The sequence below is a fragment of the Oncorhynchus mykiss genome, chromosome 3 (assembly GCF_013265735.2).
Source record: "Oncorhynchus mykiss isolate Arlee chromosome 3, USDA_OmykA_1.1, whole genome shotgun sequence".
Classification (NCBI taxonomy): Eukaryota; Metazoa; Chordata; class Actinopteri; order Salmoniformes; family Salmonidae; genus Oncorhynchus; species Oncorhynchus mykiss.
Genome location: NC_048567.1, coordinates 61,317,289 through 61,389,377, shown reverse-complemented (window position 1 = coordinate 61,389,377; position 72,089 = coordinate 61,317,289). Strand labels below are relative to the sequence as shown.

General features: G+C 42.4%; 1 protein-coding gene across 2 annotated transcripts; it reads right to left on the bottom strand.

Moving 5' to 3' along the window:
• Positions 1-18,502: 18,502 nt before the first annotated feature.
• LOC110520315 (ubiquitin-conjugating enzyme E2 E3) lies at positions 18,503-58,019 on the bottom strand. Of its 2 annotated transcripts, none has more exons than XM_036974822.1 (6): positions 57,865-58,019; positions 56,454-56,661; positions 54,723-54,773; positions 35,521-35,653; positions 22,066-22,213; positions 18,503-19,356 (listed from the first exon to the last, which is right to left on the bottom strand). In XM_036974822.1, the coding sequence occupies exons 2-6, from the start codon at positions 56,648-56,650 to the stop codon at positions 19,259-19,261; spliced, it is 627 nt and encodes a 208-aa protein (XP_036830717.1). In that variant the 5' UTR covers positions 56,651-56,661; positions 57,865-58,019; the 3' UTR covers positions 18,503-19,258. The 2 variants fall into 2 exon arrangements, with proteins under 2 accessions (XP_036830717.1, XP_036830718.1); XM_036974823.1 differs by lacking the exon at positions 57,865-58,019 and adding an exon at positions 57,668-57,835.
• Positions 58,020-72,089: the final 14,070 nt, after the last annotated feature.

Sequence of the window (72,089 nt, the reverse complement as noted above, 5' to 3'; positions counted from 1 at the left end):
CTAGGTCACTCATTATCATCGGTGATCAGGCTTACCACTGTCGTGTCATCAGCAAACTTGATGATGGTGTTGGAGTCGTACGCGGCCACACAGTTGTGGGTGAACAGAGTAGTACAAGAGGGGACTAAGCACACACCCCTAAGGGGCCCCGTGTTGAGGGTCAGCGTGGTGGATGTTGTCTATCCTCAAAAACCTGGGGGCGGCCAGTCAGGAAGTCAAGGATCCAGTCGCAGAGGGAGGTGTTCAGTCCCAGGTTCCTGAGTTTAGCCATGAGCTTGGCGGGCAATATGGTGTTAAACGCTAAACTGTAGTCAATGGACAACATTCCCATGTACAGTACCAGTTAAAAGTTTGGAGACACCTACTCATTCAAGGGTTTTTATACATTTTTACTACTTTCTACAATAATAGTGAAGACATCAAAACTATGAAATAACACGTGGAATCATGTAGTAACCAAAAAAGTGTTTTAGATTTGAGATTTTTCTAAGACACCACCCTTTGCCTTTATGACATATTTGCACACTCTTGGCATTCAACCAGATTCACCTGGAATGAGTTCCCACATATGTTGAGCACTTATTTGATGCTTTTTCTTCACTCTGCTGTCCAACTCATCCCAAACCATCTCAATTGGGATGAGGTCGGGTGATTGTGAAGGCCAGGTCATCTGATGCAGCACTCCATCACTCTCCTTCTTGGTCAAATAGCCCTTACACAGCCTGGAGGTGTGTTGGGTCATTGTCCTGTTGAAAAATAAATGACAGTCCCACTAAGCGCAAACACATCACTGATGGAGTATCGCTGCACAATGATGTGGTAGCCATGCTGGTTAACTGTTCCTTGAATTCTAAATAAATCAATGACAGTGTCTCCAGTAAGATCCCCCACACCATCACACTTCCTCCTCCATGCTTCATGGTGGGAGCTACACATGCAGAGATCATCCGTTCACCTACTCTGCGTCTCACAAAGACACGGCAGTTGGAACCAAAAATCTCAAATTTGGACTCATAAGAGCAAAGAACAGATTTCCACCGGTGTAATGTCCATTGCTTGTGTTTCTTGGCCCAGCAAGTCTCTTCTTATTATTTGTGTCCTTTAGTAGTGGTTACTTTGCAGCAATTCGACCATGAAGGCCTGATTCACATAGTCTCCTCTGAACAGTTGATGTTGAGATGTGTCTGTTACTTGAACTCTGTAGCATTTATTTCTGCTGCAATTTCTGAGGCTGGTAACTCTAATGAACTTATCCTCTGCAGCAGGAAGACCAACCCTTCCTTTCCTGTGCGGTCTACATGAGAGACAGTTTCATCATAGATCTTGATGGTTTTTGTGACTGCACTTGAAGAAACGTTTAAAGTTCTTGAAATGTTCCTGATTGACTGACCTTCATATCTTAAAGTAATGATGGACTGTCATTTCTCTTTGTTTATTTGAGCTGTTCTTGCCATAATATGGACTTGGAGTTTTACCAAATACGGCTATCTTCTGTATACCAACCCCTACCTTGTCACAACACAACTGATTGGCTCAAATGCATTAAAAACAAAGAAATACCACAAATATATTTTTAGCAATCCACACCTGTTAATTGAAATGCATTCCAGGTGACTATCTCATGAAGCTGGTCGAGAGAATGCCAAGAGTGTGCAAAGCTGTCATCAAGGCAAAGGGTATTGACTTTGAAAAATCTAAAATATATTTTGATTTGTTTAACACTTTTTTGGTTACTACATTGTCCAGGTGGGAGAGGGAGTGTGGAATGCAATAGAGATTGCGTCATCTGTGGATCTGTTGGGGCTGTATGCGATTTGGAGTGAGTCCAGGGTGTCTGGAATAATGATGTTGATGTGAGCCATGACCAGTCTTTCAAAGCATTTCAGTGCTACGGCATGATAGTCATTTAGACAGGTTACATTGGCATTCTTGGGCACAGGGACTATGGTGGTCTGATTGGTACATGTACGTATTACAGACTGGGTCAGAGAGAGGTTAAAATTGTCAGTGTAGACACTTGCCCGCTGGAAAGCACATGCTCTGAGTATTCATCCTGGTAATTAATCTGGCCTCACAGCCTTTTGAATGTTAAACTCTTTAAAAGTCTTAATTGGCAACGGATAGCGAGATCACACAGTCGTCCGGAACAGCTGATGCTCTCATACATGGTTCAGTGTTGCTTGCCTCGAAGCGAGCATAGAAGGCATTTAGCTTGGCTAGTAGGCTCGCATCACTGGGCAGCTCGCGGCTGGATTTCCCTTTATAATCTGTGATATATTGCAAGGCCTGCCACATCCGACGAGAGTCAGAGCTAGTAGTAGTAGTAGAGTTTGATCTTAGTCCTGTATTGACGCTTTTCCTGTTTGATGGCTTGTCTGAAATCGTAGCGGGATTTCCTGCAAGTGTCTGGATTAGTGTCCCATTCCTTGAATGTGTCGGCTCTAACCTTTAGTTCAGTACAGATGTTGCCCGTAATCCATGGCTTCTGGGATATGTACGTTTTGCACCTATTTTGCACGTAAGCACCAATATTGAGTTAATAAAGCTTCATGCAAACTTGGTCTCTTTTTTGCTTTCTTGAGTAAGGCAGCTCAAAAAATGCAGGTGTTTCAGCCTAGCTCAGTGCCTTCTGTGGTGGTGGGGCAACCAGTGGAAATTATGGAGCGTATGTGTTGGTAATGTTCTCTAGTTGCACCATGATTAGCTCAGTGTTCTGTCCCTCAAGTGGACAGTCCGAGTTCCTGACTTACAATTCCAAGTCTAAGGGTAGACCTCGACAATTCAAGCCCCATTAGAAGTGCCCATCCAATAAGGCTCAAGGTCATTGGCCAAAGATAAAATTATGTCAAGTTTTTTTTCAGAGTTTCCAGTTCTCTTGAAAGCATCATAAATCCAGAAATTTACCCACGAAGGACCACCGTGCCACATTCCTGTACAAGTGAGTACAGCACAACAAGTTAAGTCCAAAAATGTATTGTATGCTGCTGCATGAATGATGTAATATGCCAAGGAGCTATGTATACTGTAGATAAGAAAGTAACACTAAGTGTATGTTGTGTAGTAAGCTGTTAGTGGCCCATGTGCTTCACCCTAAAAATGTGGTCTATTTACCCCTCTTAATTTCACCTACTGTTCTGACTTGGTGGTGCACATGTTCTAGAGAATTGTAATCATCGAATTTTGTAAGAGCTTTCTTTGTCTGCTTATATGCCCCCTTTATTTATCCTACGGTTCTGACTTGGTTTACAGGGAGAACACTGTAAGAATGGCCCATGTTCTGAATTCTGTCGCTGTACATTTCAAAAGTGTTAAACAAATAGTTATATTGACTATGTCCATCCTAGCTCACTCATTAATGTCTTAATCGAAATCACGGATTGCCTCTTATTCGCTTGTCATCCTCTTATGCCATAGTTTGTACATCTCAATTGTCATTAGAAACCACATTTGTTTAAGCAAGTCAGCCATATCAGCTATGTTTTTTTAAAGGCAGTAAATGAGGCTGAATGAACTGTTTTGCTGCCAGACAAGGCTCCACTCATATCCAGGTGTAGCAGTAGTAAGATGTTGGGACTGCTGTTGGGACAGCTTTATGTAGGCACTAATAGTTTGTGGGCACCGTTTGTCACCATTATAGAGCAATTAATGTATTGTTGCTGGCGTGCATCCCACATTTTATAATTTTTTTGCCCCACCAAGATGTACATGCAAAAATTGCAACTGCTCTCTCAGCCCTACCCCAACCTTGACTCTCCCTCCCAGCCCTATCCCAACCTTGACCCTGTCTCTCCCAGCCCTATCCCAACCTTGACTCTCTCTCCCAGCCCTATCCCAACCTTGACTCTCTCTCCCAGCCCTATCCCAACCTTGACTCTCTCTCCCAGCCCTATCCCAACCTTGACCCTGTCTCTCCCAGCCCCATCCCAACCTTGACTCTCTCTCCCAGCCCTATCCCAACCTTGACCCTGTCTCTCCCAGCCCTATCCCAACCTTGACCCTGTCTCTCCCAGCCCTATCCCAACCTTGACTCTCTCTCCCAGCCCTATCCCAACCTTGACCCTGTCTCTCCCAGCCCTATCCCAACCTTGACCCTGTCTCTCCCAGCCCCATCCCAACCTTGACTCTCTCTCCCAGCCCTATCCCAACCTTGACCCTGTCTCTCCCAGCCCTATCCCAACCTTGACCCTGTCTCTCCCAGCCCTATCCCAACCTTGACTCTCTCTCCCAGCCCTATCCCAACCTTGACCCTGTCTCTCCCAGCCCTATCCCAACCTTGACCCTGTCTCTCCCAGCCCCATCCCAACCTTGACTCTCTCTCCCAGCCCTATCCCAACCTTGACTCTCTCTCCCAGCCCTATCCCAACCTTGACCCTGTCCAACCCAGCCATGTCTCAGTCCTGACTCTCTCTCTCCCACATTCTTCAACGCTGGGCCTGGGCCAAGCAGTAAGCAGCAGAAGTCAGACTTCATGCCTGGTGACCCATAGCCCTCAGATAGAGAGCCTCCCCACACCAAGCATCAACACCAGAGGCACTTTGAAGAGCTAAAACCAACAGGGGTCAAGGTCTGAGAAAACATAAGATCCACACCTTCTCTAGCCAAACACCACAATGGCATCAAATAGCCTTCCCACACGAGAGGCACTGAAAGTCTGAGCTTGCTACACCACAGGCACGATAAAGACCTTATACCAATAGGGTCACAGTGATAGAAAACATGAGAACGACACCTCACTCCATATTTACACCCTGTTGCGACAATTGTTTTATTCTTTATTTAACTAGGCAAGTCAGTTAAGAACAAATTCTTATTTTCAATGATGGCCTAGGAACAAGTGGGTTAACTGCCTGTTCAGGGGCAGAAAGACAGATTTGTACCTTGTCAGCTTGGGGTTTGAACTTGCAACCTTCCATTTACTAATCCAACAATCTAACCACTAGGCTACCCTGCCACCCCATTACTGCCTCTCCACACCACATACACTTTCAACGGCTGAAACCAATAGGGTTCATTGTCTGAGAAAAACCTTCTCTAGCCATTCACCCTCCCCATTGTGACTACTTCTTCTCTCTCCACAGTGTGCTTCCCTTTACCACCTCAGTCAATTAGACACAGTGTATTAATGTAGCACTACATACAGATGCAGGATCTCAATGTAATCCCCGTGTTGCAAGAGAACATTCCTGCAATGCAGGACATTTAAAACCGGTAGTGTTTTTGATGTTTAAGAAGGTGACAGAAGTTTGGAATTTCCACTTTGACATTTCACACTTGATTTTCCTTTAAGAAAAATGCATCAACCCCTGCAAAAATGTCCATTAATTACAATCCACATAATAATTCATATGTCCTGTTGCTGCAGGCTTATTTTCCTGCTGTAGAAAACGGGTTCAAATTAAGATCCGACATCTGTATGGAATCAGGTGCCATTTGAGATACACAGAGTGTAATAACAACAACAGATCTGATGCCCTGAGCCAGACTCTCTCCTGGCAGGAGTGTATCGGGGTCCTGGAAACAACAGAGCACCCCCTGTGTTGTCTCAGTCACCGTAAGGGGTACATTATGCTAATGTTAGCTACTAAAGAAGAGAAGCACTAATGTTTACACAGTCTAAAGCTGTAAAAGTACAACTCGTCAAGTCTCACAACTATTTACAATCGGTTCATAACCGCAATGTAACTGTTGAAGAAATACACCAGTGAAATGTTTAAGGGAGATCAGTGTTAAGTTTTTCAGGGAGATTTTCATTCATTTTCTGCTCTTTAAATCATTTGTCAATCAATGTGGTTTCCAGGTATTTTACAGGACCCATGTTACCTTGTGTGGTTGACACGCAAGCAAAATCTATGCAAATGTAGCATCTTTTCCAAGAACATCAGAAGTGTAAATCCCTATTTAATCCCTATTTTTATGCAGTGTAAATCAGTGCAACACTTTATAAGTTCCAGATGTCTCTCTGGACGTCTTGCAGAATCACCTGTGTAGGTACCAACATACTTACTTGATTGTCATTCTTAACTGCAGCCAAGGGTCAAGAGGTTCTTATCACACACTCACTTTGACCGGAGCAAGGTGAAGTGATGTCACATTCTGTGAATTGGATGTGCTTTTATTTATTTCCTTGGTTGTAAAGATATCCGAGTTCCAGTGATGCCTCTCTGTGTTATTGGATGATTTAATGTTTAAGTGCAACTATAAATAACTTCTAGGCATAGTACCTTTAACCTTTCGATTAAATTAAGTGTTCAGTGCTCCCCTTGTGAAAATGGGGTCTGGTCCGGCAGAAACTGGTTGGTTAAGGACTGGTTGTGGGAGACAAGAGACCTGGGCTCAAACACTATTTGAAATCTTTCAAATACTTTGAGCTTTTGTTCTATCCTGCCTGGAGTGACAAATGGATGGAGTTTGCAGTTTTGGAACTATTCTATTGGTCCATGAAGCCAGACAAGCTTAATCCCGCACAGATAAAGTCATTGAAATGATTTGAAATAGTATTTGAACCCAGGAAGCCAATGAGAAAGTTTGTCTTGCTGGAAGGAGACAGTAGGAATGTAACAGGAAGTCAAGGGGCTGAGAGCCTAAATAAAGGTCCCTTCCTTTTAAAAGCCATGTCATAAACATCTACAACCTCTTGATGTTTCCCAAATGTCACCCTTTTCCCTATATAGTGCACTGCTTTTGACCCATAGGACTCAAAAGTAGTCAAAGTAGTGCATTGTATGGGAATAGAGTGCCATTTGCAGTGCACACTGACTGTACAGGAAACTCATTTGTCACATCATGTCACAATTTTCTTGCTGTTCTTTCCACATATTGTAACAGTACAGATGTTATTTGTGTGAGATTTGAAAGAATGGGCTACTTACTTGGAGTTTTCACTGATTTCCAGGGAGGGCCCCAGGCCCAAAAGTGTCCTGTAATTTACAGCTCTGGGCTCTGTTTCTCAGATAAGAAGGGGAAGACAAAGTATAGTGCTTACATTTGAGTCTCAAATTAAGCTGTCATTGGTGCACACACATCCACAGAAGTGTAGGAGGCCTGTTAAAAATGCCTCACTTCAAGGCAGGCAGAATATGACCTCCAGATTGAACATCATCCCTGGGAACCTACAGCAAGTATTGAGGCAGTGTTGTGCCAATCAATCAATCAAATGTATTTATATAGCCCTTCTTACATCAGCCGATGTCACAAAGGGCTATACAGAAACCCAGCCGAAAACCCCAAACAGCAAGCAATGCAGATATAGAAGCACGGTGGCTAGGAAAAACTCCCTAGAAAGGCAGTAACCTAGGAAGAAATCTAGAGAGGAACCATGCTCTGAGGGGTGGCCAGTCCTCTTCTGGCTGTGCCGGGTGTAGATTATAACAGTACATGGCCAATATGTTCAAAGTTCATAGATGACCAGCAGGATAATAATCACAGTGGTTGTAGAGGGTGCAACAGCACATCCGGTGAACAGGTCAGGGTTCTTAGATGCAGGCAGAACAGTTGAAACTGGAGCAGCAGCATGACCGGTGGACTAGGGACAGCAAGGAATCATCAGGCCAGGTAGTCCTGAGGCATGGTCCCAAGGCTCAGGTCCTCCGGGAGGGGAGGGAGAGAGAATTAGAGGGAGTGTACTTAAATTCACACAGAACACCAGATAAGACAGGAGAAATACTCCAGATATAACAGACTGACCCTAGCCTCCGACACATAAACTATTGCTGCATAAATACTGGCGGCTGAGACAGGAGGGGTCGGGAGACACTGTGGCCTCGTCTAACGATACCCCCGGACAGGGCCAACCAGGCAGGATATAGCCCCACCCACTTTGCCAAAGCACAGCCCCCACACCACTAGAGGGATATCTTCAACCACCAACTTACTACCTTGAGACAAGGCTGAGTATAGCCCACGAAGATCTCCCCCATGGCACGAACCCTAGGGGGGCGTCAATCTGGAAAGGTAGATCACGTCAGTGACTCAACCCACTCAAGTGACATACCCCTCCTAGGGACGGCATGGAAGAGCACCAGTAAGCCAGCCACAGTAATAGGGTTAGCGGCAGAGAATTCCAGTGGAAAGAGGGGAACCAGCCAGGCAGAGACAGCAAGGGCGGATCGTCGCACCAGTACCTTTCCGTTCACCTTAACACCCCTGAGCCAGACTACACTCAATCACAGGACATACTGAAGAGATGAGTCTTCAATAAAGACTTAAAGGTTGAGACCGAGTCTGTGTCTCTCACATAGATAGGGAGACCATTCCATAAAAATTGAGCTCTATAGGAGAAAGCCCTGCCTCCGGCTGTTTGCTTAGAAATTCTAGGAACAATTAGGAGGCTTGCGTCTTGTGACCGTAGCGTACGTGTAGGTATGTGTGGCAGGACCAAATCGTACAGATAGGTAGGAGCAAGCCCATGTAATCCTTTGTAGGTTAGCAGTAAAACCTTAAAATCAGCCCTAGCCTTAACAGGAAGCCAGTTCTATTCAAGATTATTGCAGCCGTGTTAAGCACTAAATTAAGTTTATTTTGTGCTTTATCCAGGTAGCCGGAAAGTAGACTGCATTGCAGTAGTCTAATCTAGAAGTGACAAAGGCATGGATTAGTGTCACGCCCTGACCGTAGAGAGCTTTTTATGTCTCTATTTTGGTTTGATCAGGGTGTGATATGGGTGGGCATTCTATGTCCTTTTTCTATGTTTTGTATTTCTTTGTTTTGGCCGGGTATGGTTCTCAATCAGGGACAGCTGTCTATCGTTGTCTCTGATTGGGAACCATACTTAGGTAGCTTTTTCCCACATGGGTTTTGTGGGTAGTTATTTTCTGTTTAGTGTATGCACCTTACGGGACTGTTTCGGTTTAATTTATTCTCTTGTTATTTTGTATTAGTGTCAGTTCAATAAACAAACATGAACACTTACCACGCTGCGCTTTGGTCCAACTACTCTTCCTCATCCGATGACGAAAGCCGTTACAATTAGCTTTTCTGCATCACTTTTCTGCATAATTTTTGGACAGAAAGTTTCAGATCTTTGCAATGTTATGTAGATGGAAGAAAGTTGTCCTTGAAATAGTCTTGATATGTTCATCCAAAGAGAGATCAGGGTCCAGAGTAACGCCAAGGTCCTTCACAGTTTTATTTGAGACGACTGTAGAACCATCAAGATTAATTGGCAGATCCAACAGAAGATCTCTTTGATTCTTGGGACCTAGAACTAGCATCTCTGTTTTGTCCGAGTTTATACTGTATGTAAAAAAAATTGCCGCCATCCACTTGTCTGAAACACAGGCTTCTAGGGAGGGCAATTTTGGGGCTTCACCATGTTTCGTTGAAATGTACAGCTGTGTATCGTCTACATAGTGGTGAAAGTTAATATTATGTTTCCGAATGACATCACCAAGAGGTAAAATATATAGTGAAAACCATAGTGGTCCTAAAATGGAACCTTGAGGAACACCAAAACTTACAATTGATTTGTCAGAGGACAAACCGTCCACAGAGACAAACGGATATCTTTCCGACAGAGCTAAACCAGGCCGTGTAGACCAATGTTGTTTTCCAATTTCTCCCAAATAACACCCTATTTCTATATGGTGCAGTACTTTTCACCAGAGACCTATGGGCCCTGGTCAAAAGTATTGCACTGCATAGGGAATAGGGTGCAATTTATTACACAACCGGTGTGTTGTAATGTACCAGTTTACGACGTACCATTGTTTTCAGGCGAGGAGAAGAGATACCCCAGGTGTGATTTGTACAGGACCAATTAGTGAAGGGGGATTCGCTCCCCAACAACCGCACATCCCCCTTCCCTCCCTCATCCCTCCTCTTCTCTCCCTCTATCCCTCCACTCACCCTCCCTCCTCCACACACACATCCCATCCCCACAGTTGATGAATTACATGCTACACAAGTCCTTTTCTCATACAACTGTTTTGAATTAGGCCTCTTCTCTTTATTTTGGATGAAACTAACTTTCTTTTAGCTTACTCATCTATCTCACACACAGACGCTCATTAATAAGGAGGTAGAAGTGTGCCCTCGACGTGTGCCCTTGTTCAACTAAACAAACTCATTATACCTGTCATCAACCAGCTTGTACTGTATTGTAAGCGGAGAGGAGAGCACCGCTGTGTGTATGACAGTATGAGGGATCTAACGTCTGGGTTCTCGTGTTTGAGTGGAATGATTTATGAGCTTTGGATACAAACCCACACAGGGGTATTACAGATATTACATTTGGATTATTGTTCTGTTAGTGCACTCAACAATGTCGCGAGAGCACCGTGGTTACTGTACGTGCTTGCATTGTTTTGTTCTGTCCCTGCGGTACACATGTGTAAAGAACAGACAGGATAATAAAGGGTTGTTGTCAGCGCAGCAGGTTTCTGCATCTTTCTAGCTCATCGTTGAGACCAAGGGGTCAGGTTTTCAGCCCTAATTTCTCTATCCTGGGTAGCATTGGCTTTTCCTGCTCCGTTATAGCCTTTAAATCCTATTTCTGTATATCTGCAATTATATGCAGTATGGTACCTTCCTCTTATTACTGGCTTGGTTAATGCAGCATAATCCACATCTCAGGTAGACTCTAAAAGTGTTTGTTATTCCAGGCTGTGGCTCATTTGAATGGCATCAATGTTAAGTGAATCTGTCCTGCTGGGTTTGCCTATGGTTCCCCATAGAGCAGGATCATACTCCAACCCAGTCATAAATCCTCTAACCAAAAGGTTTCACCTTAAATATAAGTCTACAAAGGAGAGTTGCCTCTGCCATTTGACTATGGGTTGGTGATTCATAATGATCAGGAAACACCCCCTCTCTAGCCTGTATCAATATGTGCAATTAAAGGTACAATCAGAAATATTTACATTTGATTGAGCTTGTCTGGGACAATGGAACCAATAGAATAGTCTCAAAACGGAAAAGCAGAATAAAGCAAATGCTCAAAGTATTTGAACAATTTCGAATAGTATTTGAACCCAGGTCTGCTGCTTTCTACACACTGATCTGATCTACACAGCTTTCAGCTGTCTGTCCTATGCCTTGCTCTTAATAGGGTTTATGAGACACTTACTATTAAATGAACAGGCAAGCATGCCTCAAGTATTCAAGAGTAGGAACTTGCTAGTTCTCTTGTGAGATCATGTTGGTATAAACAGTGCGGGGGAGAAATACCTTCAAGTCAAGAGGCTATATTGTGAAATCTCAAATTGAACTGAGATCCTGCTAAACATCATGTTAAATTCTCGACTTGACAGTATACAATTCTTTTCTGAGGAAACTATGCTTTCTTTTAATAGTCATAGTTATGTCCCTCAGTCAGAACAAATCAATTGTATTGAGTGTCTCAAAAAAAACTTTACATCTCATAATCAGCATCCTTTTCCAATTTCCACTTTATCTTCTGTTCTGGCTTTTTCTAGATGTTCAGTGATTCACTCGGTGAGTCATACATGCCTATTGACCCCTTCGATATATCCCAAACACTCCAGACTGATTATAAAACCGCAATTTAGTTTCTCAACGATTCCCAATAAAAATGCCGATCATGTTAGTGAACAGTGTCACGTTTAGCTAGTTAACAGAAAACACATGTTGATGAAAAGCTGCTCAGTTAGCGTCATGGAAGGAAGGTTATATCCATTATCCAAAGCTGACTAACTGAAGTTTATATCCAAGGCTTACTAACTGCTTGTTCCCATCAGTTTTATGTCTTTGACTTGAGAAGACAAAAGAGCCAGCGTCTCAAATGGCACCATAGTCCCTATATAGTGCACTGGGAATAGGGTGCTATTTGGGGTACAACCAGACATGACTGAGTATACTGCCTGCTGCCCAAACCACATTGTACTCTTCAGCACACAAGAAGAAGTGGGAAACAGAACAGTCACACATTGTGACCTTATTTGGGCCTGTGGACAAACCCTATTCCTGTGTTTCCCTGTCTGTGTGAATGAATAAGACGTCTCAGAATTCCACAGGCACAACCTCTGCTCAGACACACACACACACACGTGTACGCACACACACACACACACACACACACACACACACAACTCAGCTCTGAGCTCACTGTGGGGGCTAATCAGTGTGGTCACAGAGCTGATCTCACTGAGAATGACTATGACAGACAACTCTCGGGTGACTTTTGCCTGGCAGGCAGCTAGACGCGTGGGTAGGGAGGCTTTCCCTCATATCCAGTACTGCTGGATGGGAAGGACAAGGGGTTTGTATTCAGTATTCAGCTGATCAGGAGCTGGAATGTTGTCTGAGAATAGGAGGTGTTCAGTGGGGTAGAAACCTGAGGACCTCGGGAGTAGCTCAGGGCTGCTAAAGCCCAAACCTGGTCATGTGAAAAAGCCTTTGCAACAGCCTTCTTAACTTTTGTCTCTGTTCTTCTTCAAATATGACATTCATGTCCATGTAAAAACCTGTTCTTTGGAACATTAATTCAACTGTTCTATCTAAACTATCAGACAGTTCCTGGGACAACAGGGTTATGTTTGATGGCCTGTGAAACACCTTGGTTTTAAAGACACGTTACAAGACGTTTATAAACATGGCATCTTATGAGATTTCTGACGTCTTCTTCATGTTCTGCCCATGTTCCTAACTTATCTTCTATAAACTGACAGACAGGGATGCTGGATTCACTCAAGCCCCATACGGGAGGGCTGTATGAATCAAACAAGCCTAAAATAGAGTAGGAGTGATCGTAATCATAACTTTTTAAGGGAAAAGAATCAACCCAAGGTGCTGGAGCTGGCTGGAGGTACTGACAGAGTCCGCAGTGGAGCGGAGCAGAGTAGAGGCCAGGTTAGGGGTCTATATAGGGAATAGGGTGCCATTTGGGACGCATACCCACTTTGTTGCGTCATGTAAGACCTTGTGTTTAGGATATCACCATGGAGAATAAACACACAAGCTAGTCCTGTAAACCCAGAACTGGGTTCAATGGAGATGCAGTGTTTTCTTCAATCAAGTCAATCAAGTCAGTACTGAAGCAATATCACCAAGGAGAGTAAACACAGTTTGCATCTCAAATGGCACCCTATTACCTTTGTAGTGCACTACTTCGTTTTGACCAGAGCACTAAAGGGAATATGTGTAAAAAAACAGTGTAAAAAAAACCTACAGCACTCAGATGTCCCTGGTTGCAGCTTTGAGTTTGAAGAAGAACTGAAGAGGGGTACACACGGTCTAGTCCTGAGCCCTGTAGCAGGAGCAGACACCCAGAAGTGGTCCTCTTACTGCATGCAATAAAACATACAAACACAGGGATATTTCTGAAGACTAGTCTCTTGTTTTGAATTCTAAAATAGTCTCCATCTGCTGACTAGTACACAACAACCATCCCCCACTTTACTGTGTGTGTGTGTGTGTGTGTGTGTGTGTGTGTGTGTGTGTGTGTGTGTGTGTGTGTGTGTGTGTGTGTGTGTGTGAAGATCAGATGAGACATTTCAAATTCTCTGACTACTTACAAGGAGTCATTGTTTGAGTTACCCCTCAAATCCACTATAACTAATTCAAAACATGCACTTGTCGACATGGAATACAGGAGGCTTGAACCACACATAGTTTATTTAACATAGTCACTGTATTGTCTTTCACATGCACCTCTGTGCTGGCTGAGACTGCCGTCAGCTGTACTTGTCATTTTTGTTCAAACAGGATAGACAGATTTGCAGGTGGGCGGTTTGTGTGTGTATTCTTTGATTAGCACCCCACCCATTTCCTCCTCTCACAGGGTTACAGTGTGAATGTAATCTGAAAGTACCGTAACTTTCCTTTCTGTAGCACTGACTGTGGCACTAGTGACGCCCAAACATGTTTGACATATAGAACACTTCATGTAAATATCCCAAGCTGTATACAGGAAATGGTGAAAGAGGATGTCGTCAAGATCAAAACTGACCAAGGATAAAAATCCTAAAAATCTTAATCCAGACAGGTTCATAGTACTCTGGGTTGCTGCAGTTCACTCAAATGATCTAAATTAAACCCATTTAACCTAATCTAAAATCACCCAAAATAGGTCAGTCATCATAGCCTATCAGAGCCCTTGCTGATAAGCTGAATGCCCATACAGCTTCTTGAATCTTGAGCAGCACCAAGAGGTGAAAATGAAGAAACCTCAAAAAGAGGAACTACGTAACGTACTCTCCCCTCTTCTCCACAGTGACATGGTAAGGGGCCAATGATCCAGGCAGCAGCAGTAGCAGCAGCAGCAGCTGTGGTTTGTGAGAGGAGAGCATCTCATGTTGGAGACTGATTGGCTGGCTGGCTAGTTGGCTGACTGCTAAGCTGCAATCACAACAGAATCCCAGAGGACATACTTAGCCACCATGAAGACAAAGCAACTTCAATCTCTGTGTCGCTAGCTGGATGCAGCACAGCCAGAAATTAAAGTGTGGCTACAGCGCCATCTGTTGGTCACATACACTAGCACGCATACAGTACTATGCCCTGAGTTGAATACTAGAGGTGAAAATAAAAACTTCCATTTGGAGATTAGGTTTGCTAGATTGAATTTAATGGAGATAGAGATTCTTCCAAGGAATAGTGACTGAGTGAATGTGATACGATATAGTACGTGCTTGGAAAGTGTGTCCTTGAGTGATAACTTCGACACTACATTCTTTACAAAGAAGAAAAAAACATCTCAAAAAGAGAACCCATGCAATTTTCCATCAAATTAAAATTTGATTAGCTTTTGTGATTTCATTATGACCATGCCGGCCTAGTGAAAAGTGTTTCAGCTGAAAGGAGAGGTTAAACTGCCTGCCGTTGAAAACACATAGTCCTTGAGAAACAACCGAGAAGGCTTGAGCACACACACACACACACACACACACACACACACACACACACACACACACACACACACACACACACACTATCAGAGGGCTTCTATTGTGGCTTAGGCTTATGGCATTTAGGAGAGCTGTGATCGCAGCACAGAGCACAGCAGACCACGGGTCACAATTAACTCATTGTGTCTGCCACTTGTAATGGCTCTAAACCCACGGGAGAGGAGAGCGGGGTCAGGTGTGATCATGCTGACAGAGAGGGGTCAGGTGTGATCATGCTGACAGAGAGGGGTCGGGTGTGATCATGCTGGCAGAGAGGGGTCGGGTGTGATCATGCTGACAGAGAGGGGTCGGGTGTGATCATGCTGGCAGAGAGGGGTCGGGTGTGATCATGCTGACAGAGTGGGGTCAGGTGTGATCCTGCTGACAGAGAGGGGTCAGGTTTGATCATGCTGACAGAGAGGGGTCGGGTGTATTCATGCTGACAGAGAGGGGTCGGGTGTGATCGTGCTGACAGAGAGGTGTCGGCTCTGCTGTATCCCTGCCCACTGGGCTCCATCACCACAAGAAAGGAGGGAAGGTGCCCCTGCCCACTGGAGTCTGTTCTCAACCCACCTATATCTACTCTAGCAGTCTGGAGTTAGGACTAGAAATATGCTCCATTTAATGTAAATTATAATTTGAAATGGTTCTAATGTGTCAATTAATCGAATAAATACTGCACAAAATATGAACCTTATCTCTAATATTAATGCCTTAACACATAAAACAACTAGGTGAGATTCAGATGTCCAACATGATCCCTTACGGATACAGTCAGTAATACAACTGTCTGGATTTCAGCACTAGATTGGAACAGTTTGTCCAGCTCTCATCTATCACGCTGACAGACCATCCAGTATTTCCCACATCTACATTAATCACTGTTCTGCCTATTAGCTCTGAAGGGTATGTTCTCCGGCAAAAGGCCTCACTCACTCTCCGCTGAATACATACAGACATGCACGCTCACTTGTAGGCATGCACACACACACAGAGAAACACACACACACACACGAGAGAGGAATACCACACACTCACACACACAGAGGTGGGAAAGGCCACACTCTCCGCTGAATACATACAGACATGCACGCTCGCTTGTAGGCATGCACACACACAGAGAAAAACACACACACACACACGAGAGAGGCATACCACACACTCACACACACAGAGGTGGGAAAGGCCACACTCTCCATTGAATTCCTCTGAGAGAGCAGGACTGATGCCTCACTGCCGAGCCTTACGGCATGCCCTGCCTTCTGCTGCCTACCAGCCATATAGATTCTTTCAGTCTGTGTGTGTATTCATGTGTGTGTTGTGCATTAGGAACACCTTCTGAATATTGAGTTGCACTCGCTTTTGCCCTCAGAAAAGCCTCAATTAGTCAGGGCATGGACTCCACAAGGTGTCGAAAGCATTTCACAGGGATGATGGCTCATTTTGGCTCCAATGCTTCCTACAGTTGTGTCAAGTTGGATGTCCTTTGGGTGGTGGACCATTCTTGATAGACAAGGGAAACTGTGGAGTGTGAAAAGCCCAGCAGCTTTGCAGTTCTTAACACACTTAAACTTTGCAAATAGAATGATTTACTCTCTTCTCAGGATTCACATTTATGTTACTATCTCCCTTGTGTGGTTATTCCAGTCATAATTGCTGAAATACACAGCGTAATTAATTGTTATACACAATGTGAAAACTAGTTAAGATTTTCAACTAGCCATTAATCTGATAAGCATATTTTCCCATAGAAAGTCAGATAAATCATACAAACAATTTGAGCAATTATCTACAAAATATAAAAACATTTTGTGTCATATTTGATACAGTAGACAATCACACAGCAAGAAATCAGTAAGTTTCTCAGAGCATCATATCAACCAACACCTCTTCATTAAACCAGCAACATACCATAGATATATGATCATAGAGGGTACTCAATATAGGACAAGACCATTATATGATACAGTATTATAATACAGTATTGGTCTCTCCCAGATACAGTGCCTTCGAAAAGTATTTAGACCCCTTGACCTTTTCCACATTGATAGGTTACAGCCTTATTATGTAATAAGGCTGTAATTCTTCCATTTAAGAACGATGGAGGCCACTGTGTTCTTGGGGACCTTCATTGCTGCAGAAATGTTTTGGTACCCTTCCCCAGATCTATGCCTTGACACAATCCTGTCTCTGAGCTCTACGGACAATTCCTTCAACCTCATGGCTTGGTTTTTGCTCTGACGTGCACTGTCAACTGTGGGACCTTATATAGACAGGTGTGTGCCTTTCCAAATCATGTCCAATCAAAAATTTACCACAGGTGGGCTTCAATCAAGTTGTAGAAACAGCTCAAGGACGATCAATGGAAACAGGATGCACCTGAGCTCAGTTTCAAGTCTCATAGCAAACAGTCTGAATACTTACATAAATAAGGTATTTCTGTTTTTTTTTATTTCACTTTGTCATTATGGGGTATTGTGTGTAGATTGCTGAGGATTTTTTTTATTAATCAATTTTAGAATTAGGCTGTAATGTAACAAAATGTGGAGAAAGTCAAGGGGTCTGAATACTTTCCAACGGAACTGTATGTGTGTAGTTCAAAGAAACAACCACAAGGGGGAGGTCTAACTTTGAGTGGGGTAAAGCACCGCCGTGGGGTGAAGCTGCCTCTCGATACAAATCTAGGATCAGCTTGCCCTACCCACATCCTAACCTCAACCATTGAGGCAAAACACACAACTGACCCCAGACCAGCATCTAGGGTTAACTTGGCCTTACTCCTACAGCACCCATAAAAGGAATTCTTCCATCCATCTCCAGAATATCAATATGACACATTATACTCAAGACCAGAGGACATCGACCTCTCACTGCACTGTTGAGGTTAGACCGCGAAAAGAGGAAAATTTGCCTGAACACTGACAGCAGCTACTCTTCAAAGACCATCTCTCAAACCACACATCAAACAAGTCTGAGATCGAGAGAGAATACAGAAAAAACACAGATAAATAAACCAGAAACCTGTGTCTTTGTGTATAGAGTGAAGAGACTGATAGCTAATATACAGATAACAGTATATCCACAGTTACATTCTAAATCTACTATAGCTACTAACGTCTACTTCAATAGCATTTATCAGTTTCTCTCTCTTTCCAGACCCAAAAGTATTTCTTTTTTATCCTCATAGGATGGACTTCACCGTCTGTTCCCCACCGATGTGAATCTGCTATTTTAGCTGCACTTTAAGTCTGGGTCGATTTGAGCACTGTCTTTTCCTACACACACCAGTCCTCGCAGGGCAAAAGGAGTAGAATAACTATGGCATTATACACCCCAAGAGATAACAGGACGGCAGTTTGCATATCAGTAGTTCTGAGTGACTACTGTATCTCTATGCAACATAATGACAATGTCCTGTTCATTTCCCGGGGGACGGGTCCTCTCATTATGCATACTGGGCCTGAACAAATTGAGCTTTTGTCTGCATCCCAAATGGCACCCTTTTCCCTTCTGTAGTTCACTTATTTTTTTTACCAGGGCACATAGGGCTTTGGTCAAAAGAAGTGTGCTATATAGGGAATATGGTGCCATTCTGGATGCACCCCAGGTTATTGAATTCCAGCTGCCAAGTCGATCATCCAATAGTTTACACTGTACAACTCAACCCTTGGGACAAGTTTATTGTGTTTTGGGGATGTTACAGTGGTGGCTCATCTTTTGCTGCACTACAAAAAGGTTGAAATGAAATCTTGTTTTCATTACAAATTGACAAAGGTAAAACAGTCACAACAGTATAATGTAACTACGTAAGTGGAAATGGGTGTCTGGCGTTCATATAAATGACATCATCTTCTCTAATAATCTACAACAGCTAGTTGATTTTTCTTCTTTAACTTCATACAGATAATGGAGAAGGCTAAAATGCACCATCATATTTGGTTGAGGAATAGTTTCCTTTATTACATCACAAAATACATGTTATTTTTTAATATCCCAAAGAAGCAAGACTTGCAAGTAGAGGCATTTAAACATAGCTAAAATCTACAGCTACAAAATTCTACTCCAATATACATTTACCTGTTGTTGGGCATTGTCTTCCGACAGATGGCGTCATTCTAACGCCCTGTGTTGCCATGAACTATCAGCAGTGCAGACGGAGACGCAGCTGCGCTATCTGACGTGAGACAATGCCTGTTGGGGTTTGCTTATCTCTCGGTCTCTCTTCAGACCCAGTCCTCATAGCAGGGTAAAATGTGGAGGAGTAGAATCAGTAATCAGACAGATACACAGAAGTCCATATTGTAAAGGCTATAAAGATTTGTTGCACAATGTGACGTCGCCTCCGGGACCTTCACACTGCAGGCAGAGGGGCTGGGGGGACGGGGGGTCAGACAGGACGGGGTCGGGAGTCGTGACCTCTATGTGGCGTATCTCTTGGTCCACTGTCGGGCTATCCTGTCATGCTCGGCTCTGTTGGTCAGGTACTGAGTGGCAATGCTACCAACCAGAGGGTCCGCTGAGGAGAGGAGAAGACAGGAAGAGAGATGAGCAATGCATTAGTAAGAGGGCTGCCTAAGTCTAACATTTTATTTTATTGAACATTTATTTCTACAGGTTTTAAAGGAAAGGCTGCCGCATGCAAGTATAAGCAGTGGCGGTTCTGGCTCGTATGGCTCCCTGGCTCGTATGGCTCCCTGGCTCGTATCGCTCCCTGGCTCGTATGGCTCCCAATATACACTTGGGTGAGGTTTTTTTCTTGCCTGAGTACCCTCGTTTCACTGCCAAAAATAAAAATAAACCATTTAGTGTTCAGCGAAATAACAACACTATGTCAAATACAGGTAGCCTAGTCAAAAAATGAACATCCAATCACATGAACCGTTACTCTCTCGTGGGTATTCCACTTAGCCAAACGTAGCTGCTGCTCATGTTGGTATCTGTACTGATGGCGCAAAAGCCATGACAGGGAGACATAGTGGAGTGGTAACGCACGTGCAAGCAGTTGCTTCCGGCGCCACTTGTTACACTGCAGCATCCACCGAGAGGCTCTTGCTGCCAAGGGAATGTCTGACAGCTTGAAAGATGTTTTGGACACTACAGTGAAAATTGTTAACTTTGTTAAAGCAAGGCCCCTGAACTCCCGTGTATTTTTTGCATTATGCAATGATATGGGAAGTGACCATGTAACACTTTTACAACATACAGAAGTACGCTGGTTAACGAGGGGCAAAGTCTTGACACGCTTTTTTGAATTAAGAGACGAGCTTAAAGTTTTCTTTACTGACCATCATTTTCACTTGTCTGACCGCTTGCATGATGACGAGTTTCCCACACGACTGGCCTATCTAGGTGATGTTTTTATTCGCCTGAATGATCTGAATCTAGGATTACAGGGACTCTCGGCAACTATATTCAATGTGGGGGACAAAATTGAGGCTATGATTGAGAAGTTGGAGCTCTTGTACGTCTGCATTAACAAGGGCAACACACAGGTCTTTCCATCAATGTATGATTTTTTGTGTGCAAATGAACTCAAGCTTACAGACAATGTCAAATGTGATATAGCGAAGCACCTGAGTGAGTTGGGTGCGCAATTACGCAGGTACTTTCCCGAAATGGATGACACAAACAACTGGATTCATTATTCCTTCCATGCCCTGCCTCCAGTCTTACCTTATCTGAACAAGAGAGCCTCATCGAAATTGCAACAAGCGGTTCTGTGAAAATGTTATTTAATCAGAAGCCACTGCCAGATTTCTAGATAGGGCTGCGCTCAGAGTTTCTTGCCTTGGCAAATCGTGCTGTTAAGACACTGATGCCCTTTGCAACCACGTACCTATGTGAGAGTGGATTCTCGGCCCTCACTAGCATGAAAACTAAATACAGGCACAGACTGTGTGTGGAACATGATTTAAAACTGAGACTCTCTCCAATACAACCCAACATTGCAGAGTTATGTGCATCCTTTCAATCATACCCTTCTCATTTTTGATGAACAAATAAGGTTTTATATGCAAGATCGCTAAATAAAGTGCGAAATTATTGATTATTATTATATTACTATTTGCGCCCTGGACCTATAAGAGCTCTTTGTCACTTCCCATGAGCCGAGTTGTGACAAAAACTCACACTCATTATTTTGTTTAATAAATGTATCGTACAGTGTGTGTGGCAGGCTTACAATGATGGCAAAAAACAACATTTGAGAGTGTGCTGACCCTGGTGCTAGACAGAGTACACAGATGTAGGTTGAAGGTTTGAAGGGGTACGGGACTATAAAAAGTTTGGGAACCACTGTTCTAAACAACATAGCACATCATCTTAGACAAGTATAGCCGCTGAAACAATGCTATGTCCAGGTCTTAAACCAGACTGGTGCAGTGCTATGTCCAGGTCTTAAACCAGACTGGTGCAGTGCTATGTCCAGGTCTTAAACCAGACTGGTGCAGTGCTATGTCCTGGTCTTAAACCAGACTGGTGCAGTGCTATGTCCTGGTCTTAAACCAGACTGGTGCAGTGCTATGTCCTGGTATTAAACCATCCTGGTCCAGTGCTATGTCCAGATCTTAAACCAGACTGGTGCAGTGCTATGTCCAGATCTTAAACCAGACTGGTGCAGTGCTATGTCCAGGTCTTAAACCTGATTGGTGCTCATTAAGAATAGAATGAGAAGTTAAAAAAGTTCTAAGCTGAAAATTAGCCAAGGACTCTAAAACTTTGTAACCTGGACTCCCATCACTTCCTTGATTACCTGCCCTATATATGTCATTCCCTTTGGTTCCTTCCCCAGGCATCATTGGTTCTGTTTCTGTTTCTGTGTCATGTCTGTGCTTTGTTCGTGGTTTCTTGTTTTGTATTATGGTACGTTTATTTATTAAAACACTCACTCCCTGAACTTGCTTCCCGACTCTCAGCGCACTCGTTACAGGTAAGAGGGTGACCTTAGATAACCAAGTCTCTCAAGGCAGGCAAACAGGATTACTTAGTTAGAAAATGTTTAGAAACGACTTCATTCAAGTAGAAATTAAAGCATGCATCAAGGTAGAATAACATTTTCTGGCTGTCCACGTCTGACACAGCACAAACATTCTAAAAGTAAATTGCAGTGTAATGTATTTGGTTTGACTCCCTGCCATAGAGAACCCGTGTCACTCACCAGGGTTACAGTCTAACGTGTACAGTATATCTACTGTATGTCTGATTGGTTGACCGTTGCGTCACTCACCAGGGTTGCAGTCTGTGAGCAGGGAGCAGATGGACAGCAGCACCTTGGAGATGGTGAGGGCGGGGCTCCAGTTGTCTTTCAGGATATCCAGGCAGATCACCCCCTGGCTGTTGATGTTACAGTGGTAGATCCTGGTGCGGAACGTCACCTAGGAAAAAGCAAAAAGTAGATCTAACATCACCTAGGAAACAACACAAAGTAGATCAAGATCACAGACAGATCACCCCGACTGTTGATTCTATGGTCGTAGAACCTAGTGTGGGACGTAACCTAAGAGACCACAGGAAGTAGATCCTGGCTAGGAAACAACCCAGACAGACAGCTCAGTACTCCCTGATTGGTGTTTTACTGTTGTAAATCCTTGAATGGAAATTGACCTGTGGAAAAGGAAGAAATCATGAAACACATTCAGGCTTTATCAGCCAGCCAGGCAGATAAAATAAGCTACAGTGTTAACAATGGGGTCAACGATACAGCGTGCAAGGATTACGGTTACTGTAATTCACCAGCAAAACCTTTAACTGTTTCCAGTCGACAAGAAGCATTGTGTCAAATGAGCTAGAACATTGCCAATCCACACCTCCCAGTCTGCAGATTTTTTTATTTAACCTTCATTTAACTAGGCAAGTCAGTTAAGAACAAATTCTTATTTACAATGACGACCTACCCCGGCCAAACCCTACCCGGACGACGCTGGGCCAATTGTGCGCCGCCCTATGGGACTTCCAATCACGGCCGGTTGTGATACAGATACTATACTCACCTAAACCTCACAAAGCTAAACCTCACATCCTTAACCTTTCACCATGTCCCAACATTTGCCCTTATAAACAGAAAAACATCATTAAGACACCATAGATGAGAGACAGGGAGACCACAGGCCAGGAGCAAATGGTGTGTGAACATCTATTAACCTTTCCATACAATCTCAAGTAGGGCCATGGTCGGTGACATATGCTTAAACTTGGACTCTTAACATCCCATTGAAGCCTTCTCCCTCTGAGCAGACCTTCTGCGTCCCAAATAAAATAACACCTTATATAGTGCACTACTTGACAATAGTAGTGCTTTATATAAGGAATAGGGTGCCATTTGGGACAAAGTCCTTAATGCAAGGAAAACCAATTAGACCAGGCACGGAGGATGATCTTAATGATACCACTGGCTGTGGTTATGCCTTTGACATGAGAGAGAGAGAGAGAGAGAGAGAGAGAGAGAGAGAGAGAGAGAGAGAGAGAGAGAGAGAGAGAGAGAGAGAGAGAGAGAGAGAGAGAGAGAGAGAGAGAGAGAGAGAGAGAGAGAGAGAGAGAGAGAGAGAGAGAGAGAGAGAGAGAGAGAGAGAGAGAGAGAGAGAGAGAGAGAGAGAGAGAGAGAGAGAGAGAGAGAGAGAGAGAGAGAGAGAGAGAGAGAGAGAGAGAGAGAGAGAGAGAGAGAGAGAGAGAGAGAGAGAGAGAGAGAGAGAGAAGAGAGAGAGAGAGAGAGAGAGAGAGAGAGAATATACAAGGTCTGAAGTCATCTGCCTTTGGCCTAAAGAGCAGGAACCCAGACTTCATCAAATTGGAAATACAGCCATTGTCATCCTACAAGAAACCTGGTATAAAGGAGACGGGCCCACTGGTTGCCCTCTAGGTTACAGAGAGCTGGTAGTCCCATCCACCAAACTACCAGGTGTGAAACAGGGAAGAGACCTAACCCACTCTGTTAAATTAGTCAAAACAGGAACATTTTACATATGGCTTGAAATTAATATAGAAATGATCTCAACAGAGAAAAATGTCCTCATGTGTGCTACATATATCCCCAAAATAGAATACCCATTCTTTAATAATGACAGCTTCTCCATCCTAGAGGGGGAGATAAACAATTGCCTGGCCCAGGGACATGCACTAGTCTGTGGCAACATAAATGCCAGAACTGGACAAGAACCTGACACCCTCAGCACACAGGGGAACAAACACTTAGTTTGAGGTGACAGCATTCCCTCACCCATATGCCCCCCTAGACACAACTATGACAACATTACCAACAAAAAATGGGTCACAACTCCTGCAGCTCTGTCGGACGCTGGGTATGTACATAGTCAATGATAGGCTTCAAGGGGACTCCTACGGTAGGTACACCTATAACTAATCTCTTGGCAATAGTAATGTAGACTACTTTATCGCTTAGAGCGTTCACAGTCAGTCCATAGATTACAGCAAAATCACACTCTACTTAAACAAAGCTATGCTCAATCATGAGGCTTCAAAGCCAAAGGAACTGAATAATATTAAGAAATGGTATAGATGGAAGGAAAGTAGTGCTGAAATCTACCAAAACACTATTAGGCAACAACAAATTCAATCCCTTCTAGACAATTTCCTAGACAAAATGTTTCACTGTAATAGTGAAGGTGTAAACTTAGCAGTAGAAAACCTAAACAGTATATTTGACCTTTCAGCTTCCTATCAAATCTACAAATGTCAAGCAGACAACCGAAGAAAACGAACAACAATGACAAATGGCTTGATGAAGAATGCAAAAAGCTAAGTCATTTTTTTAGAAACCTATCCAACCAAAAACAGAGACCCGGGAATCCTGAGCCAGAATCACTAAAACAATACAGAAATAAATGGAAAAGAAAGAACAGCAAGTCAGAAATCAGCTCAACGTAATTGAAGAATCCATAGAATCTAACCACCTCTGGGAAATTTGGAAAACTCTAAACAAAGAACAACACGAAGCGTTATCTAACCAAAACAGAGATATATGGATAAACCACTTCTCCAATCTTTGTGGCTCTAAAACAAAGAACAAACAGCAAAAACATAGACATGATCAAATACAAATCTTAGAATCAATTATTAACCTCTTGAAACTCTGGGGGCAGTATTTCATTTTTGGATGAAAAACGTTCCTGTTTTAAACAAGATATTTTGTCACGAAAAGATGCTTGACTATGCATATAATTGACAGTTTGGAAAGAAAACACTCTGACGTTTCCAAAACTGCAAAGATATTGTCTGTGAGTGCCACAGAACTAATGCTACAGGCGAAACCAAGATGAAATTTCAAACAGGAAATGAGCCAGATTTTGAATGCGCTGTGTTCCAATGTCTCCTTACAGTGCCTTGCGAAAGTATTCGGCCCCCTTGAACTTTGCGACCTTTTGCCACATTTCAGGCTTCAAACATAAAGATATAAAACTTTATTTTTTTGTGAAGAATCAACAAGAAGTGGGACACAATCATGAAGTGGAACAACATTTATTGGATATTTCAAACTTTTTTAACAAATCAAAAACTGAAAAACTGGGCGTGCAAAATTATTCAGCCCCCTTAAGTTAATACTTTGTAGCGCCACCTTTTGCTGCGATTACAGCTGTAAGTCGCTTGGGGTATGTCTCTATCAGTTTTGCACATCGAGAGACTGAAATGTTTTCCCATTCCTCCTTGCAAAACAGCTCGAGCTCAGTGAGGTTGGATGGAGAGCATTTGTGAACAGCAGTTTTCAGTTCTTTCCACAGATTCTCGATTGGATTTAGGTCTGGACTTTGACTTGGCCATTCTAACACCTGGATATGTTTATTTTTGAACCATTCCATTGTAGATTTTGCTTTATGTTTTGGATCATTGTCTTGTTGGAAGACAAATCTCCGTCCCAGTCTCAGGTCTTTTGCAGACTCCATCAGGTTTTCTTCCAGAATGGTCCTGTATTTGGCTCCATCCATCTTCCCATCAATTTTAACCATCTTCCCTGTCCCTGCTGAAGAAAAGCAGGCCCAAACCATGATGCTGCCACCACCATGTTTGACAGTGGGGATGGTGTGTTCAGGGTGATGAGCTTTTTGCATTGTTGCCAAAAAGTTCAATTTTGGTTTCATCTGACCAGAGCACCTTCTTCCACATGTTTGGTGTGTCTCCCAGGTGGCTTGTGGCAAACTTTAAACAACACTTTTTATGGATATCTTTAAGAAATGGCTTTCTTCTTGCCACTCTTCCATAAAGGCCAGATTTGTGCAATATACAACTGATTGTTGTCCTATGGACAGAGTCTCCCACCTCAGCTGTAGATCTCTGCAGTTCATCCAGAGTGATCATGGGCCTCTTGGCTGCATCTCTGATCAGTCTTCTCCTTGTATGAGCTGAAAGTTTAGAGGGACGGCCAGGTCTTGGTAGATTTGCAGTGGTCTGATACTCCTTCCATTTCAATATTATCGCTTGCACAGTGCTCCTTGGGATGTTTAAAGCTTGGGAAATCTTTTTGTATCCAAATCCGGCTTTAAACTTCTTCACAACAGTATCTCGGACCTGCCTGGTGTGTTCCTTGTTCTTCATGATGCTCTCTGCGCTATTAACGGACCTCTGAGACTATCACAGTGCAGGTGCATTTATACGGAGACTTGATTACACACAGGTGGATTGTATTTATCATCATTAGTCATTTAGGTCAACATTGGATCATTCAGAGATCCTCACTGAACTTCTGGAGAGAGTTTGCTGCACTGAAAGTAAAGGGGCTGAATAATTTTGCACGCCCAATTTTTCAGTTTTTGATTTGTTAAAAAAGTTTGAAATATCCAATAAATGTCGTTCCACTTCATGAGTGTGTCCCACTTGTTGTTGATTCTTCACAAAAAAATACAGTTTTATATCTTTATGTTTGAAGCCTGAAATGTGGCAAAAGGTCGCAAAGTTCAAGGGGGCCGAATACTTTCGCAAGGCACTGTATATGGCTGTGAATGCGCAAGGAATGAGCCTACACTTTCTGTCGTGGTGTCTGCAGCATTGTGACGTATTTGTAGGCATATCATTGGAAAATTGACCATAAGAGACTACATTTACCACGTGTCCGCTCGGTGTCCTCCGTCGAAACTATTGCGTAATCTCCAGGTGCGTGCATTTTTCAATTTGGTTCAGAGGAGAAACCCAACTGCCTCGAGTGATTTATCATCGAATAGATGAAAACACCTTGAGGATTGATTCTAAACAACGTTTGCCATGTTTCTGTCGATATTATGGAGTTAATTTGGAAAAAAGTTTGCCGTTGTAATGACTGAATTTTCTGTTTTTTTTCTCAGCCAAACGTGATGAACAAAACGGAGCGATTTCTCCTACACAAATAATATTTTTGGAAAAACTGAACATTTGCTATCTAACTGAGTCTCCTCATTGAAAACATCCGAAGTTCTTCAAAGGTAAATGATTTTATTTGAATGCTTTTCTTGTTTTTGTGAAAATGTTGCCTGTTGAATGCTAGGCTTAATGCTATGCTAGCTATCAATACTCTTACACAAATGCTTGTGTAGCTATGGTTGAAAAGCATTTTTAGAAAATCTGAGATGACAGTGTTGTTAACAAAAGGCTAAGCTTGTCAGCTAGTATATTTATTTCATTTCATTTGCGATTTTCATGAATAGTTAACGTTGCGTTATGGTAATGAGCTTGAGGCTATAATTACGCTCCCGGATACGGGTTTGCTCGTCGCAACAGGTTAAAGACTACCAGAACCCACTGGATTCTCCAATTACATTGAATTCAACTACAGGACAAATTACAAACCCTGATTGATGGTATCCTGAATGAAATAATAAAATATACAGACCACAAATTCCTATTGGCCATACTTAAACTCTTTAGCATCATCCTCTGCTCTGGCATATTACGGCAAATTTTGGAACCAAGGATTGATCACATCAATCCACAAAAGTGGAGACAAATTTGACCCCACTACCATGGGATATGCGTCAACAGTAACCTTGGGAAAATCCTCTGCATTATTATTAACAGCAGACTCATACATATCCTCAGCGAAAACAATGTATTGAGCAAATGTCAAATTGGCTTTTTCCCAAATTACTGTGACAGACCACATATTCACCATGCACACCCTAATTGACAAACAAAGAAACAAAACAAAACAAAGTCTTCTCATGCTTTGTTGATTTCAAAAAAGCTTTCGACTCAATTTGGCATGAAGGCCTGCTATACAAATTGCTGGAAATTGGTGTTGGGGGAAAAACATTATAAAATACATGTACACAAACAACAAGTGTGCGGTTCAAATTGGCAAAAACACACACCAATTTCTTTCCACAGGGCCGGGGGGTGAGACTAGGATGCAGCTTAAGCCCCACCCTCTTCAACATAATCCACAAATTGTCGAGGGCTGCAGCACCCGGCCTCACCCTACTAGAATCTGAAGTCAAATGTCTACTGTTTGCTGATGATCTGGTGCGTCTGTCCCCAACAGTAGCACCTAGATATTCTGCACAGATTCTGTCAGACCTGGGCCCTGACAATAAATCTCAGTAAGACAAAAATAACGGTGTTCCAAAAAAGGTCCAGTTGCCAGGACCACAAATACAAATTCCATCTACACTGTTGCCCTAGAGCGCACAAAAAAACAATACATACCTCGGCCTAAACATCAGCGCCACAGGTAAATTCCACAAAGCTATCAACGATCTGAGAGACCAGGCAAGAAGGGCATTCCTTGCCATCAAAAGGGACATAAAATTTGACACTGCAATTAGGATCTGGCTAAAAATACTTGAGTGATAGAACCCATTGCCCTTCACAGTTGCAAGGTCTGGGTTTCGCTCACCAACCAAGAATTCACAAAATGGGACAAACACCAAATTGAGACTCGGCATGCAGAATTCTGCATAAATATCCTCAGTGTATGACGTAAAACACAAAATAATGCATGCAGAGCAGAATAAGGCTGATACCCGCAAATTCTAGAAAAGAGCCGTTAAATTCTACAACCGCCCTAAAAGGAAGCGATTCCCAAACCTACCATAACAAAGCCATCACCTACAGAAACATGTACCTGGAGCTCCTGTGGCTCTGAGACCAAACCAAATCATGAGAAAACAAAAAAAGAATTACTTGACACATTGAAAATGATTGACAAAAAAACTGAGCAAACTAGAATGCTATTTGGCCCTAAACAGAGAGTACACAGTGGCAGAATACCTAACTACTGTGACTGACCAAAAATTAAGGAAATCTTTGACTATGTACAGACTCAGTGAGCATAGCCTTGCTATTGAGAAAGGCCGCTGAAGGCAGACCTGGCTCTCAAGAGAAGACAGGCTATGTATGCACACTGCCCACAGAATGAGGGGGAAACTGAACTGCACTTCCTAACCCCCTGCCAAATGTATGACCATATTAGAGACACATATTTCCCTCAGAATACAGACCCACAAAGAATTTGAAAACAAATCGAATGTCTTCATTCTTTTGGAACTTTTGTGAGTGTAACGTTTACTGTGAATTTTGTATTGTTTATTTCACTTTTATTTATTATCTATTTCACTTGCTTTGGCAAGTAAACATATATTCCCCATGCCAATAAAGACCTTTAAATTGAATTGAAAGACAGAGATAGAGAGGAGGGTAATCAGTAGCTCTCTCTCTCTCTAAACTGTTTGTGCCATCTATATGGCATGTTAATAAAGAATGTATTTTATTCCCATAACCACTGTAAAGGCTAATGTTTAGTACTATAACTGCTGGACAGAGCAAACATATCATGACCAGTAGAGTGGTAAAACATTAAGTTCCGTGGCTAATTTGTTTTTATGTGAAATGGGGTAGAACTAACCATAGTAGCTAGTTCCCCTCCACCCCCAGAAAGCAATTATGATCCAGATTAAATCCAGATTCTGTAAAGTTTTTTCAGAAACATAATAAACAGTAAAGCCTTCTGTTAGAAGTCTGTATTAACCCTTTGACATGTATGTGGTCCCTGCAGCGAACCATATATTTGATTGGAACAGTAGTAACAACTCATTCCATAAACCAGTCTAAAAAACAGGTTGCGCTGACAAAAAACAAAACATAAGTTAGCGACCTAACATCTCCAACTTGCGACTTCAGTGCGTTCAAGATAACTGGGAACTCAGAAAAAACAAGCTTAGACTGTAAAGAAATCCTACAGCTCGGGAACTGGGGCCTCTTTCTAGAGCTCTGACTTTCCGACCTGAAGATCACTGACATCATGATTTGACCTCGTATTTTTCAGAGTTCTCAATTGTCTTGAAAGCGCGCTCGCGTCGTGTGCGCAAGCAATGCAAAATAAATGTGCACATATGTTATTCAATCACTGCACCCACACTGCTCGCAAGCGTCTGCGTAGCCAGGCGCTAAAATAGAACTCGATTCTATTTGTGACGCTTGACGCGCTGCAAGTCCTGCCTCTTCCATCTCCTCATTGGTTTTTAGGAGCATATACCCACGTGCCATCTCTTCATTGGTTTTTAGGAGCATATACCCACGTGCCATCTCTTCATTGGTTTTTGGAGCATATACCCACGTGGGTGATTGAAAGATGAACTGAGGTCCACACTCCAGTCCAATTGGAAGTGGTAATGCAGCTTAAAGTTTGTTGCCTACCGCTATAGAAAGTCCAAAGAAGAAGCCTGAAGGAGGAGCGATTACTAGGATCTAACTGGGTTTACCGTTTTATCTGTGGATTAATTGTCGGAGTAGAGGACCTTGTGCATTTCAGGTAAAATAGCATCCCAATGTTTATATACCAGGACAAATTAGCTAGCAACAGCAAGCTAGCTAAATTTCCACGAATGTTTAATGCTTTTCAAGCTGTCCCCAAGTTAATACAGTTGGTTCAGAGTTTATTTTGATGGGTGGACAAAATCAACATGCGCGCAATGGCGGGCGCGTGTGCGGTCTGGTCAGCGTGTGAGTCAGTCGGGTATCCCTTCACCTCCCTTTGTTATAACATCTTAGGTCTGACAGATGCTTACTAGACAACCAGAATGCATTGTATGATGTCAACAAACATGGCGCCACACATAGCTGGCAAATAGCTTAGCATTATCTCATCATAATCAGTACAACCTTCAAAAAAGTATTTTACACACATCATATGTGTCCATTACAATATATGCAAGAATAGGAATACATGGTTTGTCAACAGTACTTGAAAACATGTGAATAAAACAGTAAATACATTATGCTCCATATATACATACGGTATGCTACAGTAGAAACAACAACAAGATATACAGAAAATAAGGGTCTTACTTTGATAGGAAAGCGCACATGTCCAAAGTTATTATTTGTAAGAAAAACATCAATGAAGGCCAGGGGGAAAGGGTTTGCCAAGGCCTGTTCTGACTAGAGATGCACAATGTCTTCCGGCGCCGACAGAGAACGGTTCGCGTTCCTAGGAAACTATGCAGTATTTTGTTTTTTTTAACGTGTTATTTCTTACATTGGTACCCAAGGTAATCTTAGGTTTCATTACATAGTCGGGAGGAACTACTGAATATAAGAGCAACGTCAACTCACCATCATTACGACCAGGAATATGACTTTCCCGAAGCGGATCCTGTGTTTTGCCTTACACCCAGGACAATGGATCGGATCCCAGCCGGCAAGCCTAAACAACGTCGCCGTAAAAGGGGTAAACGAAGCGGTCTTCTGGTCAGGCTCCGGAGACGGGCACATCGCGCACCACTCCCTAGCATACCACTCGCCAATGTCCAGTCTCTTGACAACAAGGTTGATGAAATCCGAGCAAGGGTAGCATTCTAGAGAGACATCAGAGACTGTAACGTTCTTTGCTTCACGGAAACATGGCTCACTCGAGAGACGCTATCGGAGTCGGTGCAGCCAGCTGGTTTCTTCACGCATCGTGCCGACAGAAACAAGCATCTTTCTGGTAAGAAGAGGGGCGGGGGGGTATGCCTTATGATTAACGAGACGTGGTGTGATCATAACAACATACAGGAACTCAAGTCCTTCTGTTTACATGACTTAGAATTCCGCACAATCAAATGTCGACCGCATTATCTACCAAGGGAATTCTCTTCGATGACAGTCATAGCCGTATATATTCCCCCCCAAGTAGACACATCGATTGCCCTGAACAAACTTTATTTGACTCTATGTAAACTGGAAACCACATATCCTGAGGCTGCATTCATTGTAGCTGGGAATTTTAACAAGGCTAATCTGAAAACAAGACTCCCTAAATTCTATCAGCATATTGATTGTGCAACCAGAGCTGGTAAAATCCTGGATCATTGTTATTCTAACTTCCGCGACGCTTATAAGGTCCACCCCCGCCCTCCTTTCGGAAAAGCTGACCACGACTCCATTTTGTTGCATCTAGCCTACAGACAGTAACTAAAACAAGAAGCTCCTGCGCTCAGGTCTGTTCAACGCTGGTCCGACCAATCTGATTCCATGCTTCAAGACTGCTTCGATCATATGGATTAAGATATGTTCCACATTGCATCCAACAACAACATTGACGAATATGCTGATTCGGTGAGCGAGTTCATTAGAAAGTGTATCGGCGATGTCCTACCCACAGCAACTATTAAAACAGTCCCAAACCAGAAACTGTGGATTGATGGCAGCATTCGCGCGAAACTGAAAGTGTGAACCACTGCTTTTAACCTGGGCAAGGTGACTGGAAACATGACCTAATATAAACAGTGTAGCTATTCCCTCCGCAAGGCAATCAAACAAGCTAAGCGTCAGTATAGAGACAATGTAGAATCGCAATTCAACGGCTCAGACACAAGAGGTATATGGCAGGGTCTACAGTCAATCACGGACTACAAAAAGAAAACCAGTCCCATCGCGGACCAGGATGTCTTGCTCCTAGACAGACTAAGTAACTTCTTTGCTCGCTTTGAGGACAATACAGTGCCACTGACATGGCCCGCTACCAAAACCTGCGGACTCTCCTTCACTGCAGCCGAAGTGAATGAAACATTTAAACGTGTTTACCCTCGCAAGGCTGCAGGCCCAGACGGCATCCACAGCCGCGTCCTCAGAGCATGCGCAGACCAGCTGGCTGGGGTGTTTACGGACATATTCAATCAATCCTTATCCCAGTCTGCTGTTCCCACATGCTTCAAGAGGGCCACCATTGTTCCTGTTCCCAAGAAAGCTAAGGTAACTGAGCAAAACGACTACCGCCCCGTAGCACTCACTTCCGTCATCATGAAGTGCTTTGCGAGACTAGTCAAGGACCATATCACCTCCACCCTACCTGACACCCTAGACCCACTCCAATTTGCTTACCACCCCAATCTCGACCCCGCCCTATGCAACTGGGTACTGGACTTCCTGGCGGGCCGCCCTCAGGTGGTGAGTGTAGGTAACAACATCTCCAACCAGCTGATCCTCAACACTGGGGCCCCACAAGGGTGCGTTCTGAGCCCTCTCCTGTACTCCTTGTTCACCCACGACTGCGTGGCCATGCACACCACCAACTCAATAATCAAGTTTGCAGACGACACTACAGTGGTAGGCTTGATTACCAACAACGACGAGACGGCCTACAGGGAGGAGGTGAGGGCCCTCGGAGTGTGGTGTCAGGAAAATAACCTCACACTCAACGTCAACAAAACAAAGGAGATGATCGTGGACTTCAGGAAACAGCAGAGGGAGCCCCCCTATCCACATCGACGGGACAGTAGTGGAGAGGGTAGTAAGTTTAAAGTTCCTCGCCGTACACATCACGGACAAACTGAATTGGTCCACCCCCACAGACAGCGTTGTGAAGAAGGCACAGCAGCGCCTTTTCAACCTCAAGAGGCTGAAGAAATTCGGCTTGTCACCAAAAGCACCCACAAACATCTACAAATGCACAATCGAGAGCATCCTGTCGGGCTGTATCACCGCCTGGTACGGCAACTGCTCCGCCCACAAACGTAAGGCTCTCCAGAGGGTAGTGAGGTCTGCACAACGCATCACCATGGGGGAACACTACCTGCCCTCCAGGACACCTACACCACCCGATGTCACAGGAAGGCCATAAAGATCATCAAGGACAACAACCACCCGAGCCACTGCCTGTTCACCCCGCTATCATCCAGAAGGCAAGGTCAGTACAGGTGCATCAAAGTAGGGACCGCAAAACTGAAAAACAGCTTCCATCTCAAGGACATCAGACTGTTAAACAGCCACCACTAACATTGAGTGGCTGCTGCCAACATACTAACTCAACTCTAGCTCACTTTAATAATGTATCACTAGCCACTTTAAACAATGCCACTTAATATAATGTTTACATACCCTACATTACTCATCTCATATGTATATGTATATACTGTACTCTATATCTACTGCATCTTGCCATCTTTATGTAATACATGTATCACTAGCCACTTTAAACAATGCCACTTAATATAATGTTTACATACCCTACACTACTCATGTCATATGTATTTACTGTACTCGATACCATCTACTGCATCTTGCCTATGCCGTTCTGTACCATCACTCATTCATATATCTTTATGTACATGTTCTTTATCCCTTTACACTTGTGTGTATAAGGTAGTAGTTGTGGAATTGTTAGGTTAGATTACTCGTTGGTTATTTCTGCATTGTCGGAACTAGAAGCACAAGCATTTCGCTACACTAGCATTAACATCTGCTAACCATGTGTATGTGACAAATAGAGAAGTTTGTCTGACTCAGTAGAGCCTCAAACATAAATTGTCCACAACAGTGAAATGGGCTACATTTTATGTGAATTAATGAGGAGGCAGAACACATCTTAATTCAAATTGTTAGAAAATAATTTAAAATTGACAAATTGAAACATAATTAGCAGGCAGCATGCCTTGGTTTGAGGACAGCGCGGGTTAACTGTCCTGTTGTGTAACAATCACATTTTGGAACATTGAGTGCATTCTGACATTACGCGCATAAAATAACTCACGCTGGGGCGACGGTTAGAGATATTTGGAACTCAAGTGTGAAAAGGTTAATGAGAATATATGCTGTAAACTCAGTAAATGGCTCTAAAAAAGAGGAGTCCCTGCAGTGCCTATAACACACAGAGTCTACATCCCAAACGGCACCCTATTCCCTAAATAGTACACTACGTTTGACCTGAGCCCTATGGGCTCTGGTCAAAAGTAGTGAACTATGTAGGAAATAGGGTGCCATTTGGGGGACCCATTCAAGCTTTGCTGTCCTTCTCCCTTAGTGCCCAGTATCACACAGCCACAAAGCCACGTCTGACCGAGACTGAAACCACCACTGCTGCCTGTCTCTCTCTCAATAACAGCATTGTGTTAAATGGTTCAGGGTTATTCTGGTCCCCTGGTCTCCACAGTCATATGACAGTAGCGCAGAGTGCTGTAGTGTTATTGCTACTGTGTCGTGCATAATAGCCTCAAGGAGATGATGGCCGGGCGCCGCCACAGTTAGTCAACAAACACAAGACAAGACATCATGTTTATCAGCTTCAATGTTTCAACTGATGACCTCAGCAAACTGCTCTACCTCCATGAATAACGATAGAGGACTAGCTGCGGACTAGCTGCAGACAAAGGCTGCATACCAAATTACACCCTATTCCCTACTTAGTGCACTACTTTTGAAAAGAGCCATGTGGGCCATGTTACTGAGCTGTTAACAGTTAATACTCCGACCTCTAAACCTACAAAGCAAGTGATTAAACATTCAGTACCTTTGGTGGCTTGAAGGGGTAGTCGGATGAGAAGGTGATATCTAAGAAGAAGACCCCTCCCTCGTACACCGAGCCTGGTGGTCCCAGGATGGTGGATCTCCATTCATAGATGTTGTCTCCCTTGGGTCCCGCACTGCAAACAAACAAAGACAACAGAACAGAGGGAGTGAAACACCGCTCAACACAGAATAACAGCATGTGTGCACTCCCTCAAATCACTTGGAGAAAATTTCCTTTCTATTTTATTCAGCTTTGTTCAATTGTATTCTTCATACTATAAAATAATGCCACAGAATTCTCAAAAAATCTTGTCTGCTAAATTAACTAGTGCAGCCCACAACCATACGGCATTGCCAGAACAGGGCTTAACATAAGGATAACTTAGAGTATACTATTCTGTCCTTCTGAAATAGACAACATTTTCTTCATATGTTTCTTCAGAACTGTCTAAAATAAATAATGGATTTTTTTGTGAAGGTGTAGGCTATATTACATGGATTTATTAGACTTAAAATGTTGATGTTCCAAAGGTCAGCATCATCGGCTTGTAGGCTATGCATGGAAGCCAGGAGATGCTAAATGTGTTTATGTTAATTAACAGGCAAGTACCGTGAGACTGTGAGTTATTTGCTTGACAATCACCGGCTTACAAAATTTCATGACCACCACAGCCCTAGATGATGCTGCCTTGAGCTGGCAGACACTTATCTACACTGTCCTCACTCCTCACCCTCAGCTCCATTACCAGGTGATAAAAAGACCACACACAAGCACGCTCTCACGTACACATGCACACACACACTCAACCAACATGTCTGTCAGTAGCCTTGAGATATATAGATATACAATTGAAGTCGGAAGTTTAAAAACGCTTAGGTTGGAGTCATTAAAACTCGTTTTTCAACCACTGCACAAATTTCATGTTAACAAACTATAGTTTTGGCAAGTTGGTTCGGACATCTACTTTGTGCATGACACAAGTCATTTTTCCAACAATTGTTTACAGACAGATTATTTCACTTATAATTCACTGTATCACATTTCCAGTGTGTCAGAAGATTACATACACTAAGTTGACTGTGCCTTTAAAAAGATTAGACAATTACAGATAACGGTGTCATGGCTTTAGAAGCTTCTGATAGGCTAAGAAAAAAAAGTTGAAATAAATCATTCTTTCTACTATTATTCTGACATTTCACAATCTTAAAATGAAGTGGTGATCCTAACTGACCTAAAACAGGGATTATTATTTTTTATATACAGCTGAAGTCGGAAGTTTACATACACCTTAGCCAAGTACATTTAAACTCAGTTTTCCACAATTTCTGACAGAGTAAAAATTCCCTGTCTTAGGTCAGTTAGGATCACCACTTTATTTTAATAATGTGAAATGTCAGAATAATAGTAGAGAAAATGATTTATTTCAGCTTTTATTTCTTTCATCAGCGGGTCAGAAGTTTACATACACTCAATTTGTACTTGGTAGCATTGTCTTCAAATTGTTTAACTTGGGTCAAACATTTTGGGTAGCCTTCCACAAGCTTCCCACAATAAATTGGGTGAATTTTGTCCTCCTGACAAAGCTGGTGTAACTGAGTCAGGTTTGTAGGCCTCCTTGCTCGCGCACACATTTTCAGTTCTGCCAACAAATGTTCTATAGGATTGAGGTCAGGGCTTTGTGATGGCCACTCCAATACCTTGACTCTGTTGTCCCTAAGCCATTTTGCCACAACTTTGGAAGTATGCTTGGGGTCATTGTCCATTTGGAAGACCCACTTGCGACCAAGGATTTATCTTCCTGCATGATGTCTTGAGATGTTGCGTCAATATATCCACAATTTTCCTACCTCATGATGCCATCTATTTTGTGAAGTGCACCAATCCCTCCTGCAGCAAAGCACCCCCACAACATGATGCTGCCACCCCTGTGCTTCACGGCTGGGATGGTGTTCTTCGGCTTACAAGCCTCTCCTCTCCTTGCTGAGCGGCCTTTCAGGTTATGTCGATATAGGACTCGTTTTACTATTGGATATTGATACTTTCGTATCTGTTTCCTCCAGCATCTTCACAAGGTCCTTTGCTGTTGTCCTGGGATTGATTTGCACTTTTCGCAGCAAAGTACATTCATTTCTAGGAGACAGAACGCCTCCCTGAGTGGTATGACAGCTGCGTGGTCCCATGGTGTTTATACTTACGTACTATTGTTTGTACAGATAAATGTGGTACCTTCAGGCGTTTGGAAATTGCTCCCAAGGATGAACCAGACGAGGAGGTCTACAATTTTCTGAGGTCTTGGCTGATTTCTTTTGATTTTCCCATGATGTCAAGCAAAGAGGCATTAAGTTTGAAGGTAGGCCTTGAAATACATCCACAGGTACGCCTCCAATTGACTCAAATTATGTCAATTAGCCTATCAGAAGCTTCTAAAGCCATGACATCATTTTCTGGAATTTTCCAAACCTTTTAAAGGCACAGTCAACTTAGTGTATGTAATCTTCTGACACACTGGAAATGTGATACAGTGAATTATAAGTGAAATAATCTGTCTGTAAACAATTGTTGGAAAAATGTCTTGTGTCATGCACAAAGTAGATGTCCTAACCGACTTGCCAAAACTATAGTTTTTTATTATTATAATTTTTTTTTAACAGGGTGGATCACTTTAATATTGAGGAAAGATTGTTACTTCCATCAATGTAATTGTCTGCATCATTTCCAATCCCCCATATATTTTTGGGGTAAATATATGAATACATATACATACACGTATGCATACACATACAGTGCCTTGCGAAAGTATTCGGCCCCCTTGAACTTTGCGACCTTTTGCCACATTTCAGGCTTCAAACATAAAGATATAAAACTGTATTTTTTGTGAAGAATCAACAACAAGTGGGACACAATCATGAAGTGGAACGACATTTATTGGATATTTCAAAAATTGGGCGTGCAAAATTATTCAGCCCCCTTAAGTTAATACTTAGTAGCGCCACATTTTGCTGCGATTACAGCTGTAAGTCGCTTGGGGCATGTCTCTATCAGTTTTGCACATCAAGAGACTGAAATGTTTTCCCATTCCTCCTTGCAAAACAGCTCGAGCTCAGTGAGGTTGGATGGAGAGCATTTGTGAACAGCAGTTTTCAGTTCTTTCCACAGATTCTCGATTGGATTCAGGTCTTGACTTTGACTTGACCATTCTAACACCTGGATATGTTTATTTTTGAACCATTCCATTGTAGATTTTGCTTTATGTTTTGGATCATTGTCTTGTTGGAAGACAAATCTCCGTCCCAGTCTCAGGTTTTTTGCAGACTCCATCAGGTTTTCTTCCAGAATGGTCCTGTATTTGGCTCCATCCATCTTCCCATCAATTTTAACCATCTTCCCTGTCCCTGCTGAAGAAAAGCAGGCCCAAACCATGATGCTGCCAACACCATGTTTGACAGTGGGGATGGTGTGTTCAGCTGTGTTGCTTTTACGCCAAACATAACGTTTTGCATTGTTGCCAAAAAGTTCAATTTTGGTTTCATCTGACCAGAGCACCTTCTTCCACGTTTGGTGTGTCTCCCAGGTGGCTTGTGGCAAACTTTAAACAACACTTTTTATGGATATCTTTAAGAAATGGCTTTCTTCTTGCCACTCTTCCATAAAGGCCAGATTGGTGCAATATACGACTGATTGTTGTCCTATGGACAGAGTCTCCCACCTCAGCTGTAGATCTCTGCAGTTCATCCAGAGTGATCATGGGCCTCTTGGCTGCATCTCTGATCAGTCTTCTCCTTGTATGAGCTGAAAGTTTAGAGGGACGGCCAGGTCTTAGTAGATTTGCAGTGGTCTGATACTCCTTCCATTTCAAAATTATCGCTTGCACAGTGCTCCTTGGGATGTTTAAAGCTTGGGAAATCTTTTTGTATCCAAATCCGGCTTTAAACTTCTTCACAACAGTATCTCGGACCTGCCTGGTGTGTTCCTTGTTCTTCATGATGCTCTCTGCGCTTTTAACGGACCTCTGAGACTATCACAGTGCAGGTGCATTTATACAGAGACTTGATTACACACAGGTGGATTGTATTTATCATCATTAGTCATTTAGGTCAACATTGGATCATTCAGAGATCCTCACTGAACTTCTGGAGAGAGTTTGCTGCACTGAAAGTAAAGGGGCTGAATAATTTTGCACGCCCAATTTTTCAGTTTTTGATTTGTTAAAAAAGTTTGAAATATCCAATAAATGTCGTTCCACTTCATGATTGTGTCACACTTGTTGTTGATTCTTCACAAAAAATACAGTTTTATAACTTTATGTTTGAAGCCTGAAATGTGGCAAAAGGTCGCAAAGTTCAAGGGGGCCGAATATTTTCGCAAGGCACTGTACACACATATATGCATACACACACCTATATAGATATACATACTTTTTAAAGAATATACCTTTATTATTCCCCACAAACCCTACCACCCTTCCTCCAATTGGAGTAAACTAATAAACACTTAGGCTTCTACCTTCAGTTTAAACATCTTATACACATTTTACAGACACAATCTATTTTACAATAGTTATATTTTGTTTGTTTTTAGTCCTTCCTCTATTTCTGATGTCCATTCAGTTTGATTTGTATTTGTAACTGTGCTATTTCACAGAATTTCTGAACCTATATACATTTTACAGAGCCCGTATGTTTTACATTGGTTGTCTTGTTATTAGTCCCACCCTTCAGCTCCATTCAACCTCTCCCATCTATCTCTCAACATCATCCATTTTGAATCTCTATTTGCCATTTATTTTTCAACTGTGCTGCTTCACAAAAGTACTGAACCTTTCTACTCTCATAGCTTCTACAGATTGTAAATTAAAAATAAAATGTTTTGCTAAAATAATTATTATATTATTGATTGACTATGGCTTTTCAAATCACCCAGTATTGCTATCTGCAGCGTTAGTTCTAGGCTAATGTTGCAATTCTTCAGACATTCCTGGACCTGTGACCAAAAACAAGCTACAAATGGGCAATACCAAAATAAATGATCTAATGACTCTGCCTCCTCACAGCAAAATCTGCAGAGCTGGGAAGATTGTATCCCCCATATATATAACATTCTATTGGTTGCAAGAATTCTGTATAGTAATTTAAATTGAAGAATTAGAAGTTTTGAATCCGGCATCGTTTTGCGTATCAATTCATAAACCATGTGCCATGGAATGGGTACAGCGAAAATCTCTTCCCAACTATTTTGCAATTTATATGGCACAGCTGTCAAGTTTTTTGGTTCTTAAATTAAATTGGTATATGTTTTTATTTATCACACTTTTCTTTAACCAGTTATCTTCTTTAATACAGGGCAGACATACAAGTTCCTTACTTTTTCCCCTTCTACTTGCCTCTTCCATTTTGGTGGTAATGCTGCAATGAATTGGTTGTAATTTTGGGTAGAGCAGACATTTCCATATGTCTGTGTTAGCTGCATGTGTGACATAACTCCACCTGTCCTATTTATGATATCATTCACTCAAATTATACCTTTTTTATGAAGAATGTCTTCTTTCTTTTGGAATTTTGTATTGTTTATTTCAATTGTATTTATTATCTATTTCACTTGCTTTGGCAAGGTAAACATATGCCAATAAAGCCCCTTGAATTGAATTGAAAGAGAGATATAGAGAGGAGGGAGTCAGACACACCACCCTGGGTAATCATCAATATATTTCATACATAAAGCCTCTCCAACCCTGTTTTCATACATACTTTCCTAACCCTAAAATGTGCCTAAATAATCTACAAAATCAGATAATTATTTTAATCTACCAGTTGGTACTGAAACAGAGACGAGTATCCATGTATTTAGATGGCTTTCTTTCAGTGAAACTTTCAGTATTCTGAACCCGCAGGGATCTAATTAAAGGTACATGTACTGAAAACCTTATTGAAAAAAAAAGTTGGAGGGTTTTCAGCGGTTGAAATAAATGTATTCAGCCTGCAAAGTCCGTTATGCACCATCATAAGGTACGTCTGAGTACTAACTGCTGAGAAGTGCGTAGGAAAGGTGTCAATTCTGAATTGGGTCTTAGGGGAATTCTTCAGGCATAGTCATTCTTATAAAACATGGTGCAAAATCTCTGTTATTACCTCTAACACTTTGCTCTACAACCCAGATCCTTCCAGTTACAAACATGGTGAATGAGCAACACTGTCTGGTGCTATTCTGAAACACAATGCAGGAAGTGGTTTCTGAGGTGGCTGTCTCTCTGCAGTGACAGAGTATTTAGTGCAGAGAGAGAAAAATAAGCATTGTATGTGGTGTATTATAGTAGAGCTTTAAGTTATGCTGAGAGCATCATGCCAGCCCAGATCAACACGATACAGGACAATCACACACTAGTCAACAAACACAACACAGTTTCATGCTTTTAAGCAAACATTAACCCGTTTTAAAAAGCCCTGGGAGAGTAATACATTCATGATTATGTTTACTACAAGGTAAACCAACACACAATCAAATCACACCATTACATTTACATTTTAGCTAACGCTCTTATCCAGAGCGACTTACAGGAGCAATTAAGACGAAGTGCCTTGCTCAAGGGCACACCGGCAGATTTCCGCCTAGCCGGCTCCAGGATTCAAATCAGCAACCTTTTGGTAACTGGCCCAACGCTTTTCACCACTAGGCAACCAGGACATTGAAGACGAGGATAGCAGTGCTTCTATAATATATGTCCCAGGGGAGGACTGAGGAGGTGGGATCTGCGGAGGAGCGGAGGAGACCAACTGAGAGATGAATCATCCCTGACGAGGTATCGCCTTTGTGTGTGTGTGTGTGTTTGTGTGTGTGTGTGTGTGTGTGCATGCATGTGTAGCTGGGCTACAAAGCTGCTCTTTCTCTCTCTCTCTGGCAAGACCTGTTGCTAAGGGATATGCCAAGACATTTAATTGTGGATTATGACAAGGCAGACAGTCATGAAAGAGAGCAGCCCTATTCATCTCCTCTGACTATGATACAACGGGAGAGAGAGAGAGACAGTGATACTACAAAGTGGAGAGACGCAGCACTTCAAAACACTGTTCTGTTTGAGGCTTGACATGGATGTTTACACAAATGAAACGCTTCCTGTGGTGTTGTGTTTATAAAGTCCTAATTAAACTCTGATTTCAACAAAGAAGGTGGAGGACAACCCACAATGTATCCTGTAACAGCTCTTCTCTCCTCTCCACCATCTATGAAGATGTACATTTATGTTAGGAGGAACATTTCTACTTGTTACAACTCGCATGAAAACATTTTAAAATCAGTAGGCAGGCTGTGACATTTCTGTTTCTGACAGATGCCAAGTCCATTTTCAAACCTGGCCCTGCTCTTCATCCAACATAGACACAATAACATGAACAGAAAAGTTTACACAGAGTACTGTATCTGTTGTGAATGAGATGCTTTTCTGTAAGACAAGGTCATTTCTGACTCATGAGATATTGCTAGAATAACATGTCTCATGCACTCTTAACAGGAAAACAGCACAGAGAAGATACAGCTCATGAACACAGGGCGAGGGGGTGAGTTTCCAAACCAGTGTTTGCAAACATCAGGAATGACAGATAAACAGAAGCTCTGTTTGTTGGGCACAGCACAGAGCGCATGTCATACAAGACAAACCACTGCTGATTAAAATACAAACAACCCCACCACCACATCCCAGGTCTATTGACGGGTACACTGTGATGAGACAGACGTGGCCCACAGGCCTGCATCCCTACTGGGGGTCTGTGATTAGAGTCAGCTAGCTCAGCATCTCCTGGGCCAGGGGCAGAGATGGAGGAGGCTGTGTCCCAAATGGGCCCAGGTCAAAAGTAGTGCACTCCATAGGGAATAGGGTGATATTTGGGACGCATAAGAAGAGAAATGCTAATCTAGGAAACGGGCAGGCTTTGCTGACAAAAACAAGTGCCTGATGTGGAGAGCAGCTTGTTGACAGGCCACTTTGATGACAGGATGAGGACTATTTTGTCTGGTTCAAAGGGACCGAGGCAGTAAAAAAACGGTTAACCAAATTGGACTGGCGCGTTGTGTTGCTGGTCTTCCCTTTGTGTAGCTGGTCTTCCCTTTGTGTGTGTGTGTGTGTGTGTGTGTGTGTGTGTGTGTGTCTAGTAGAAGGGCAGTTGGCTTAAGGGTCTGTAGGGTCTGGTGTCTTATGTTCTGGAGATGTAGTGAGACAAGACTCCCTCCAGAACCCTTGGCTTCCTATTCTCTCCACTACCCGGGCTGCGGCTAGCGTGAAAGTAAGTGGTGTGGCTTTGTGCTCCGTGTTACAGTGATGAGCTAGTGACCGGAGACTAGGTCTGTGATCAGAGAATAGGTCTGTGTCCCAAATGGCACCATATTCCCTATGTAGTGCACTACTTTTCTATTCCCTATATAGTGCACTACTTTCAATCAAAGCACTGTGGGGCCTCGTCAAAAGTAGTGCATTATATAGGAAATAGGGAGCCATTTGGGACTCAGAGCAGGTGGATTCGTCAGGCAGACATAGTGTCCACTCTCTGACAGCCTGAGCCTTATCAGAGCACAGCAACACAGTCAGTAGAAGTATAAAGCAGATCTGAGCCCATACTCATAAAGCGTCTCAGAGTATGAATGCTGATCTAGGATCAGGTCCTCCATGTCTATTTAATCATATTTATTATGATCTGAAAGACAAAACTAATCCTGGATAAGCCCTCCTACTCTGAGATGCTGTGGACCATGATTACAGAAAAAAAATACCAGTGAGTGAAACATTCTACCACAATTCAACAACAGAACATTACCAAGTGCTGTGTGGCCTGACCTCTAAACCCAAACTAATAGGCTAACAAGGTTGGGCTTCCATGGAAGCAGCCGAGAGGGGGGAGAGTGATTATAAAAGGAACACAATGTTTTGCCTTGATAGTCCCTTTAACAGTCCCTTTAAATGAAAATGAGACACGCCACAAGGTGAAGGTGGGAAAATCAGCTGTGATCAAAGTAATGAGCGTTTTATCCTTCCTATCACTCACATAGTGGCATTGTGACATGAAGGGGCACTGTGGTGGTGTGTGTGTGTGTGTGTGTGTGTGTGTGTGTGTGTGTGTGTGTGTGTGTGTGTGTGCGTGCGTGCGGTCTATGCCAAACGGCCGCACGCACGCACACACACACACACACACACACACACACACACTTCTATTCCGTGTTTTATCAGAGTAATGGGCTCTGAGCAGAGGAGGGGGGAGGGAATCATACTGGGACAGCCAGCTCACTCAGGATACCCTGTAAAGGGGGTAGGGAGGGAGGAGGGAGAGGAGCAGCCAGGAACAGCCAGCCAAAAGCCTACTCCTGAGACACTGGATTCAGACAGAGCAAGGGGCCAGCAGCCTAGCAAATTACATTAGGGATATACTCCCTTGAGATTAAAGGCCGGGGGAGCACAAGCATGATAGAGATAAAGAATCATTATCTATATTTACCATGTCTGGGGGAACTAATGCAGGACCGGCTTCACATACCATCCAAGGCAATTGTAAGAATATATCTTTAAGAAAGACCCAGGCTTTCATATCACATTCCCCAAACAGCAATCAGGATTCACTCATTTATATTATGCAGGTTAGATCATCTCTTTTTGTAAGCCTTTAAAACAGGACGTCATCCAGTAACACTAACAAGAGAGATAGAGGTTGGTGAGCTACTGCAAGTGACTGACCCAGGCTAGGTCCTCATACCACACCTTTCCCCTGAAGTGTGCAGTTGCACACTCTCTCCCCATCATCGATTTAAAAGCATAGGATTGGTGTAAGTATTGGCTGGAAGGAGTTTCCACCATTTGTAAGTCAATGAGAGGAAGTGTGTGTAGGTGCCCACTTTAGAAGACATGTGGATAATAGGGATCCAGCTTGTAGTCCTGTCCAGTGTCCAGTCACAGTCAGGCTCAGACTACAGGACATTCGCCAGAAGGTCAGACCGTAATCTAAAACACCCTCGTTCCCCTGTGGGACAAGCTAAATGTAATTAATTCACAAACAATTAATTAGAGGCAAAGCAAGGCCTCACACAGGTGACGCTAATACGTTGAATGAATCACTCAGAACAGAGGCAACAAACACAACATTACACACTTCAATAACACATCAAGTGTGTGATAATTAATGGGGGAGGTGGAGAAATGTCCTATAGAGAGGTGTGGGAAGGGCAGAGGGCGGTGTAATGGGGCACAGGGGCAAACAGGGTGTGTGTGTGTTTCAGCTGGGTCATTTTGTGCCACAGCAAACCCCAGTGGGACTCTGATTGCAGCCAGCCAGGGCAGGTCCAGCCAGATAAATACTATTACTGTCATCTCAGGAGTAAATGTGTGTTTGAAAGGCAGCCAGCACAGAGAATGTAGAAAGACTACAGAGAGGAAGGAAGAACCGGGACTGGAGTAGACAGCAGTTTTACCCCTCGGAAGGGACTGGAGTAGACAGCAGTTTTACCCCTCGGAAGGGACTGGAGTAGACAGCAGTTTTACCCCTCGGAAGGGACTGGAGTAGACAGCAGTTTTACCCCTTGGAAGGGACTGGAGTGGACAGCAGTTTTACCCCTCGGAAGGGACTGGAGTGGACAGCAGTTTTACCTTAAGAAGGGACTGGAGTAGACAGCAGTTTTACCTTAAGAAGGGACTGGAGTGGACAGCAGTTTTACTCCTCGGAAGGGACTAGAGTGGACAGCAGTTTTACCCCTCGGAAGGGACTGTAGTAGACAGCAGTTTTACCTTAAGAAGGGACTGGAGTGGACAGCAGTTTTACCTTAAGAAGGGACTGGAGTGGACAGCAGTTTTACCCCTTGGAAGGGACTGGAGTGGACAGCAGTTTTACCCCTCGGAAGGGACTGGAGTGGACAGCAGTTTTACCCCTCGGAAGGGACTGGAGTAGACAGCAGTTTTACCCCTGGAAGGGACTGGAGTAGACAGCAGTTTTACCCCTCGGAAGGGACTGGAGTGGACAGCAGTTTTACCCCTCGGAAGGGACTGGAGTGGACAGCAGTTTTACCTTAAGAAGGGACTGGAGTAGACAGCAGTTTTACCTTAAGAAGGGACTGTAGTGGACAGCAGTTTTACCCCTCGGAAGGGACTAGAGCGGACAGCAGTTTTACCCCTCGGAAGGGACTGGAGTAGACAGCAGTTTTACCTTAAGAAGGGACTGGAGTAGACAGCAGTTTTACCTTAAGAAGGGACTGGAGTGGACAGCAGTTTTACCCCTCGGAAGGGACTGGAGTAGACAGCAGTTTTACCCCTCGGAAGGGACTGGAGTGGACAGCAGTTTACCCCTCGGAAGGGACTGGAGTGGACAGCAATTTTACCTTAGGAAGGGACTGGAGTGGACAGCAGTTTTACCTTAAGAAGGGACTGGAGTGGACAGCAGTTTTACCTTAAGAAGGGACTGGAGTGGACAGCAGTTTTACCTTAAGAAGGGACTGAAGTGGACAGCAGTTTTACCTTAAGAAGGGACTGAAGTGGACAGCAGTTTTACATTATAAAGGGACTAAAGTGGACAGCAGTTTTACCTTAGGAAGGGACTGAAGTGGACAGCAGTTTTACATTATAAATGGACTAAAGTGGACAGCAGTTGTACCTTAAGAAGGGACTGGAGTAGACAGCAGTTTTACCTTAAGAAGGGACTGGAGTGGACAGCAGTTTTACCCCTCGGAAGGGACTAGAGTGGACAGCAGTTTTACCCCTCGGAAGGGACTGTAGTAGACAGCAGTTTTACCTTAAGAAGGGACTGGAGTGGACAGCAGTTTTACCTTAAGAAGGGACTGGAGTGGACAGCAGTTTTACCCCTCGGAAGGGACTGGAGTGGACAGCAGTTTTACCCCTCGGAAGGGACTGGAGTGGACAGCAGTTTTACCCCTCGGAAGGGACTGGAGTGGACAGCAGTTTTACCTTAAGAAGGGACTGGAGTAGACAGCAGTTTTACCTTAAGAAGGGACTGGAGTGGACAGCAGTTTTACCCCTCGGAAGGGACTAGAGCGGACAGCAGTTTTACACCTCGGAAGGGACTGGAGTAGACAGCAGTTTTACCTTAAGAAGGGACTGGAGTAGACAGCAGTTTTACCTTAAGAAGGGACTGGAGTGGACAGCAGTTTTACCCCTCGGAAGGGACTGGAGTAGACAGCAGTTTTACCCCTCGGAAGGGACTGGAGTGGACAGCAGTTTACCCCTCGGAAGGGACTGGAGTGGACAGCAGTTTTACCTTAGGAAGGGACTGGAGTGGACAGCAGTTTTACCTTAAGAAGGGACTGGAGTGGACAGCAGTTTTACCTTAAGAAGGGACTGGAGTGGACAGCAGTTTTACCTTAAGAAGGGACTGAAGTGGACAGCAGTTTTACATCATAAAGGGACTAAAGTGGACAGCAGTTTTACCTTAGGAAGGGACTGATGTGGACAGCAGTTTTACATTATAAATGGACTAAAGTGGACAGCAGTTTTACATTATAAAGGGACTGAAGTGGACAGCAGTTTTACATTATAAAGGGACTAAAGTGGACAGCAGTTTAACCTTAGGAAGGGACTGGAGTGGACAGCAGTTTAACCTTAAGAAGGGACTGGAGTGGACAGCAGTTTTACCCCTCGGAAGGGACTGGAGTGGACAGCAGTTTTATCTTAAGAAGGGACTGGAGTGGACAGCAGTTTTACCTTAAGAAGGGACTGAAGTGGACAGCAGTTTTACATTATAAAGGGACTAAAGTGGACAGCAGTTTTACCTTAGGAAGGGACTGAAGTGGACAGCAGTTTTACATTATAAATGGACTAAAGTGGACAGCAGTTTTACATTATAAAGGGACTGAAGTGGACAGCAGTTTTACATTATAAAGGGACTAAAGTGGACAGCAGTTTAACCTTAGGAAGGGACTGGAGTGGACAGCAGTTTAACCTTAAGATGGGACTGGAGTGGACAGCAGTTTTACCCCTCGGAAGGGACTGGAGTGGACAGCAGTTTTACCCCTCGGAAGGGACTGGAGTGGACAGCAGTTTTACCTTAAGAAGGGACTGGAGTAGACAGCAGTTTTACCTTAAGAAGGGACTGGAGTGGACAGCAGTTTTACCCCTCGGAAGGGACTGGAGTGGACAGCAGTTTTACCCCTCGGAAGGGACTAGAGCGGACAGCAGTTTTACCTTAAGAAGGGACTGGAGTAGACAGCAGTTTTACCTTAAGAAGGGACTGGAGTGGACAGCAGTTTTACCTTAAGAAGGGACTGGAGTGGACAGCAGTTTTACCTTAAGAAGGGACTGAAGTGGACAGCAGTTTTACCTCAAGAAGAGACTGAAGTGGACAGCAGTTTTACCTTAAGAAGGGACTGAAGTAGACAGCAGTTTTACATTATAAAGGGACTAAAGTGGACAGCAGTTTTACCTTAGGAAGGGACTGAAGTGGACAGCAGTTTTACATTATAAATGGACTAAAGTGGACAGCAGTTTTACATTATAAAGGGACTGAAGTGGACAGCAGTTTTACATTATAAAGGGACTAAAGTGGACAGCAGTTTAACCTTAGGAAGGGACTGGAGTGGACAGCAGTTTAACCTTAGGAAGGGACTGGAGTGGACAGCATTTTTACCTTAAGAAGGAAGTGGACAACAGTTTAACCTTAATAACCTCTTTGGGCTAGGGGGTAGTATTTTGACATCCGGATGAAAAGCGTGCCCAAAGTAAACTGTCTGTTACTCAGGCCCAGAAGCTACGATATGCATATAATTGGTAGATTTGGATAGAAAACACTCTAAAGTTTATAAAACTGTTAGGACAGCAGTTTTACCTTAAGAAGGAAGTGGACAGCAGTTGTACCTTAAGAAGGGAGTGGACAGTAGTTTTACCTTAAGAAGGGAGTGGACAGCAGTTTAACCTTAAGATGGGAGTGGTCAGCAGTTTTACTTTAAGAAGGGAGAGGACAGCAATTTTACCTTAAGAAGGGTGTGGACAGCAGTTTTACCTTAAGAAGGGAGTGGACAGTAGTTTTACCTTAAGAAGGGAGTGGACAGCAGTTTAACCTTAAGAAGGGAGTGGACAGCAGTTTAACCTTGAGAAGGGAGTGGACAGCAGTTTTACCTTAAGAAGGGGGTGGACAGCAGTTTTACCTTAAGAATTAAGAAGGGAGTGGACAGCAGTTTTACCTTAAGAAGGAAGTGGACAGTAGTTTACCTTAAGAAGGGAGTGGACAGCAGTTTAACCATAAGAAGGGAGTGGTCAGCAGTTTTACCTTAAGAAGGAAGTGGACAGTAGTTTACCTTAAGAAGGGAGTGGACAGCAGTTTTACCTTAAGAAGGGAGTGGTCAGCAGTTTTACCTTTAGAAGGGAGTGGACAGCAGTTTTACCTTAAGAAGGGAGTGGTCAGCAGTTTTACCTTAAGAAGGGAGTGGTCAGCAGTTGTACCTTAAGAAGGGAGTGGACAGCAGTTTAACCTTAAGAAGGGAGTGGTCAGCAGTTTTACCTTAAGAAGGGAGTGGTCAGCAGTTTTACCTTAAGAAGGGAGTGGACAGCAGTTTTAACTTAAGAAGGGAGTGGACAGCAGTTTTAACTTAAGAAGGAACTGGTGGTACTGACAGATAATAATAATAAACTAACAACACATGCCACAGCTTCTATTGAAATATGAGTATACGATCCCTGAGGGGATTGAACACATAAAGCCACACAAAGCACGACAGGTATAGAGTGCAGGTTGACATTTATTGTCATGAGTCTTGTCCTGGGGGCAGAACTCTTAGATAGGCCAACTGCAAAGTCAAAATTGGCTATATTGTAAAAATTCCTGAAAACTAAAATTAGCCTGTTGGTCTAAATTTAAGTTCGGGTCAGGCATTAGGGTTAGCAGTGTGGCTAAGGTTAGGGTTAGGTTTAAAATCAGATTTGAGGAATTTGTCTGTGCCAACTAGTGATCACTCTGCAGAGTTGCTTCCAGAACAAGAAAAATGCTAACCTGCGTGCTATGACAGGACAGAACAACCTTTTCACTGTCCTGGGGGTGAGGGAGACAGGGGGGAGTGAAACGGGGAGGGGGGATTGAAGGGGTGAGAAGGGGGATAGAGGGGGTTACTCTTTGGCCTATGTGTACGTGGCAGTGGGGACTGTCTTACACTGTGTGACCCCACAGTAATGCAGGGTAGAATGTCCAAGACGCCTACCACAGCTGACACAGACCAGGCAGTAACTGACGGACTGCCAGCAGCAGGCGATTACCAACTAACTCTGGTTCATATCAGATCTGTGCATCAAACCTTAATGACACGTTCCAGCGTAAAGGGTTCCAAAAGGGTTCTTCAGCTGTCCCCATAGGAGAACCCTTCTTGGTTTCAGGTAGAACCATTTTGGGTTCCAAGTAGAACCCTCTTTGGAAAGGGTTCTTTCTACATGGATCCCAAAAGGGTTCTACCTGGAACCAAAAAGGTTCTAAGGGTTCTCCTATGGGGACAGCCAAAGATAGCACCTTTTCTTCTAAGAGTGTAGAGCTTTCTTTAAACGTTTATTCAGGGTAGATCAGATTGGATGAACAGGGCAGAGAAATCAGCATTATATTTCTTCATAGCCCATTCTACATGCACTGCTTGCTTTAAGTGTAATAATGACAAGATACATAGAATACAGCTGAGGGGTACAGTGTGTGTAGAGTTTCTCTGGTTGAGCCTGTTCTATAGTGATACACACTAACATTGCTTCTTTCCTGATCTGTTTCTGAACTAGACTATATGCAGAGAGGAATCACCAATTACTGAACTAATCTACCAATTATATACAAATGAGATTGTTTGAATAAATGAATGGAACACAGATAAATAAGATGGAGAAGGTATTTTCATAATTTGTCTAAATTATTCTTCAACTGTATCCCTCTAGAAACCAGATGATGAAAAGGATGAATTCCAGACGCTGTCTTCTAACAGGAGTAGAGGTAGGAGCGGCCAGACGGTGAAATTTATCCTGCCATGCAGAATAACCGATCAATACACAATGCAAGCTAAAAAGAAGAACGGCTCCAATGTATACACAATTGTATCTTGTATCTAACTATTTTCAATGATTATGTATCCTTATATACATAATACATATATAACAAGGGAAGTCACATTGAGATTGACATGTCTTTTTCAAGTGAGCTGGATATGCAGTGCAGATGCAGAAGTCCTCTGCTACAATGTGTTCACTCTCACTAGAAATTCCATGGCTATTAGCACTTTGTCCTTTCAAAGAAGAAGTGAGCAGAGTGCACGTTGTCAACCAATACCAGGAAGACTGGCACGGGAAGTATTGCATGTCAAGAAGGTACATTACAAACAGAGCAGACTAGACTATACAGCTGATGTGCTTTATAGTAGCTTTATTTCGTTTAGTCATGTCGTCATTTAGATGTTTTTCCTTTTCTAAAGGAGTATACATCCCCATATATGTCCTTTGCTCATAAACATGCGTGTTTATGTCTGGTCAGACAGGTCTGCATGGTGGCGTTGGTGTTTCATCAATAGCAGTGCTTCTCTGCATTACTATACAATAGCCTCGGCATTAACATTAAAACCATCATCGATCAGGTTACTGAATATGAATCGACTAGAATAGGTTCCTAGAGGGAACATCACTACACTGGGTGGACCAGCAACACAGAGGTAATGTTTTAATTCATCTGTTTAAGACTGGCATTCAGGTCCATTAAGTCTGTAATTCTTAGCATCAAATTGCAGGAGAGCTTGCCCTTGGATTAGTGTAGTAGTAGTGTGTGTGTGTGTGTGTGTGTGTGTGTGTGTGTCTGTGTGTCTGTGTGTGTGTGTGTGTCTGTGTGTCTGTGTGTGTGTGTGTGTGTGTGTGTGTGTGTGTGTGTGTGTGTGTGTGTGTGTGTGTGTGTGTGTGTTACTGTGTCAATTTGGAGTACACAAGGGCCTAAGGTGAAAGAACAAGGAAAATATTTGATAGTTGCAACCAAAACCAACAGCAATGAACTAGGCTATCTAAACCAACTGAAATTAGAGCCGAGTTGTGGGCCAAGGCACTATCAAGGCAGTGAGCAGAAATGTGACGCATTACCATCAAACCACTGTAATGTCCCAGGCAGCCTCCAGGTAAATGCACTGGCCACTGGGGATGTGTGTCCCAGGCAGCCTCCAGGTAAATGTGTGCACTGTATAGGGAACAGCGTGCTATTTGGAACACAACCAGAGACTGACTGTCCAATTGACTGAAAGGTGATTCATGAGCCACGCATGCACACACCATGACAGCAGTGCTGATCAAGGATCAGGTCGCCCTTGTCCATTTAATCATATTTGTTATAATCTAAAAGGAAAAACTGATCCTATATCAGCACTCCTACTCAAAGTGCACAGCACAGAGTGAAGGATAAGACCGAGAAAGGTCCTGCATTGTCAATTACCATTATCAAAGGTTGTCTCGGGAATGCCCTAGTTGTGCCAGGGCAGGATATCGATCCCGTTTCAATTCAGAAGACACACGGTGTGGGCTGGAGCTCACCACTACAGCATCAACACAACAGGCAGAGGAGGAGCACATATTCACCCACATCATGCTGATCTGTGGTCCATGATCCACGACCACATGTTCACAGGGACACAGTGATCCAATCTACATCTCAGTGAGGCAGTCTTGCATGTCGAAGGTTAACTTGACCTATGCATACATGCAACATCAGCATCTTAGAAAACAGGGGTGTATTCACTAGGAACCAAAAAGAACCAAACAGAAGCAAACGGAACGATATAGGGAGGCACCAACCAAAATTTTTCCAATAGAAACTCTTTACGTTTGGAGTAAACCGTTTCCGTTGCGAAATGTTTTGGGCTAATTACACCCCAGAATGTTTGTCGTTTCTTATAAATGTCTCTTGACTAAAGGTAGCAGCCTCTACATCAACCCCTATGACACCACAGTAACTGATTCTATTCTAAAACCACAAACCTGGAGTCAAAGGAATTCATGTCGGAGGTTAGTGTGAAGTTTAGTTTATTAGGATCCACATTTGCTGTCACACATGCAGCAGCTACTCTTACTGGGGTCCACTTAAACGTAAAATACATGACAGTGAAATATTGGTGTAACGTGAATCATCTCTATATAAGAGAGGGGCTTTCAAAGAGGCAGTGGGCACAGTGAGGTTTGTTTAGCAGGAAATAATTAATGGTTGCAGCCCAATAGAGGGGTGAAGGGGCTAGTCTGAAGAATGCCAGTACCCCCCTTTAAGTCCTGGGTCTAGAGAGCAAAACAAAGACCATATGTCATAGTGCTGCTTCATGAATATGTTCTAGAAGGACATTCCCGGGCTGGGGTCAAAGTCATTAGAGCTAATACACTTAATGACAGAATGAAACCCAATTTCAGAGGCATAACTCAAACTCTGTCTGTAATTTATCCTTGGTTGAAGACATTTAAAATGCAACAACAACAAAAATGATGAAAGTACAACTGTCGGTATCTGTGCAATAGTGGTTTGGATAAAGAACATTTACACACCCCAGTAAGCAAAGTATTGTAAGTTTATCAAATCGCATGACTGCAATTGAATTTCAGAAGACTCAAGTGTGACAAAAGGGCATTCAAGAATCTAAACAGACAATTTTTTCTCCCTCTAAAAGACTTGTTTAACAGCTAAAAAGTATGAAGCTAAATTATTCAGCGCTCATCCAGAAACATAAAATCATACATTCTCTAATTAAACTGAATCTGCAGCATCCCATCTGCTTTTCAAAAACATATCCATGTCAACGCTGTTATAGACACATATCTATGTCAACTCTGTCATAAACGCGTATTTGTGTCAACTCCGTTATAAAGGCATTTCTATGTCAACCTCGTTACAGCAGATGGAATCTAAATGGACAGAGATCAACAGCATGTAGGATGGAATCAAAGACAGTCTGCAGAAATGCAGCATCTGTTGCATTATTGAAAACATGACAGGGCAAAAACCACAGCTACAAATCAATTATTTAACACGTCAAAAACCATCAAACCAGACCATCCTCTTCGTCTCTGCTTTGAAGCCAGGCATTGAAATAATATGAATGTCCTAATAAAACACTTTAATATGACAAGTAATACAACAAGTTAAAATAAATATCTGCAACAGTTTTGTGTGACAGCAGAACACATAACCGACAGCCTTCAGCCTCATCCTAAAAAGAGCATAAACAGAATACAAATGAATATGAAATCTTTGCGATACCTGCAGTTAGGTGGTGGATCCAGAGTAATCTCAGCAAGCTCCTTCTGGATTCTGTGGGAAATAAAGGATACATGTATTGAAACTATGAGAAGAGGGCTGTGAGACTCAACAGCACTAGACTAGAGCAGCCCTATAGGGATGAACAATACACACATAAACAATCATCAAGGATAAAAACACAGCAAAGTCAACAGACTTGTTTCTATTGTGGACCTCGCTGTCAGAGAGAGAGAGAGAAATGAGAGAGGAGAAGAGAAGAGATTTTACAGCACTAAACTAGAGTAGCCATGTAGACTAGGGACTTACACTGCCCTCTACCAATGTAGCTCTAACTGCACGTCTCTCTCTCTCTATATATATCTCTCCCTCTCTCTCTCTCTCTCTCTCTCTGCTCAGCACAGCTAACATGGCTGCTTCCTCTTTGTTCTCCCAGGCAGAACCCGAAGCCCAAAACAGCAAAACTTTCTCTCCTTCGTTTCTTTCCATCCATTCACCCCAAAACAACACTCTCACCCCCAGCACAAAGCTAGCTCCCCTCACCTCCAACCCCGCCACTCATCCACCCGTTCCAGTCACATTAAGCACAAAAGATTTTATTTTAAAGCTTATATGCAAATGAGGGAAAGAGGGAGAGGGAGGGGGGAGGACCTCGGGTATATTTGACAAGGGCTTTAAACCAGAGAGAGCTGCGTAGGGGGCTGTTACTAAAGCATTATTAACAGTTCGTAAGGGAGAAAAAGGGGAGGATTTTGACATACTTGCCTTTAAATACATTTCTATTCTGGTCTACCGTTAGTATTTGATACATATATTAAAAGGGGCAATCTGCAGTTGCTACATCCATTTTAGGACTTTTAAATTAATGATATGTACCCACCGATTCTTGAAGAATACAACTCCATTGTTTGTAAACAACTTAAATGTAAACAAACCCTATATAGCCTTAAAACATGGTTGAAACTATCATTTCAATATCATGGATGGTCAGTCCGTGTGCATCCATTGCGCTGTCCATGAATTTGAAAGTGATTGCATTTCTCCAGCCCCATTCCTCAGCTTTTGAATGAAACAGGGGCGGGGTTAAGGCTTGGTTATTGTGTTTTTTATTTATTTTACCTTTATTTAACTAGGCAAGTCAGTTAAGAACAAATTCTTATTTTCAATGACGGCCTAGGAACAATGGGTTAACTGCCTTGTTCAGGGGCAGAACGACAGATTTTTACCTTGTCAGCTCAGGGATCCTTTCAGTTACTAGTCCAACGCTCTAACCACTAAGCTACCTGCCGCGGTTGCAACTGCTGAATGACACTTTAAGGGCTATTGTGTAGATCATTCTGTTTATTTTTGAAGTTCAGATAAGATTGAAAACTGCTAAACATGTATGTATGTGACTATCTTCCTCTCACACAACATTAAATATTGTGACATGATGAGGAGAATAGGTCACTATCAATACTTCACGAAACCTTGATCAAACAACTTAATAATAAAGCCTTTACTACATATGATAATGTAGTACAATGGCTGTAGTTTTTAATAATCGTATTTGGCACATGAATAATAGATTAAAAGAAATGGCTCCTATCATAATAGGATTTGTGACTCAAAGGATTAAAGCATTATAAATTAACCATAATTCTTATATTAGGCTACTCAGTTTAGCAGGATGTCGGCTACAGTAATTATGAATTATTCCAAATTGGAAGAAGACAGTGATAATGAAGACATTACCTTTTAGCACTAGTGGACAACTTGGCGGTAGTCTTGCTGGATAATTTGGTAGGTTTCTTCTGTTGCTGAGGGGGTGTGGCGGGCTGCTGTTTTCTCTCGGGCTCCGGCACTGCCGGGTCTCTCTGGTCCGCATCAGAACTCCCACTGCTGGTGCTTGGACTCTCATCATCTGACCGCCCTTGTCTTTCACTGGACATGTTGATTCCCCCTATGAAGAATGAACAGAAAAGTTATGCACTGTTTCAATAACTGGGATACCTACATCATAACTTTGGATAATAACATGGTCATAGGCTACAGCTAATCGACAACTGCATTGAATCTACGCATGATGTTATTGCAGCTGAGATTATTTATATCCAGCCGAGAGAGATAGGTGTTGCTCATCATCAGACATGTAGGTTACCTCCTCAACTTTACATAACTCACTGGACTGGAAGACCCCTTTGTGGGTTGGTCTGTGGTTTGTAACCTAATTGAGTAGGCCTATTCAGGCCTATGTCCTGTCTGTCAATTTGATGGTTAGATGTTGAGCATTACTGAGTATTCATCAAAAGTTATTTATAAACAAAAGCTAAAACTATTTATACATAATATCCATTAGAGTACTTTATTTAAATCACTGTAATTTTGATGGACAAACGATGTTCTTTATGATTCCATAATCCATAATGGTCACACCACACGTCTATATCAAGATATATGGTTAGATAGGCTCACCAAATCATTCCATTAGCTCGATCCAATTGGCTTTTAATAATCCCCTTATAGACCCATAACACGCGTGCAAATATTGTTACATTATCGCAGTGTATTTGAAGCCTTGTGGTCGGTAATAAAAGAAGGCTCGGATTCAATCCTTGTGACTAATGACTAGGGTACTATACCTTCGTTTTGGGGTGAGTTCCCGAATGATTTACTTGTCAAAAGCCAAGCAATAGAAAACAAAGATACAAAACACTCCTAGCCTACAACATAGCCACCATCACACAAATATTGGTTTGGAGAATACGAATGAAGAGCTGCAAGGAAAGCATAATTGCACCTATTTGCAGCAAGGGGGCTCGCAGACAGGCAGGCGAGCTAAATAAAACATAGCATGTTTCTCTCACTTTAGGAGACCATTATTATACGTCTATCCCCGACGAATAGGAGCATATCGACTATAAGTCAATTGACGCATTCTAAGGAACAGTACATGTTTCGAATCCGACCTTAGAGTCCCTTGTAGATCGGCAAGGTTTGTTATGGTAGGAGACTCCAGTATCAGCATGGTGTACCAAGTCAACTGATGCATGAAGTCAGTTCTGAGCAAGCTCCCTCTAACACGACAGCGCTGAAAAAAACAAGAAAGGACGATCTTTCTCCGCCTAAACTAGACTCTCCCGGGTCCTTGGAGCTTGTTCTTTACCTTTAGCGTGGTCTCGTCCTGATTTAGGCCGGGTAGGAGTGTTTAAAATCCGGTGGAATTGTAGCCGGGAAGACGACGAGCTCCGGCCAAGCTGTGAACATTGGAGAATCGGAAGGAGAGGAGGTGCTGCATTACTGGCTTAGAAGAGACAGGTGGCGCTGGATAGCGAGTGAGTCAATCGGTGCTTTGGGTCCATTGAGATTGAGACAGGGAGATCTGTTTCACTCTCACTTCCAAACGATGGTCATGGAGCAAATAGCAGGAAATGTGCTGTCTATCACTACTTGCAGTCCTCTGATATTCATTCGAGTGAAGGAGCATATGTAGGACTATTATTTTGTTGTTTTTGGGGCTTCAAAACAGCGGAGGGGAATACAGAATACAGGTTTGAACAACGCTTGTTATGTGTCACTACAGTTGGATACAATGTTGCCTTGTGGAAGTTTTCTGTGATGATTGCCTTGACTGCAGCTGTGCACGGAACGAGAACGGATCCATTGTACATAGACAAAGCTATAATGTATCCCTTTGGGAACAAGTTGACGATTGCCAAATACTTCTGAATTTATAACATATGTATTACCTTCTGCATTTGTTTTTCTATAACGGAATAGGTATATATTTTACATTATATGTTAATCATTCATATCCTATAATATCTTCATTGAATGAATTTGAAAGGTTTATCATAATTGGATAATTGAATTGAACTGATCTTATTTGAATAGGCTTGCAGTAGGTACAGTTCTATTGATTGCTTCTCACAGCACTTTATTGGTGCTGTATTCATTCTTTCATTAATTCATTCATCCATTAGTTATTTGATTCATTAATTCAAAGGCAAACAAAGCACCTGTGTTAACTGTGTGATATAGTAAACTATTGCTGGGTCTTGAATGGGTACTGTCTCCAAGGCCAGGTTACCCAGGTGTAGTATGAGATACTTAAAGGTTGACGGTGGAAGCATGAAATAATTATTCTGGCTGACACCTAACTAAGTCCTCCTGGCTTTCACGTGAGTCGAGACAGCCAGGCTATGCAAGAATATCCAACAACCTCAAACATTTGCTTATGAATTGGCCTACCTCTCTGCACTACACACATTCAAAGGAATTCCATGACAGCTTGACAGGGTGTTAACATGAAGAACACAGGAGTCAGAAATAAGTCGTAAACTGTTGTGGCAGGTTGGAATGTACAGATGCCAGCCACTTACTCAGAGGGAAAAGAGTTGAATCTGTTGCTACTTCAGCAGCTTCCACAGGATACATGTGCAAACAGGAGGATTAGCTGCAACTGTTTGACACCCAGCAGATAACCACATAGTTGATTGATCGAGGGGGGGAAACATTATCAGTAAATTATTTGCCGAGTTCTTGTCACACCATTGTGATAAAAAGATTGTAGAAATGCCACCATTGATTAGTGTAGGATTCAGAATCAGCTACAATACGTTTTGATGGCTCCTTCACAGAATCTAGAGGTGAAATCAGAAAGGAAGATTGTTTAGTTTGGCTGTGTGGCTAGCTCCCCGGAGGAGAGGAGAGGAGAGGAGAGGAGAGGAGAGGAGAGGAGAGGAGAGGAGAGGAGAGGAGAGGAGAGGAGGGAGGGAGCAAGTGCCTGACGTCTGGGCCTTATCGTCTGTGACAGCTCACTGACAGCAGGGAAAGGAAAGGAAAACAGAGTTTTCCAATAGATGTGATGAAATGAATTACAAGGCTGTACTCAGCCATGATATGAATCAAATGTACAGTAGGGAGAGAATAGATACATCTCTGGAGGGTACATATCAACAGAGTGATTATTGTGTAGAATATAAAAGCAAAAGGAAGTAGGGCAGTAAGTCCTTGGTTTATTGTATCTTTGTTGTAATCGCTTCCCTTCCCCTTAGCGAGAGGAATATGTGCAAGTCAATTATTCATGAATAATACCTCGAGTTAAATGAAGGTAGGAATGTCTTTGAAGGAATCAGTAGGTCAACTGATACAATTATCTGCAATGTTATCATTCGTGTTTGTCTACATCCGACTTCCAGTTGATTTAACTCTTTTAAGCTTAACTGAAGCGGTCAAGCTCCTTTTTCAAAAGTATGCAAAGTAATGGAACATAATGCACCTGCCTTTTACTGAAAGCTGCAGGATGTCCTTCATCACTCATCCATGATATGAGTGTAGTAGCACTTTATTGCCACCTGAAAAAGCCCTTATGATAACAGAGAAAAACCACTGTACCGCTATATATTTCTGATCATAATCAGCCAACTGCATTTTTCAAACCATAAAATGCTATATTCAAGTGTTTTAAGGCCTTTGGTGTGAACGATAGGAAGATGGACAAAAGTTACTCATAGAAACTAATATGAGAGCTACTCTAAAGACAATGGGTTTGCATTTACAAGAGAGCCAGTAATTCATTCGCCCACATACACACACAGGCACGCGAATACACACACACACAGGCACACACACACACACACACACACACACACACACACACACACACACACACACACACAGAGAGAGTTACAAAGCCACTATAAATAAAAGTTATGTACCTTGTGGCTCTTTTAAATGAGAGTACATTTAGGAATTGTCAGGACCCTAAAACGATTGTCCTGCCTTAATATTAATAATGGGTTCTTAATTAGACTCAGTACACAGAAAACAGAGGAAATGGACATTAATATTTCATCAGACAGATGTCTGTCTGGTCTGGTCTGGTCTGGTCTGTCTGGTCTGTCTGTCTGTCTGTCTGTCTGTCTGTCTGTCTGTCTGTCTGTCTGTCTGTCTGGTCTGTCTGGTCTGTCTGTCTGTCTGTCTGTCTGTCTTTCCTTCCACCCCAGGGAAACAGCTACAGTAGACAGGGCAGAGATTCACAACAAGCACTTCAAGTGCAGACCGACTGTGTCTGGACTGGAACATTGCTCTTAAAAACTTCCCCTTCCAGTGCTTTCTGTGTGTGTTTTTGGTGGTAGTGATTTGTCCAAAGGTAGGACCTGATGTTTGTTTGTTTTTTTTATTCCTGATATTTACTAAGAGTGTTTGTGTATCGGGATGTCTATATTTGAAGTTAGTTTATTGGGTCAATTAAGCTTTCCCCCTCTCTTATACTGTACTTTTAATGTTGAAATGGAAGTACTTGCCATGAGTGAGCTGACTGTGTGTAGACGATACGAGTCAATAAGGTCCGATAATCAGAGAGGAGGAAGTGTATATTCCATCTTTGTGAAGGTGCCCTCTATCTAGTTCTGAGTGTAGATAGAGCCACTAGTGTGTCAGTCTGGTCTACACTCTTAGAAAAAAAAGTGCTATCTACATGGAACCAAAAATAGTTCTACTCGGAAACAAAAAGGGTTCTACCTGGAACCAAAAAGGATTCTCCTATGGGGACAGCTGAAGAACCCTTGTTTCTAAGAGTGTAAAGCATGTAGTGGAAGTGCTGCAGACTCCAAACCGAGGTATCGCTCCCTCTTATAATTTGGGATCAAATATGCTCTGAAAGCAAACATGTTGACATGAGTACCCTGATATCGGGGAATTTGTGCCTTTCTGATTACTCTGTCGAAGCTCCTCTATCTCTGTAACTTCCAATTGTCCTTTCTTAAAATAATTAAAAAGTGAAAGGGCATTAGAAATCTGATGTCCTTTTTTTCCTCAGGAAAGTGCCTTCTCCTGCTCCTCCTAGGTCTATAGGCTGAAACAGCATGTTGGGACATCCAGACTCCCAGACATAACACACCGCTGTGCTCATTGACACTGAGTCACTGGCACCATGCAGCCAAAGACAACTCCCCCAGAAGAACATTGTGTAATCTGATGTTGTTTTTTCTCTCTGGTGTGGTTTTGGATGAATTCATATTTTCCTCACACAAGTATTTAAGTCCTGGTGAGACATGGAAGACAGACACCTCGCTAACTTAGTTGTGGGTTGTCCCTTCTCCAGAAACAAAGTTGTGTCCAAAATGGCACCCTATTTCCAATAGTGAACTACTTTTGCCATTTGGGACACATGAAATGAAGTGCTGTAGAAGATTGCCACCGATTGTTCTGATGTTGGGTAGAGCTGCAGAGCTATTTGTTTTCACTGTAGTTTAAATTTTATCAGGTTGACTCTTGTGCGAAGTTGTAGACTGGAGGTGATAATATTGCCTTAAGAGTATGGTGAAATTATTCCATGATGTGGTGTGTTAATACCGCTGATGTCTTTGTGGATAATTGCCATATGGTTCTAATCAAGTTAAATGCAGTGTTTTGAAAGAAAAGGCTAATTGTTTATTTGCTGCATCTGTCAATTTGATACCGGATCCGATTTCCTTTTATCTAATATGGTGGTGGTCATTTCTTTGCTTATTGACCAATTCTAACACTGTCTGGTTGGAATTGCTTCTCACATGTTGTCTGTAGCTGTAGCTCTGCCGCACAATTACACATAACCTGCTGGCTATTACATTTCTTTTGTCTAGACATCGCTCTCTCTGATGGATTTTATACAACGAGAACAAATATTTACATTGTTGTATTCCAATAGTTTTGCAGGGGAGGACATTGTGTGAATAACTCCTTCTGACTGTGTATGTTTAATGATTGGTTTGTAGATTTAGCTTATCTGGAGACGTGCGAAAGGGAGGGCTTAGCGAGGACATTTGCATCCGAAATGGTACCCTATTCCCTGTATAGTCCACTACTTTTGACCGGGGCTCTGGTCAAAAGTAGTGGACTATTTAGGGAATAGAGTGCCATTTGGGTTGCAGATTGTGAATATAAGCCCTCTTTGATTACAATATTCTACTGAAGTGACATGAGCCTTCTGTTTTCATCACACAGCGTTCACAGTTCACGCTTTGGCTGCCCCATCGCATGTGTGTGTGTGTGTGTGTGTGTTTGTGACGGCGAGTGTGTGCGAGTGTGTGCGTCCATGTGTGCGCACGTGTGTACCCACACTCGCAGTCACAAACACACACTCGCGTATGTGAGGGTGGCGGGGGAGGGGGGCAGTGTGTGGTAATTAGAGTACCAATGAATAGAGCTGCTGATGGGGTTGAGATTCTATGAATTATTACCCTTTATTCATTCTGAGGTATATTGCAGGTGTATTACAACTTGGAGGTGAGGAATCACCATAGACATTCTGATTGATCTGTATGAAAGGCCACCTAAAGACAGAGGCATGTGGGGGATGACTTGGGGAAGGTGATGCATAGTAACCAGGTCCCAGATCTGGTTGTACTCTCACCAACTCGTATATAGTCGTTATCATGCCAATAACCACAGGAGTTCCATATACAACACAAACAGATTTGGGAATAGGCTATGTTCACAGCACTTCTGGGCTGGCTTTGTCTTGACCGCTGATGATTTATTAAACAGGATTTTATTTTAGCTCCGATATGTTCTCTGTTGACCTGGATTAATATAAAGCATATAGCCTCTGAATAGCCCCTTCTCAAGACTCCTCTCTCGCTTTCTCCCTCTCTCTTTCCATCCCCCCTCAGGCCCCCTCCCTCCCGTAATGTAGCCCAATGTCCTCTGATTACCACTGTGCAGTTTGCATGGTGTTGAAATTTAAATGTGCTGTACTAATATCCACCATTAATTATTGCCAGGGAAAAGAGAGGAATTCCAGTTATTCCTCTCTCTCTCGTTCTCTGTCTCCTCTCATGCTCTCTCTCTTTCACTCTACTCCTTATTCTTCTCATTTCGATTCTATGCTAGGAAGCAGATTTAGCTATCATTATTACCCATCTGGATTCATATTCACCATCCACTCAGCAACATTTCAAACCAGTCTGACCCAATGTTAATCTGAATTGGTTAACATGAACAGAATCCATCCCTAGACCTCAACACAAAATGGTGTAATGAAATGTATTTGCCTTAACGTCTATCTCACAGCCATAAGTAAAACGTGCTATAAAATACACATTGACTGTGGCAGTTTAGATTGAGAATCGTCTCCGACGACTCTCTGATGACTTGAGCAGAGTTTTAAATACACCTTTCAAGGCCACACAGATAGAGGCACTCTACTCTTTATAAATGCGTGCACACTCTCACACCACACACACACACACACACACACACACACACACACTACTACACTAATCCAAGGGCAAGCTCTCCTGCAATTTGATGCTAAGAAATACAGAATTAATGGACCTGAATGCCATTCTTAAACAGATGAATTAAAACATTACCTCTGTGTTGCTGGTCCACCCACACTCAAATTCCATCAGATGAAGAGCGTCTAGCATCCCTCCCTCATAGGACTGTCTGTCACCATATCTGGTCTATTGTTCAGCTGAGGGATGATCTATTTTACTGTTGAGGTGACTCCTTTCTGGTTTGACCAGGCCAGCTGCATTTTGGCAGAAATGTAGACTCAGGCCATACCCAGTGGGCAAAACTGGTTGAAATGATTTCAACAACCAGATTACAGCCAACCATGTGACAATACATTCAGATTGTAAACTGGTTGTAATGATGTCAACAACTAGATTACAACCAACCGTGTGACAATACATTCAGTTTGTAAACTGGTTGTAATGATGTCAACAACTAGATTACAACCAACCGTGTGACAATACATTCAGTTTGTAAACTGGTTGTATTGTTGTGTCACAACGTGGCCCTTTTGGGTGCATATCGTGGCTCTCTCACTCTCTCTCCTACATCAGGTTTCACAACGGTCATACATTCCTGGTAGAAACTTTCAGTATAGAGGGAGAGAGCCTATGGAGAAAAAATACATTCTCCTTGCCAAAACTCTTAATCCCCAAAATGGGAGAATTAAACAATATTTCTACTTTTTGAGAATGTGGGAATGGTCCGTGGACACTTAAGGGACAGTCATGTCGAGTCTGTTTCATTGGGTGATCTCATGAAGGACAGGAAAAACACATGACTGTGTCTTTGGTTGAGTACCCTTCTCAATTGTGGGGTGTATATCTAAATGTTGTGAAACGTATATGATTACATATTAGACTATTTGTGAAAGATGAAATGTGATGTTAGCCTTCTAAATGAGAGTATGGATTTTCATATAAAGTTTAACTGGTCAATGGCCACACCCCCGTGAGCCCAGCCATAACAGCAGGTGTCATGGAACACCCCCTTCTTCTACTAAGTATGAAACCCATTTCAGACAAAATTTACATTAGATCAGAAAACATGAAGCGGTAGCTACATGTTGAAATGGTTGGCAACTGTGCCAAAGAGAAGTAAGCTGGACGTCTCGAATGGTTAAGAAGACTAGAAAACCTGGAGCTGACGCTACATGTTTAAATGGTTAAGAACTACAACTCTACCAAAGGACAAGACCAGAGAACGTGGAGATCAAGAAATCTACAAACCAAAGAGCAAATATTCAGACTACATCTGTTTAAATAATTTAGTCTGGTAAACACATTCGATCTAAGAACATTTCCAAATGGTACTCTGAAGTTTCCATTCTAACAACCTATGACTTTGATCTCTGGTGGACAAACCAGAGGCTCTCTGTCGACGGACTATCCAGCAGACAGACCGGCAATCGCAGACAGGGACAACAAAGGCAGACACTCGTAGATATATAATTGCAATTTATTTTCAAATGACCGGTTGTTAATGTTCAAAGTATTAGCAATTTCTATGAGTTTAGTAATCCTCTATGAGTTTCCCGCTCTTGAGCGGTCCCCACCCCCTTTCCTTTGTCTACCATGCCGTCATATCGGTTTCGTCCGCTAGGAACTTTTTGTTTGTATCATGTAGTAACAAATGTATGAACTATTTGTGTGTGAGTTTATGTAATTTTGTGATTGATTAAGTTAGTTAGTAAATAAATAATTAAGCCAATTTGCGTATCGCTGATTCATGATTCTATGCTAGGGTTCGAGCAGATATCCAAGGGTTTGCGATGTTCAGTAATGAGACTGATGAGGTAATAAAATTCATTAATAAGCAACTGTTTTGATAAGATATGAAAATATCTGAAGAGTTATATTCGGGAAATTGACACTATAAACAAAATTGTTCCGTGGTGCCCCAACTTCCTCGTTATATAAAGTTACAGGAATAGTTTAATCGCGTAATTAAATTACACAGAATTGATTTGATAATATACAGTCTTAACATTTAATGATAATCAACGACACGACAGATGTCAACAACCAGATTACAACCAACCGTGTGACAATACATTCAGGTTGTAAGCAGGTTGTAATGATGTCAGCAACCAGATTACATCCAACCATGTGACAATATATTAATGTTGAAAACTGGTTGTAATGACACAATTACTGAGTGCTGACCAATCAGGTTATTATTAAGCAAATCAACAAATCAATAAATAATTATATGGCCATTGCAGCTAATCAAAACAGCTTAATTCTTAGAAAAACAGTGTTGAATATAATATATTACAAGATGTATGCTGTGTATGCAGCAAAGTACTATGTATATCAGATTAAAATCTGCATTATTCTGTTAGTGTTTGGAGAGCCTAAGATCAGTGTGTTGACAACTGAGATAAGAGTTTCCTGTGAGAGACTGATAGGTACAGTTGAAGTGGGAAGTTTACATACACCTCAGCCGAATACATTTAAACTCAGTGTCACAATTCCTGACATTTAATCAGAGTAAAAATTCACTGTTTTAGGTCAGTTAGGATCACCACTTCATTTTAAGAATGTGAAATGTCAAAATAAAAGTAGAGATAATTATTTATTTGAGTTTTTATTTCTTTCATCACATTCCCAGTGGGTCAGAAGTTTACTTATACTCAAATAGTATTTGGTAGCATTGCCTTTAAATTGTTTAACTTGGGTCAAACGTTTCAGGTAGCCTTCCACAAGCTTCCCACAATAAATTGGGTGCATTTTGGCCCATTCCTCCTGACCGAGCTGGTGTAACGGGATCAGGTTTATTGGCCTCCTTGTTAGCACACACTTTTTCAGTTCTGCCCACAAATGTTCTATAGGATTGAGGTCAGGGCTTTGTGATGGCCACTCCAATACCTTGACTCTGTTGTCCTTAAGCCATTTTGACACAACTTTGGAAGTATGCTTGGGGTCATTGTCCATTTGGAAGACACATTTGCGACCAAGCTTTAACTTCCAAACTGATGTCTTGAGATGTTGCTTCAATATATCCACATAATTTCCCTACCTCATGATGTCATCTATTTTGTGCACCAGTCCCTCCTACAGCAAAGCAACCCCACGACATGATGCTGCCACCCCCGTGCTTCATGGTTGGGATGGTGTTCTTCGGCTTGCAAGCCTCCCCCTTTTTCCTCCAAACATAACGATGGTCATTATGGCCAAACAATTCTATATTTGTTTCATCAGAACAGAGGACATTTCTCCAAAAAGTACGATCTTTGTCCCCATGTGCAGTTGCAAACTGTAGTCTGGCTTTTTTATGGCAGTTTTTGAGCAGTGGCTTCTTCCTTGCTGAGCGGCCTTTCAGGTTATGTCGATATAGGACTCGTTTAACTGTGGATATACAGTATATACTTTTGTATCTGTTTCCTCCAGCGTCTTCACACGGTCCTTTACTGTTGTTCTGGGATTGATTTGCACTTTTCTCACCAAAGAACATTCCTCTCTAGGAGACAGAACGCATCTCCTTCCTGAGCGGTATGACGGCTGCATGGTCCCATGGTGTTTACACTTGTGTACTATTGTTTGTACAGATGAACGTGGAACCTTCAGGCATTTGTAAATTGCTCCCAAGGATGAACCAGGCTTGTGGAGTTTTCTGAGGTTTTGGCTGATTTATTTTTCTTTTTCCCTTGATGTCAAGCAAAGAGGCACTGAGTTTGAAGGTAGGCACTGAAATACATCCACAGGTACACCTCCAATTGACTCAAATTATGTCAATTAGCCTATCAGAAGTTTCTAAAGCCATGACATTATTTTCTAGAATTTTCCAAGCTGTTTAAAGGCACAGTCAACTTAGTGTTATTTAAACGTCTGACCCATTGGAATTGTGATACAGTGAATTATAAGTGAAATAATCTGTCTGTAAACAATTCTTTTGAAAAATTACTTGCGACATGCACAAAGTAGATGTCCTAACCGACTTGCCAAAACTATAGTTGGTTAACAAGAAATGTGTGGAGTGGTTGAAAAACTAGTTTTAATGACTCCAACCTAAGTGTATGTAAACTTCCGACTTCAACTGTATGTGAATAAACAGCTTCTGTTATGTTCTGTATATGTATGACCATATAAGAAACACATATTTACCTTAAATTACACAAACCCACAAAAGAATTCAAACACAAATCAAATTTTTACAAACTCCTGTATCTGTTAGGAGAAATACTGCAGTGTGCAATCCCTGCAGCAAAATGTGATCTGCTGTCATGCCACAAGAAATGGTCAATCAGTGGGTCAGAAACACCAAAGTAAACTTAACCTATATATATCTGCCTATTCATTTCCCCCCGTCATTTGTACATTATACTATTTGCACATTGTCACAACACAGTTAAAATGTTATACAAAAAAATGTACTGCAAATAATGTATTTTAAACCTTATTATTCTCTTGAAACTTGTTTTGTGTGTAATGTTTACTGTTAATGTCTAATTGTTTTTGTTTTATTTAATTGACTACGTTGGTTATTGTTGTTGTTTTTGTTTTTTGTCACTTGGTTTAGCAATGTAAGAAGATAGAATGGTGCCAGGGGGATGGCCGCCATTATATGGGCTCCTGACCAATCGTGCTATTCTGTGGGGGTTAAGGCCATAGGCAAAAAATAAAATGCTCACCCAGATGCAGCGCTCCTAGTGGCTAGGCATTTTAATGCAGGGAAACTGAAATCTGTTTTACCTAATTTCAACCAGCATGTCTCCTGTGCAACTAGAGGAGAAACAATTCCAGATCACCTTTACTCTATACTCTTACTCTCGCACTCTGCCTCCATTTGGTAAATCTGACCATAACTCCATCCTCTTAATTCCTGTTTACAAGCAAAAACTCAAACACAAAGTACCAGTGATGCGCTCAATATGGAAGTGGTCCAATGAAGCAGACGTTAAGTTACAGGACTGTTTCGCTTTCACAGATTGGAAAATGTTCCGGGATTCATCCGATGGCATTGAGGAGTTTACCACATCACTCACCAGCTTCGTTAATAAGTGCATTGACGAAGTATACCACACAGTGACCGTACGTACATACCCTAACCAAAAGCAATGGATTACAGGCAACATCCAGAGCTAAAGGCTAGAGCTGCTGGTACACAAATCCATACACTTATAAGAAATCCTGCTACACCCTCAGACAAACCATCAAACAGGCAAAGTGTCAATACAGGTCTAAGATAGAATCACTACACCGGCTTTGACGCTCGTCAGATGTGGTAGGGCCTGCAAACTATCACAGATTACAAAGGGAAACTCAGCTGCGAGCTGCCCGGTGACGAGAGCCTAGCAGACAAGCTAAATGCCTTCTATGCTAACTTCGAGGCAAGCAACACTGAAGCATGCATGAGAGCACCAGCTGTTCCGGACGACTGTGTGATCACGCTCTCCATAGCCAATGTGAGCAAGACCTTTAAACAGGTCAACATTCACAAGGCCGCAGAGCCAGACTGATTACCAGGATGTGTACTCAAAGCATGTACGGACCTTCTGGCAAGTGTCTTCACTGACCGAGTCTGTAATACCTACATGTTTCAAGCAGACCACCATAGTCCCTGTGCCCAAGAAAGCGAAGGTAACCTGCCTAAATGACTACCGCCCTGTAGCACTCACGTCGGTAGCCATGAAATATTTTGAAAGGCTGGTCATGACTCACATCAACACCATCATCCCGGAAACACTAGCCCCACTCTAATTCGCATACCACCCCACACATAGCGCAATCACACTCCACACTGCCCTTTCCCACCTGAACAAAAGGAACACCTATTTGAGAATGTTGTTCATTGACTACAGCTCAGCCTAGTCAGCCCACAAATCTCATCACTAAGCTAAGAACCCTGGGACTTAATATCTCCCTCTGCATCTGGATCCTGGACTTCCTGACGGGCCGCCCCCAGGTGGTAAGGGTAGGCAACAACACATCTGCAATGCTGATCCTTGACATGGGGGCCCCTCGGGGGTGTGTGTTTAGTCCCTTTCTGTACTCCTTGTTCACCCACAACTGCATGGCCAAGCACGACTCCAACACCATCATTAAGTTTGCTGACGACACAACGGTGGTAGGCCTGATCACCGACAATGATGAGACAGCCTATAGGGAGGTCAGAGACCTGGCCGTGTGGTGCCAGGACAATAACCTCTCCCTCAACGTGAGCAAGACAAAGGAGATGATCGTGGACTACAGGAGAAGGAGGGCTGAACACGCCCCCATTCGCATCGTCGCAGCTGTATTGGAGCGGGTCGAGAATTTTAAGTTCCTTGGTGTCCACATCACCAAACACTATCAAGGGGCAGCAGGTAGCCTAGTGGTTAGAGCGGTGGACTAGTTACCAAAAGGTTGCAAGATCAAATCCCCAAGCTGACAAGGTAAATGTCTGTCATTCTGCCCCTGAACAAGCCAGTTAACCCACTGTTCCTAGGCCGTCATTGAAAATAAGAATTTGTTCTGACTTGCCGAGTCAAATAAAGGTTCAATAGAAATAAATAAAACCAAGAAGACAGTGAATGTTCCTGCGTGGCCAAGTTAAAGTTTTGACTTAAATTTGCTTGAACATCGATGGCAAGACATGAAAATTGCTACCTAGCCATGATCCCCAACATCTTGACGAAGCTTGAATAATTCTGAAAAGAATAAAGGGCTAATGTTGCACAATCCAGGTGTGTAATGCCCTTATAGACTTACCCAAGACTCACTACTGTAATTGCTGACAAAGGTGTTTCTAACATCTATTGACTCAGGGAGCTGAATACGTATGCAACTACTATATTTTAGTTATTTAATTTCTATCAATCTTATTATCTTCCACTTTGACATTGCAGAGTATTTTGGTCAGATTGTTGACAAACAAATTACAATTAAATCCTTTTTAATTCCACTTTATAACAAAAAAATATTAAGAAATCCAAGGGTTATGAATACTTCCACAAGGCACTGTAGTTTCAGTGGGAATGATGAGTTTTGATGTACTTTCTGAAATCCTGTTCAGATGAGTGCAGAGAAAGTTAGCAATGATAATGACTGTTTATACCAAGTAAGGAAAATGCACAGCTGATGAACATGCTTCAGGACAGTACACTTTTTAATAGCTCAAGAAAATATACTTTAGTATACTTTCAAAAAAGTATATACCTTAAATGTCCACAAAATATATTTAAAATATACTTTCAAAAACGCATGTGCAAAATGTTTTGCGTATTACCCAGCATCCTTTTCTGCAGTTGAAGTTTTAATAAACAATATGATATTGTTCCTCATATTTAGCTTTTTCAAATGTTTTGATGTTAATTTTCAAACTGAATAATGTTGTATTTTGAATTGCACATTACATATTTTATTTCAATGTTAATTTATCACCGTTATATGAACAACTAATGTGTGAAATCAGACTGTTTCACAGGTATCAAAATCACAACTTTCAGTTGTTAATATTGGCTGAGAAGGTTCCTTTGTTAATAAAGGTCAACTTTACATGAGTAATTACAATAGCTAATGTGGTTAATGAGTAAAAGTGTATTTGTAAAAGTATACTTGAAACACATTAGAAATACAGTTTTTTTGTTGAAATTAAACAAATTCTTATTCAAATACCATTTTAGTATATTTCTAATTTATGAAAAATATACAAAAAATGTACTTTAGGTGAATTCAAAGTATATTTGTTGTGCTCTTTATCTCATATATTAAGAATATTTTTAAGTAAAAAACGTGTCCAAATGTAGGTCCTTTTAAATGTATTTAATGTATTTAAATGCTAATCAAAAACATTAAATGCATTAAATATATTTAAAATGGTTCCAATTTAGATTATATTTTATATACTTACCGTGAAATGCTTTCTTACGAGCTCTTTCCCTACAATGCAGTTAAAATGTAAGGACATTTGCAAATAGATAAAAAGAAAATAGTAACACAATAAAATAGCACAATAAAAAATAACAATAAAGAGGCTATATCCAGGCTACAAAGTCCTGGTAGTCATTTGATTATCTGTTCAGCAGTCTTAGTGCTCCAGACTTGGCGCTCCGGTACCGCTTAATGTCCTGTAACAGAGAGAACAGACTGTGACTTGGGTTTTTGGGCCTTGCTCTGACACCAC

Excerpts from the sequence above, each read along its gene's own strand:
- LOC110520315 (XM_036974822.1), bottom strand. The coding sequence starts at position 56,650 with ATGTCCAGTGAAAGACAAGGGCGGTCAGATGATGAGAGTCCAAGCACC. Across the intron at positions 54,774-56,453 it reads TTGTCCACTAGTGCTAAAAG|AATCCAGAAGGAGCTTGCTG; the intron begins GTAATGTCTTCA and ends TATTTCCCACAG. Across the intron at positions 22,214-35,520 it reads ACCCCTTCAAGCCACCAAAG|GTGACGTTCCGCACCAGGAT; the intron begins GTACTGAATGTT and ends GCTTTTTCCTAG.